This window comes from Sander vitreus, chromosome 16 (assembly GCF_031162955.1).
Source record: "Sander vitreus isolate 19-12246 chromosome 16, sanVit1, whole genome shotgun sequence".
NCBI lineage: Eukaryota > Metazoa > Chordata > Actinopteri > Perciformes > Percidae > Sander > Sander vitreus.
In genome coordinates this window covers 29,925,631-29,995,548 of record NC_135870.1, presented here as the reverse complement: position 1 = coordinate 29,995,548, position 69,918 = coordinate 29,925,631, and the positions used below count along the sequence as shown (strand labels likewise).

General features: G+C 41.0%; 2 protein-coding genes across 4 annotated transcripts; both read right to left on the bottom strand.

Annotated features, from left to right (window-relative positions):
* Positions 1 to 11,428: 11,428 nt before the first annotated feature.
* Positions 11,429 to 49,148, bottom strand: slc38a9 (solute carrier family 38 member 9). Of its 3 annotated transcripts, none has more exons than XM_078271372.1 (15): positions 48,831 to 49,148; positions 44,201 to 44,330; positions 34,615 to 34,744; positions 29,367 to 29,485; positions 29,200 to 29,263; positions 28,976 to 29,069; positions 26,774 to 26,944; positions 25,330 to 25,389; positions 24,055 to 24,258; positions 21,985 to 22,092; positions 19,823 to 19,929; positions 19,122 to 19,235; positions 16,677 to 16,825; positions 13,571 to 13,660; positions 11,429 to 13,071 (listed from the first exon to the last, which is right to left on the bottom strand). In XM_078271372.1, exons 2-15 carry the CDS (start codon positions 44,296 to 44,298, stop codon positions 12,906 to 12,908), a joined length of 1,674 nt encoding a protein of 557 aa, XP_078127498.1. In that variant the 5' UTR covers positions 44,299 to 44,330; positions 48,831 to 49,148; the 3' UTR covers positions 11,429 to 12,905. The 3 variants fall into 3 exon arrangements, with proteins under 3 accessions (XP_078127498.1, XP_078127500.1, XP_078127499.1); XM_078271374.1 differs by having other exon boundaries at positions 26,774 to 26,941; positions 48,831 to 49,147; XM_078271373.1 differs by lacking the exon at positions 48,831 to 49,148 and adding an exon at positions 48,627 to 48,824.
* Positions 49,149 to 64,661: 15,513 nt separating this feature from the next.
* On the bottom strand, positions 64,662 to 66,716 carry purg (purine-rich element binding protein G). The gene has a single exon (XM_078271727.1). The coding sequence runs from the start codon at positions 66,353 to 66,355 to the stop codon at positions 65,309 to 65,311; it is 1,047 nt and encodes a 348-aa protein (XP_078127853.1). The 5' UTR covers positions 66,356 to 66,716; the 3' UTR covers positions 64,662 to 65,308.
* Between the last annotated feature and the right edge of the window lie 3,202 nt (positions 66,717 to 69,918).

Here is a 69,918-nt window from a genome sequence, read left to right as displayed (position 1 = left end):
GTGTGAGCCCCACAGCGGCCTCAGTACAGAAGAAATTGTCAGACGAAGACTCCAAGAAGACACCAGAGATTGCTGAAGTTTACTGAACAGTTACATGTTAACAAGTAAACCGAGCTGCCCCGGATACAGCAACTGTCCACAGGCAATAGAAAATTGAATAGACAACTGAAGTGTCATTCAACATGCAAATACACACACAAAACTTTGCAAAGGGCATTCAAGCACACTTAACTGAATGCAGTAAACCACACACTTGTTTTCACCACAGATCAGCAGACTTTAATTTACAATATAGGCGCCCCTTTTACTTAACCTGGGCTAGACAGGCTTGTATCCACCCGTACCAATCAGCTAACGCTCACCCAGTTTACCCCTGAGACCACGAGTCAATTATTGTTGCTGCAGCTTTAAAACCCACTCAAAGCTTGCATATATAAACAGTAAATATGCCTACAGACACAAATAGACAGGACTACACAGAAAAAATTTAACAATCTCTATTTATGAGTGACCACTTAACTCTCTGAGTTCTCAAGACCCTCACCCAGGGTCTGAGCTTGTGGCGCTGGTTCGACCCGGCTCGTGCAATCGGGCCTGTAGGTAGGTTACGTTAGTCCAGCGCTGGAGCAACGGAGCAGCTTGTCAGAATTCCACAAACAGAGCTGGGGAATAGGCAGCCCTAACCTGCTGCCAACGGACCCCACCCTCCGTGAGTGTAATACAGCTGGCTTGGTCAGGCAAACGCCGCCGACAACTGGTAACAAGCTCCGCTCCCCAGAACACGATGCCACTTGCTCGGCTCTGCTTTATCAGTTCAGCGTCTCAGCGACGCCTTTCCTGCGCTGGTGACACTCCAACAGCCCGTTCTCCAGTAGGGTTCAATACCAAGGCCTCTCGACTCTGAGGGTGAGCTGAGGCACTGGTCCCAGACTCTGGACTTGGCGGGGGCTGGGGCTCTTTATAGCTCCCCAATGAGGCATCTCCAGTAGTCTCTCCGCTTTCCAACATCAGTGCAGCTGTAGAGTGGAGTCCCTTTTCCAACCGTTCATTGGCCTCCAACTCCAACCCTCTTTTCCCTGGGGGCGCCTGAGTAGACTGAGCCCGCCGATGGTGGACCCAGGTCGAGCCGTAGGGAACCTCAGCTGGACTTTGGGAGTTGGATGGCTGTTGTTGGGGTATGCCATCCCCCTTTCAGTGGCCGATGATTCTGGCAAGGAACAGAGAAACGGTTTCAATCTATTGAAATGCACAACAATTTCTGGCCCTCCCAACCAGCACGACTCCGTTTTTGAGCACGACAGCACGATATAGCACTTCTGTCACCCTTTCTAAAATCAGCTGAAAGGCCGCTGTAAATTTCTGGGGCGACAATGACATACATTTTTAACATCTGCAGCTAACTCAAACTGTTCGGCCCAATTGGACCATTCACGCCCAGTTCCATTAAAAGTCTCAGGCATAAAGACTGGGCGGGTGGTTGGGTTAGGGTTAGGGTTAGGTGAGACTATTCCCCAGGGAAGCTACAGGGGTGCTGGCTACTAGGGGCTCAGGGCCCAGTCCATCAGGGGCTGGTGGGTTATTCTCAGGTTCTAACATTTTGCATTCCCTTTGAAAAGAAAACCAAATTTGTTCTACAACTAAAGTCAATCCCACCGCTGCCAACAGTGTAATACACTTTAAACATACAATATGTAACTTTCTGCCACTAGGGGTCTGTCAACCAAAACAATGGATTGTAAACACGGACATTTGATGACGTTGGGAAGTTTCGTGGAATTATGGGAGTTGTAGTTTTTATTGTTAAACACCTTCGCTGGTTAGAATGCATCTGTTCACGGACGAGTCTACCCATTCAAGTTTATTCACGTTACGTTAATTCATGTCATTCTAATAAAATAGCTGCATTTTCCCCAACCTAATTACGTTTTTCTTGATTCGATCTGTATTGGTAGCTGAGCCAGCAAGCTAACATTAGCCAGTATCTAAAACCACACTATCACAATATATTTCACATATCAATGTCACCTTTTGGATGGTTTCAACACCGGGGCGGACGGGGTTTGTTTTAATGCTAGTTAGCTACTCAACGAGGCTGAGAGACGGGTGTGGGTGGGGATTGCCGGGGGAAACTCCAGGGAAGGCGAGAACGTTCGATGGCCGCTGTGCAGCAGTACATCTCCAAGCTGCACAGAATGATCTCCCCCTTCACTTTTCTGGTTTTGGTGTTTAACCCACTTTTTGTCAAGTTAAATTTAGCTAACTGTAAAGACAGAGAAATTTGGCAGGGAGGAGGTTTTCGGCACGAACACCGGCAGCGCTAACGGAGACATAGCTAACATTATGGATGGCCGCTGTTGTGACTCATCCGATATGGGTCCGATATGGTCTGTTCACGACGTATCATTTAACTGCCGTTAGTGTCGTAAGCACCCAGCACTGGAGTTAAGTGCTGGCAGGGTACAGATTACTGTAATGATAGTGGCTGGCTGTTGGCTGGCTAGGGGCTAACAGTAACTAGCTATTGCTACGTGTCCCGGCTGTGTTGTCAGCTCTCATCCCGAATGAAGTCTCTTTGCGCCGGGGGAGTGAGGCAGACAGCCAGGGGTGTGCTAGCTGGCTAAATTAGCATTAGATTATATATATATATATATATATATATATATATATGCGCATATGCGTTAACGTTACTAGTGAACTCATTCGTGGGTTACCCCAGTGCTGCTTTTATCCGTGGTCCAAACAATCATACTACCAATAACTTTATGAGCGTGTTGAACGATGTTGTAACCCTATAATGTTATCCACCAAGCATTAGCATTAACGTTAGCTACTTGTCAACCAGCACATTGTAGTAACGTTAAACTGGATCGATATTGAAATGTATCAATAAATAAGATCTCTGCTGTATTACTGTGTTGCAAAGTGGCATGTCATTAATCACAAAATGATGCCTTGTGGCAGAAAAAGCAGTATTACGGTTACAAGTATTTTTTTCTGTGACATTGTATGATTTACAATTACTCACGAACGTATCATCTGGGTGCCAGTGTTGACAGAAGTTACGAGTAACTAGAGGGTGAAAGGTTATATGACGCAACTGACGGGCGACTTAAGGAAACGTCCCGTGTCAGAAATAAAATAACAGATTTTTCTGGGTTTGACATTTGGTGGAAACATTTGTGATAGTGTAACTACACAACTCAAAAAATATATAACATAGGTATGGTCATTTTTAGACATTTTAATGCAGAAATGTTACATATTGTACCTTTAAGTTAGGTAAGAATTTAGCCACTGGAGGGCGGAAACACTATGCTGCCACTACCTTTGATTAACCTCATAAGGCAACAACAGTTTCTTCACGGACAGCACAAAGACTGGTCAAACTACAGCGTATCAAGTCTGTCCTCCAGCTAATCAGCCCCCTAAGTAGCACTGCAAACCACACAGACAAACATGTATTCTTTGGTGCAGATACTAAAATGTTGAAAAATACTAATTGAATCAGAAAGGGTTTTATTGCCAAGTACGTTTTTTTAACACATACAAGGAATTTGTTTTGGTGTTGTTGGTGCACGTCACACATTCTTTAGATTGAATATTAAACAATATAAGTATAGGTACAAACAATATAAGTATATTTACACAGTATGTATTAAGTTAAAAATAAAGAATAAATAAAGATATAAATAAAAAATAAAGAGCAAAGAGCATTACAGCAGAGAGAGAACAGTGGCACGAAGGTGGAGAGTCAGGGTGGTTTCCGGGCCTTGTTAATAAGGCTAGTGGCGGAGGGGAAAAAACTGTTCATGTGACGTGAGGTTTTGGTCCTGATGGACCTCAGCCTCTTGCCAGAGGGAAGGGACTCAAAGAGTTTGTGTCCGGGGTGGGAGGGGTCAGCCACAATCTTTCCAGCACGCTTCAGAGTCCTGGTGGCGTATAGGTCCTGGAGCGGCGGCAGATTGCAGCCAATCACCTTCTCTGCAGGCCGAATGACACGCTGCAGTCTGCCCTTGTCCTTGGCTGTGGCAGCAGCGTACCAGATGGTGATGGAGGATGTGAGGATGGACTCAATGATGGCTGTGTAGAAGTGTACCATCATTGTCTTTGGCAAGTTGAACTTCTTCAGCTGCCGCAGGAAGTACATCCTCTGTTGTGCTTTCTTGACGAGGGAGCTGATGTTCAGCTCCCACTTGAGGTCCTGGGAGATGATAGTTCCCAGGAAGCGGAAAGACTCCACAGTGTCAATTGTGGAGTCACAGAGGGTGATGGGGGCAGGTGGGGCTGGGTTCTTCCTGAAGTCCACAACCATCTCCACTGTCTTTAGAGCGTTGAGCTCTAGATTGTTTTGGTTGCACCAGGTCACCAGGTGGTCAGCCTCCCACCTGTAGGCGGACTCGTCTCCATCAGAGATGAGTCCGATGAGGGAGGTGTCGTCCGCAAACTTCAGAAGCTTAACAGACTGGTGACTGGAGGTGCAGCTGTTGGTGTACATGGAGAAGAGCAGAGGAGAAAGAACACAGCCCTGGGGCGATCGGGTGTTGATGGTCTGTGAGTCGGAGATGTGTTTCCCCAGCTTCACATGCTGCTTCCTGTCAGACAGGAAATCAGTGATCCACCTGCAGGTGGAGTCAGGCACGCCTAGCTGGGAGAGTTTCTCCTGGAGCAGAGCGGGGATGATGGTGTTAAAGGCAGAGCTGAAGTCCACAAACAGGATCCTGGCGTAGGTTCCTGCAGAGTCCAGGTGCCGGAGGATGTAGTGGAGGGCCAGGTTGACTGCATCGTCTACAGACCTATTGGCTCTGTAGGCAAACTGCAGGGGGTCCAGGAGGGGGTCCAGGAGGGGGTCGGTAATTGAAACAGTAATTTGTGTTTCTTCAGATTGCATTGCGGTAGATCCCATAAAGTTATCCTACAACCGATTTTGATACTGTACTCAGGGCTTAATTTGAGCTGGAACATGTTCCGGCACCTCCGACGTTGGATCCGGAACCTTGTTTTTTGGATCCGGCGATCCGTCTTGTGTTTGCATTTCCGATGCGTTTTGAGGTGAATTTTCAGGGTAAGGCAGAGGGGGGAGAGGGACGGAGGGAGGGGGTGGGGGGGAGGCACTACAAATGACACAGGCGCTTGTGCTGGTTGAGATTGCTGTTATAGCCTCGTTTCACTCAGGGGAAAAATGTCAAAAAGACAACAAAGTTTGCTGAACTTTTTCAAAAACGCTGGCCAGTCGGATCCCAAACCAGCAGGAACCGTTTCTGCCGATCAAGAATGTGGAGACCACGGTGGGTGTTTTGGTTAATGGAATAGTCCGATGGATAATTGCTGCTTGTGAAAATGATTGTTGGTGTATTTTTTATTTTTTTTAACATTTCGCACCGATGCAGTGCATGTTCTGTACACACAGCGTTGTTTAGGTTTTTTAAAATCAGAGAAGCTACGTAGACAGTGTCATTTTTTGTTTTGTTCCGTTAGCCTACCTCCAACCCCCGTTTTGAGTCGCCGGATCCACCCCCCCTCTGCGCTCCGGGACCTCCCACTTTACAAATTAAGCACTGACTGACTACAGGACATGCTTTGAATTTATTCATTTAACAATACAGTGTTAGGGACAGATCAAAAACAGGATCTAGAATTACAAGTCAAATTTGAATTAAAGGAAGCAGAATTGCAATTCAATAAACATTCAAAGAAATTCAAATACATAATTGAAACAATGAAGCTTTACAATATATGTCAGATATGACTGCATTACATATTCTATAAATGATATTAGTTTGAACTACTTGTACGGATTACATTAACAGGAAAGGTTTTCCCCCATCAATGAATATTAAAATCATTAAGTTTGATTTATTGCAATTGTAATTTTGTGGAACATAATGGAACATGACTCCATTTCCCAGAATGCTTTACCTTAACTAAGTATTTAAAATGGTTGCCAAACCATTTGAGGTGGACATTAGTTTGAAAGCTTCTTTTCTACACAGTTATATGGTCAACACTGGACATGTTAAGTTTCAGAAGTCCCTTACAACTTCAGATTATAAACATTTATAGATTTGACACCTGTAATAACAGCGACATGGAAAATAATAGCAGGTCTAACAGGTCATCTGTGCTAGATCATTTGAAGAACCAGTTCCAACAAGAACACCTGGAAACCACAGAGTCATATGCAAGCCCTGCAGTGCTCCAGTCTGTGGCTCCATCACGGCTGCTTCACATTTCAAAAGGCATCTACAAGGAAGTTAACAGACTGACAGTCTTTTATTTTGAAAACCATCTCTTGATGGTATTATGCTACTGATATTTGATATCATCATTGTCGGGGTCACTACTCAAGAACGTGTAGTACACATTATTCACTTAAAAAAAACAACATAATATATTACCTTATTATGATGCAGACTCAATGATAAAACATTTGAGGTGCTATTGAGAATTAGATGCAGTGTTGCTCAGTGAGTTTTGCACTGGAATAAATGATAACTGCATTTACAACGACTGTGTGTTATTTGATTACTTTGAAATAAAAATAACATTGGAACAAAACAAATTACCCCCTCAATGTTTAATTAATGTCAAGAATTAGATCATTATCTATATTTTGGAACTAAACGTATGCAGGGTTGAGGAGTGACTAGTTACATGTAATAAAATGATGTTATTAAATTACACAATTAATGCAATTGTATTTAGTTGTATTACTGAGGTAAAATGTGTAATTCAATTAGTTACTAATCAAATTATGCTTTGCATTGATAAAGTAATCCAAATAAAAGTAATCCAAACCACATTTATAATGGCTAACTTATAACAGTAAGCAATTACATTTCCAAAGTAACCTTCCTAACACTGAATGGATGTGAGATTCAACACGTTCTCTCTGTTGTGGGACTGTGTGGAATGTCTTTGAATTGTCATGAATTAAATTCCACTTCCTGTCATTCAAATTCAACTTCCTGTGGGGGGGAAGTCAATTCAATTCAAATTCATGATTTGAATGGAGGCTAATTCTGAATTTTGCACAAGCCTGATAGGCGCCCCTTTTACTTAACCTGGGCTAGACCGGCTTGTATCCACCCGTACCAATCAGCTAACTCTCACCCAGTTTACCCCTGAGACCACGAGTCAATTATTGTTGCTACTGCAGCTTTAAAACCCACTCAAAGCTTGCATATATAAACAGTAAATATGCCTACAGACACAAATAGACAGGACTACACAGGAAACATTTAACAGTCTCTATTTATGAGTGACCACTTAACTCTCCGAGGTGTCAAGACCCTCTCCCGGGGTCTGAGCTTGTGGCGCTGGTCCGACCCGGCTCATGTGCGGTCAGAGGCCGTGGTATGACATCAGTCCAGCGCTGGAGCAACGGACCAAAAACACAATCAGTCAGCGTCTCAGCAATCAAGTCCAGCTGAGAATGATCACTTACCAGAGCCTCTGACAGCAGCAACAACGTGGATCAGGTGGACCTAGTCTCGCATTGCCAGACATTCGGTGGACCTTATTAGTCTTTGATTAGTTGTCACAGTCAACACAGACAACTACCACCCAAGTTTATTACAAAATCATATGAGACAAAGAAATGTTACACATCCTCACATTTGAGAAGCTGGGACCTATAAATATTGACTGCGGTCAAGCCAGCCGACAATCAGATCTCCGAGGTCAAATCAGCCGACACTGAAACTGTAGTGCACTCTTAGACTTGCCCTAGTACTTTTGGTAAATATATAAAACGGTCTTATCAAAGTTAAAGTGATTTACAATGTGCATAGACAATAAAACATAGTCAAAATGAAGGCATGGATGAGCATCTCCAGTTCTAACTGAGAGACCACAGCAGCCCTCAATTTGCTAAAATAGCGGTAACATACAGATGGGACTGCTTCCGGTTTTCAAAATAAGGTGTTAAAGTTTATATATGAAGTACACATAAAAATAAGTTTATTGGATTATATTTTCAAGAAATAAAAACGATCATTTTTGCTGTATACATTTTGAGATTTTACAAAGTAATTGTCCCACCTTTCATAAAATGACTTCAAATCTGAAAGTCGAGGTGCTCCATAAATCCAGTCAATGACTAAAATATTTGAGTTGACATCTCTAAAAACACAGATGGAATGAATATGTAAAGTCCAACATTTTTACTGTAAAATGACTTTAAATCTTAAATTGTAGGTGCAATAAAACGACGTTGTTCCATAATTCCAGGCAATGACTAATGCATTTGAGTACAGGACATCACTGACTGCACCCATACTGAAAATGAAACATTTTTACTGTATAGTTTTGGAGATTTTACCAAGTAAATGTCCCACATTTCTACTGGAAAATGATCTCAAATCTTAAACTTAATACTTTGCTCCCATAATTCCAGACATATGACAATGATATATTTGAGTACAGGACATCTCTGACTATGCCCTTACTGAAAATCAAACAATTTTACTGTATAATTTTGGAGATATAATTCCAGACATATATATTGACCTTTTATAGATTCAATGTGACAGCTGTTGCCGGTGGTTTCATGCCCAGTGCCTACAGATGGACACAGCACAGCTTGATGCTGCTGGGATTGCTGTCTGTGTAGGAAATAATGCCACATACAGTATGTACTGTGTCGTCAGCTAGTGTTGTAAATACAGTGTACATGTCTGGATTTACAGAGCAAAGTATTTTTACAGCACCTCCAGTTTAAGGAATGTAGCTATTTTACTGTTGAAATGTATGAATGTACTTTAAAAAATCTCCAAAGTTGTACAGTAAAAATGTTTTGATTTTGTGTGTTGTCAGATATGTCCTTAACTCATTTTTTGGAATTATGGACCAAAGTCTTTTTAAAGCTCCTCCAGTTTCAGATTTCAAGTCATTTTACTGTAGAAATGTAGGACTTTGTGTAGAGGCTAAACCCAAGCTTTAAGCCCCTGAGGTGCTCTTCTACGGGTAGAGTAATTGACGCACTTTTTACCTTTTTGATCAATAAAAGTCCAAGTCATATTTGCAGTTAACACCATTGGTTTTATTTCCATGAGATATTCGTTGGGTTTCCAGACAAAATACTGCTTGTGTGGCTTTGGTGTACGTGTGTCCGTGTGGTCAAAAACTGCATGTGCTTCCCGGTTGCACAATTTAGTTATAGGTCTCTCAATAATGCTGTTTTTTGTCTGTAGCTTGACAGAACGTACCAGACCTCTTTTGTCAGGATGAACTTCAAGCACTTTGCCAAGGAGCCAAGATCCACGTGGAGCTGTGGAGTCCATGATGACTACGACATCTCCAGCAACTAGGCTCCTCTTCCTTTGGTTCCACTTCTGTCTTTCCTGGAGTAACGGCAGATACTCCCTGATCCATCTCCTCCAAAACAAATCCGCAAGATATTGAACCTGTTTCCATCGCCGTTTCATGTACATGTCGGAAGGTTCAAAAAGACCAGGTGCCAATGCTGGTTTTCCCTTTAGTAACAGGAGATGATTTGGTGTGAGAGGTTCCAGATCGTTTGGATCGTCAGATAGCCTTGTAATAGGACGATCGTTAAGAATAGCTTCCACTTCACACAGAATAGTGTGGAGTCCATCATCATCCAAGGTCTGCTGGTGCAGGATTGATCTAAGAATACGGCGTACCATTCGTATCATGCGCTCCCAAACACCACCATGATGAGATCCCGTCGGTGGATTGAAACTCCTTTCAACTCCAGCTGGAATGAGAGCTCTTTGAATTTGCTCCTGATTTAATGCAGCCAGAGCCTCTCTCAACTCTCTCTCCGCTCCAACAAAGTTGGTCCCATTGTCAGACTTGATATGGACAACTTGACCTCTTCTGCTGATGAACCGTTGTAATGCATTTATGCAGGCATCAGTCTCAAGTGAGTTTGCCACCTCTAAATGAACTGCTCTACAATCCATGCATGTAAATATTACTCCATATAGTTTGCAAGTTGTTCTTCCTTTCTTTATTTCAACAGGACCAAAATAGTCCACTCCCACATTGGAAAATGGAGGTAGATCTGGGACTATTCTCTCCTTCAGAAAGTCTGCCATCTTTTGCTCCATAGCTCTCCCATTGTAACGTCGGCAAACGCTGCATTCAGCAATGACTTTCCTCACTGCCGAGTTTGCTTTAGTTATCCAATATTTCCTTCTCAATGCAGACAGTGAATGATTTCGACCACTGTGACCCAATAGTTGGTGAATATCCTTAAGAATAAGCATGGAAATATGCTGCTCCTTGGCAAGAATTAGTGGATGTTGTATTCCCAACGGCATTGCTCCCTTGCTTAATCTCCCTCCAACCCTTAGGAGTCCATCCTCCAAGATCGGATCCAGTTTATAGATGGAACTTTGTCTGCTTACCGTTCTATTTCCGGATAACAGTGAGGTGATTTCGTCCTGAAACCTTTGCGGTTGACAAAAGCGAATAATAGCCAACCCCGCTTCCTCCAGAGCCTTTGGTGTCAGGATGTCAGGACTCCTTGAAATGTTTGTGGGCTTTACCTTTTCCATTTGAGTAGCCTTTACATTTCCAGCAGCCTCCAAAGCTTTTCTCTCATGACTAAGCTTCAACAGAACTGCTTTCAGCTTGAGAAACCAAGCCACTGCAACTTTGAGCCTCCTCCAGTCTGAAAAATAGCTCACAAGACGATCTGTAGCCCAGCGGTCCCCTCTCCTCCATATTGATCAGCTGATTAACAGATGAGCCGCAGCAGTGGCGAAGCACTCCACACTCACTCCGCCGTCTGCTCCTGTCTCGTCGCCGGTACCAAACGTGTGGAAACACGTCTCCAAAACACGTACTCCAACACGTCTCCAAACTCCACCAAGCAAAAAGTTTTTGACTTGATTGTAGAGGCTAAACCCAAGCTTTAAGCCCCTGAGGTGCTCTTCTACGGGTAGAGTAATTGACGCACTTTTTACCTTTTTGATCAATGAAAGTCCAAGTCATATTACACCATTGGTTCAATTTATTTCCATGAGATATTAGTTGGGTTTCCAGACAAAATACTGCTTGTGTGGCGCTGGTGTGCGTGTGTCTGTGTGGTCAAAAACTGTATGTGCTTCCCGGTTGCACCTGAGGAACCAAAAATTGGTTCCTATTTATACCAAGAGCACTAATTGGCTCTTACACTTTGCTTCCAAAAACATTCTCTAGGCGGTGCCACGGATCTCCACCAAGACGGTTTTGGAGCTTTTAATGGGTCACACAGTGACACCTGGTGGGCAGTTTTCCTAATTTTCTGAGATTTAGACAATTCTAAGCATTATTCATTTTTGGAAGACTTAAAGCTATAGTGCGTAGTTTATAGTCGCCCCCATGAGGAATTCTAAGTTATGACAACAACACTGTCGGCGCGTCCACATGATACAAAGTTCTGTCTTATCTTATAATTTGATTGAAGAGGAAACAACAGTTCTTATAGACTGATATGGTTTATTTGCACACACTTATTCCCTTTGTCTATCCTATCATTAGTAAAATACAACAAATTAGACGCAGTATTTAGAAAATAGGCCTCATGTCAATGTAAATCTGCACGCTGCTCATAAAAATTAAAACATTGTACCAAATGTTTCTTCCAAAAAATATGCACACAACATGGCTGTTCTCAAATAACATACAACATAATCACAGTTAGTAATAGGATTCCCTGGTGTCGGCACGACACAACTCCATATGATCGTAACATCCCGCCGTAAAGCTTCACGTGTAACAAACTTAAACCTGCAATAACAAGTTGTGAATGCAACATTGACACATCATCACCTTTTTAAGTTGATATGATGAACCTCTTAGCAAACTTCCTTATTTCCACATCCAGCAGACACAGAACATGATCATTCATTTGGAGCAGCGTCTGTCCACCTGATGAATGATATTCCAATAGTCACTCTCTTTTTAGTAGTTATTGGTCTCCACCAGCTCCTGAGGAAAAAGGTCTGGTGGGCAAATCCTCCACCTTGTTCACCAGCTAGTTTCTAACTGTCCGTCTGCGTTTCGGTGCTGAGCACTCTGAAATCAGCTGCCTGTTGGGGCCTAAACAGATGCTATGAGAGCCGCGAGAGTCAAAAAAAACAAACAGCTGCAGGTCGGACAGCTTAACAATGAGCTAAAACTCACCATGAAGCTCTATAAAGCTGAGGGCAGCTGCAGATTCAGCGGTCGGTTCATCACTAGGAGTGACACCTCTCACGTTGTCATCCATCCATTATTATTATTATAGAATGGGTTATATGTCTATAGAGTTAATGTTTGATTGAGATGCTGTTTGAATCTACATAAAAACAGACCTCTAATACAATAGCGTAAGAAGATGCTCCCCTGCTGGTGTTACAGCTCTCAAAAGTGACCCCCATGTTCCAAAAGTTTGTACCAGCTCGCTGCTGAACTTAATAAGTTTCTACAGTTTACAGTGTGTCTGTACCACTTGGCTGGACAGGTCTGAGATCAGTCTAAGCAGGAATAATCAACAGTATCACGTAGGAAATTATCTAAATGAAAGACTTTATCATAGGAATACTATTGGCTGGATTGCATGTAGAAAATTAAAAAATAGATAATGTAATCAAACCAAGACATTGGATTGCTGTTATTCCCCTGAAACATAAACCTTTACAAATCACAGTAACTCTTACTACAGGAAGTGTGATATTTAATACCTTCTTTTTTATACTATAGAAACCGACAAATCTGATTAGCTGGAGGCTGCTGACGTTCATCTGGGCATTATTTTAGTGGCCATGACATACGCGGGATAATACACACTGTGCGCTTAAGCACTCCCTTATTCTACATCGAATTTCAGAGATTCCCATGTGAAATCTCCATACCATCTTTGTTTGTTTTTTTCTTGCTTCTGATTGGTTAGGAGTCTGTGTCTGACTGTTTCTCTACATGAAGAACTGAGCCAGCAGGTTGGCCATGCCCAACAGAATCAGGAAACTGTGGAAGATGGCTGACGGCCAGCGGAGCAGCCCCTGCCTTCTCAGGGAGATCATGTGGACTAAGGCAGGGAAGACAAACACTAGAGCCAAGCCACATGTTGCTCCAGAAAACCTGCACGGAGACGGAGTTAACATCAGTACAGTTTATGTATGTTTTATTTACATAGTACAGTTTCACAACAGGTAAACTACTGCATTTAACGTATGAATTAATTAGCACCCTAAAGACAGCCCTAAAAAATGAAATGCAAAGTCTGTAAGGCTGCGTTCACACAGCCTGCATTTGAGCTGTGGTTTGAGGCGCTGTGACAGTCCCGTACAGGAAACATCACTGCCTCTAGCTCTGCCACAAGAAAGTTTAAATACACAAAACACAAGCTCTAACTGCCCGGGAGCTAGCTAGCGCTCTCTCTCTCTTTGTTGGGGGGTTTAGGAACATAACAGGACGTCACACATATGGGCCGTTTCATTGACACCCCCCCACAACCCTGCGGCAAATCGCCAGATAACTTATTTTTGGTGTGAATGCCCAATAAGGTAGAATTAACAATTACAATTAATTAATCATTGGCTTTCATACAGTATATGTGAATAAGGAAGTTAAAACATACCTTATGATGGATCCAATATTGGGATAAAACTTGGCCATCAGGACACCAGCTCCAACAATTCCGATGTTCAGTACCAGAACGTGGAGGAAACTAAAGACAGACAACGTGAAAACACAAGACATGCTGAAAGACTGAAAACTTCCTGCACAGGAGATTACAACTGTTACAGAGTTCATCCATTCATTCTCATCCTGAATTCTTTTTTTGCTGATGTCATTTCTGTTTTGTTTTTGTTTGTTTTTTTGCTATCCCACTTGTTTAATATCTAAGACTTAAAACGTGAAGCACTTTGCACATTTTGAAAAGTGCTATATAAATTAATATTTAATCACTTGGATAATTATTTTCAGTGCTTTTTGCAACTTCAAAAAACGCAATAATTGATTACATTCAACCTCAATCATGAAAAATATTGTCACAATAAAAAAAACATACAATTATCACAAATATTAAAATAACAAATATCGCACATGAATGTCAGAATAGCAAAACGTAATGACAAATCTAGTGATTTGACTGGTGAATATTTCTAACTAGAACAATATACATCGCCCTAAATCTAACATTTTTGACAGTGCAATAAGATCTAAATAATTCAACTTGACTTTCTGTAAGGGAAGAGGTAAAAAAAGTACTTACTCTACAAAAGCTAAATTGCACACACCTGTGACATATTAGCACCGTAAAAGGTTGTTAGCAAACAGTTGCCTATTTACACATGCAGCAGACATGTAGTAACTGAATTGTTCTCTCTCTCTTTAAGCTCTGACTGCACCAGCTCCTTAGTAAATATCTGACTCTGCTAAATGCTGCACTGTGCTCCCCAGCTCGTGTCTAAATGACTATGTTTACACATGACATTACATAATATTCCGGTTTTTGCCCTTATTCCTAAAAAGACAATATTCTGACTAAGCTGTTTCCATGGCTACTGAAAGTGAATATTCCACTAATATTCCTGTTTACATGCAGCCGCGCCAAACAGGATTTTTCTAAGTTTTCCACCGGCGGTGGACTTGTTGGACCGTGTGAACACAGCGTCTCTCTTTCATTCCTTCAACCAGCTTCTTAAAAAGGTCGGCTCATATCCTAAAACCTGTTGATATCCAAGTCTTTGATAATGTTTAAAAAGTAGCCGTGTTTCTCCTTCTTTTCTTTTGGCCGTGCATCTCTACCACAGCCCTGCAAACTGCTGGCTGATTGGTTTGTGTACTGTAACCATAGTAACACACAGAGCTGACCGTAAGCAGGCTGTAAACTGTTGCAAACTGTAGTAAAACCCCCCGATTTAGACGCATATTCCGAAGGCGCTGCATGTCCAAAGAATGCCTCTAAAACTAGAATAATACCGGTATATCACACGTCTTAATCAAAAGATGCTAAATTCAGAAAAAAGCCTTATTCGGAATATCCAAACGGAATATGCTGTTTACATGACCTGTACCAAATTCGGAATATTGTGGAATATTGGTGTGTAAACATAGTCAGCCAGTCTGTCTGCTGAGCAGGCAGTGAGTGTACAGGTAGTTTGTAGAGCTTTTCCCACTGAAGACATCCGCCTGCTGCTGCTGGAAATCAAAGATTAAAAGAGGCCAAAGAGCTCCACTGAACTGCAGAGTTGACCTAAATTAATTACAAATGTAAAAACACACAATAGCTGGAAGTATTGTGTATGGTAAAGTAGGGGTGTAAGAAAAAAATCGATACACTTGAGTATCGCGATATGTTATTTTGCGAACTGTATCGATTTTCAAAAACACAATATCAATTTGTTTTTAATTTGTTTTATTTTTATGTGCAAAAAATATTCATGTAAGACAGTGGTTCACGTTTATGTTATGTTTGAACCCCCTACCGCTAGATGGCTATGCTGAGACACCACTAGTGTCCTTGCCTAACAGTGCCTAGCAGTGCCTGACTTTTTGCTAGAAGCTAACAATGTAGCTATGGCTGAACTTTGGCCTACTTCAGCATCTAAACATCAGCTCACTAAGAACCTGGGAACCACAATCCCAAACTGGCAGTTTGAGTTTCTGTGTACTGAATTGTTTACCTAAAGTAAACTTATTTGACTTTAATGCACATCATGTCTTTTTTTAAATATTAAATATTATTTTTTTTAAATTATACTTATATAAAATCCCAATATATCGTCTTACGCACAGTATCGAAATATATTGCAATATATTGAATCGTGACCCACGTATCGTGATACATATCGTGTCGCCAGATTCTTGCCAACACAGCCCTATGGTAAAGCAAGCTGCTTTTAGAGGTCAAATAAGGAGGGAGGAGGGGCGCTGACAAAGGATTTGAGGCTTAATACTACTAATACCAATAAATTGCCTGGACCAATATATGAGCTAATATGTAAGTAAAAGTATGTACGTCGGCTGATAAGAATTGACAGTAGAAAAATGTCAAATATTTGTCAAAGGTCATTTAGAAACAGTGTGTCTCTATTACAGAGTTTGCTCCCCAGAGAGAATTGGCAAGTTTATGTTTACACTTTAAAATGTCTTGGTCAGTATTCTTTAATAAATGCTGGGTTGAAAAATGACTAGGAACAGTTTCTCATTATCTGTACCAGCCTCAAAAAGAAACATTATTAGTTGGGCTATATTTAATACACCTGAATGTGAAATAGTCCAGCAGCTGTTTGGCAACATAATGAAGACAAAGGAACATTCAGACACATCTGTGACAAGTGCACTCTGGCCAGAAGCATGCAGTATATTTATAAAAAAAGGCGCCAAAAGCTGTACGTATGTGAGGGAGGAGACATAAGTCTTCAAACAAATGTCAAGATGCAGATTTGTGTGGAAAATTGCCTGTGCTTTCATGTAAATCTGCTGTAAATATTTGGAGGATCAGTTACTGTATGCATTAGGACACATTTAGTGTCAGAATGAATAATGTACTGCTTAAATGGAGAGGCAACAAAATTGCCATTCAGTCTAAATTTAAGGCTAGTAATATTTCACGATACTTTAAGATGTTTGTTCAAATGTAAACACGTCGTAAAAGAAGAATTGGTTATTATTGTCATTAGGCTGCTGTGCAGGTCTGCTTCCACAGAAACAACGATAATGTCCTTCAGTGCTACCTGGGGTAATGATTGCCAAAGACCTGGCCCATCATCTGGACCCGCACCAAGTATCCCAGCAGGGGGTAGACTGTGATCATCTGGAACAACAGGAAGGCCCGAGCCACAAACACCAACACATCACTGGTGGGGAAGTTATCTAAGAAGTTCTGTAGGAGAGAAGAAAGCAGTGGAGGGTTTGGTTGGGTGGGGTCTTATTTGACAAATCTGTAGGGAAGCTAGTCACGGTCGATCAGAATATGAATTTAAAACAATGTCTGTAACTGCTTTTTTTTTTTTTTTTTAGCACTTAGTAGTGGTTCTCCAATCCATATAACCAAATGTTTTCTTATGATGGCCCTAAGAACTATGCAGAGATCAACATTTGGCTTTCCATTCATATGAACAAAAGAAGCATTTGTTCACATTTCCTGAAAATTAGAGACCATTCTTTGAACCATGTGGATTTGAAATCTTCAGAACGCTAAACTTTCTGCTCTCATGTTACGGACTGTTCCTTTGTTAACAACACTACATTATCATACTTGCTAAATTAAATTACTGAAAAGTAAATTCCATCCAAAGGTAATTAAATGTAAAATTATGGCAAATGTTTAAACTACTACTTTGTCAATAATCAAACTTTAGAGGTTTTAAGTGAGTATCTGGATCCAGATGTATATCAAAGACACAGGTAGAAAATGATGCTGATACTTCTCAAGATTATACTTTTTAGAGTATACCTTTATCATGTCTGCCTGGTAATATTAGAACTGTCTTTGCACAAGGATGAATTGTGCAAAATCTTGCAGGAAAACTTTCTCTGTCTCAACAAAAGTTGAATCTTACGCTTCTGGACGGAAGTATTTTCTATAGAGTCATCACTACTGGATGTTGTCATACAACCTAGTCCCTCCCTCTGCCTTCTTAACGATGATTCACAGCTATCCCTCACTCTCAACCAACATAGACTACTCCTGGCAGGGCTTACAGCAGCAAAAAAAGACCATCTTAAGTCTTTGGTTCCACCCTAATCTACCCTTAATACAATACTGGCTAACTGCCTACCAGTATATTACTTCTCTTGAGTGTACAACTGCACGCCTCAACAAGGCCAACTAACAACCATCCAGGCATGGTCGCAGATTACACTGTCCACCCTGACCATCTTGTGAAACAGAAAATTCTGACCTGAATGTAGATTTGTGGGTGTTTCTTTTTACTTATTTTATAAATATATGTTTTATTTATTTTTTATTTTTTTATTATTTTCTGGGGAATGCTTTATACTTAGTAGCTAATTTTGACATTGTAACTGCTATCTTTCATCTACTTCACCATCTCGCTTTTGTCTCTCATGAGCTATGTATTGAATGTCGTACTGAAGTTTGTGCTATGCATGTTCAGAGTAAATATGACTGTAAATGTAACATTTCATTCTTTTCTAATAAAAAATTGTTGCTCACAAAAAAGAAAAAAAAAAAAAGTTGAATAGTGGAGTAGTGGCACTATCGGATCCGGATCTGAACCAAGCACAAACTTCTGGGTCTGAAAAGTAAGGCCAATGTGGAAGTGCCTTAAAGCTGCGTTCTATCTAACTTCCTGCAGGGGGCGACTCCACTGGAGTCTGTTTCTATAGAAGTCTATGGGGAAATTACCCCACTTGATTTATTACCTCAGTAAACATTTTCATAATGAGTTTATGGTCTCAATCGCTAGTTTAAAGTGTTTTAGGACCTGTCAATCAGGACAGAGGCTTGGGGACATTAAAATAGACCTCAACTTGTTTTGGCTGTTGTCCATGTTTTCATCTTAAACTTTGACCCTCTCACTTTGTTTTCACTTCATCAAGGTTGATCGGAACATTTTGGTCGCCTAAAAATTGTCTTGTTCAGCATTCTGCCAACCAAGCCAGCTAGCTAATGCTAGTGTTAGCTGGTAACGTAAGGGAAAGTTTGCCGATTTTCTGTACTGTCGTACATGCAGATGAATGTCTCCAGTACCCGGAGGTCTGCGTTTACCCACCAGTAAAACTCCTCTGGATGACTCGCTTCAGAAAGGTTGAAAATTGGCAACTTTCTCTCTTTAGCTTTTAGCTTAGCACAGCGTCATGAAACCATAAACAGCACTGGCTTGGCCACGTCATCCTTCCCAGCTGCACCCTCTCATCCTAACACTTCTGGGCATTCTGGCGACTGCCAAAATGCAAACTGCTGGCTTCAAAATGGCAGTCCACAAACCAATAGGTGACGTCACTGATGCTACGTCCATTATTTTTTACAGTCTATGGTCTGAACCAAAAATGAAACACTTATTCTTGGCCATAATCAAGTTATAGTTAATATAGTATGTAGAGTATAGTTTATATGGTAAAAAAAAAAAAAAACATAATAAAAAAGAACAACAAAATACTGAACTAAAAGAAAACAAGCAAAAAAGTTAAGAAAACCAAAGCGTTAATCTCACCGGCTCAATGCAGTCCTTGGAGAGAGGAGGTGAGGGAAAGGCAGCAAAGATCAACACTCCCACATACAGATAGGTCAGCCCTACTAGAAGATAAGCCACAGACAGGTCCCGCACCTGAAAACACCAAAACACATTCCCCTCAGGCTCAACATCACTTTACTTACAGTTTTCAAAGGTTAATAAACCATGTTGTGACTAGATGTAGCTGATAGAAGACCTATTTCACTCTGTTGGTACAGTTACACACAGGCCTGAAATACACACATGCACAGGCCCTATAGAGAGATGTCAGAGCAGAGGGGGGGGGGCAACACATGGATGAGCGCCCCAAGCAGTTGGGGTCTTGCTCAAGGGCAAGTGAACTGGCACGTCTCCAGCTACTAGTCCTCACTCCGTACATTGGTCCATACAGGCACTTGAACCCGCGACCCTCCAAATCCCAACCCAACTCCCCACGGACTGAGCTACTGCCACCCCCAATATATGATATGATATTTTATTTGAAGACTCTTTTTTTCCTGTTTCTGAATTGGACATTAAAGACGCTGACTTAGACTCACACTCAGAATAATAACAAGAAACAACTGGTGAGACTGAACTGTGCTATCTGAAGAAAGTCACCAGACACCAGATTAGTACAGCATAATGCATGTGTTTGTAGTGTGTGAAGCTGGGCAGGAGCATGGGTGAATGAGGCTCACATTGTTCTCTTGGTGTTTGTTGTTCTTCATTAACGTGACGATGCAGTTGTGAATGAAGAAGGCCAGAGTGAGGACACCAGTGAACTGAGGGAAGAGCAGTCTGAACTCTGAAAGAACCCAGAACAAGACAGAAATTATACATTTGCTACTTTACAGAATAAAAAAAAAAAAATCCAAATCGACATGAGTGCTCCCCTAGTGGTTGCAAAGTGTGGTAATATATTTTATTAGATATTGTTTTGTGAAGTTTAAGTCTTGTAATGTCTGTCATATAAGTCATAATTAATTACAATCAAGAAATCAGATAAATGTTACCTCACTTTATGCTTCAGGCCCCACACATATATTCCATTTTCTTTCTAAAGTAACATAAGTTTAGCAGGATTCACTCTCAATCATGTATCAATATGGGTGTTTATTTAATACAAATTGGTTTCATGTTTTAATTTAATGAATAATGTTTAAGCACAATTTAGGTCCAGCAGTCTCAGAGACGAGACTTTCTCCTCTGTGTCAGAGACACAAAGTGCAGGTTAAAGGCTATCTTTAGTTGAACAATGATAAAGTTAGGGAGATGTGAGTGAGCTCATGTAGGGAAGTTAGCCTAGCAAGGTGTATCCTGTCACTGAGCGGAGGAGTTTCTCTTTGAGACAAAGCTGACAAATTATGATCAATTAAAAACTGTACAAACTCACTTGTGCATTGCTATGTTCCAAGATAATATGATCAGTAACACAGAAATGATAAAGATATATAAGATATAAGATGTATAGTGTCTTCCACTTCACTAATTAGGCCATGCTAATGCTAATATAATTAATAAGTAATACAATAATCAGTTATAAATATAATCTTTTGATTGGAAACCAGGAAATGGTGAGCACCCATGATCTCCAGAAATGGCTGAAATGATGTGTAATAATTCAAAATACACCATCTATTCGACTAGCATGTACGTAAGAAGCTAACAGACAATAAACTGTCTGGGTCACGAAGACCTAAGTTCACTCAAGATAAGGAAGCATTGGAGACAGGTAGGAAGGAATAGAATTAAAAATATAACCAGTTTAAGGTCCTTCTTAGTAGGCCTGCACGATACTGGACGATACTGCGATATATATTGCAATATAAAAAAAAGACATAAATAGCCCTATTTTGAAATACTAAATCATTCTCAACTACTGGGGTGATTTTGTAGGGGAGTGCATAGAAAATAAAAATAAAATGAAAAAGTGATGTGAACCAGTCTTTGATGAACTTTAATGCTTTACAAAAACCAAAGCAACTAAGTGCTGCGACTACTCTTCTGAAGTGATTCTGGAGAGGGAAATGAGATGGTTGACTGACACCATTGAATTCATATAATACTATCAATCCAGGCTAAAGTCAACGATATTAATAATGCATGCATGTTGCTTCCTCTAAATGTCAGGTTGTGGTCGACTAGCGGGGCCTGCTAGAAAGTATCGCAGCGTGCGCTTTCTGCGGGTTGGCCATGGCGCTGATAACGCTACTTTCGCAAATGTACGTACATCTGGCCCAGAGAGAATTTCGGCAAGATGGTGGAGCTAGGGGAAGGGTAAAGAAGGTTATTAATATAACTAATAATATCAAACTAAATGGCAGAGTTGGTCATCAACCAAAGCACAGACCAAAATCACCATCCCTATGCCAGCAGGGCAAAAACACTTCATCCACCACTAACATCAAAGGACACAGTAATAAACTCACCAATGGAAACGCTGATCAGCGGAATACAATATCTCAATTTATACCACGATCTTGATAAATATAACAATATAGTACCATTTTCAAAAGACCTATTGAGAAATGTATAAAAGGTAATATAGTAAATACATATGTCTGCTTTTGGCTAATCCACCAGAATTGATAACTATCCACCACATTGATGCAATAATCCTATAAAATCCATAAAGCAATTCTGCTTATTGATCAGCAACATTGTATACAATGACTTTATACACCCAAAGATGTAAAGGGGGGGGGGGGGGAACAGTGTCACAGGAAGAACCTTTTTTAATCTGGACTTCAAGCAGGAATCAATATCCTCATATATAATGGGACTACAGTTAGCTAGAGTTATGTCTAATAGGTCCATGTGACTTGCTGTGGAAAGATAAATAAATAAGCAGGAGGCTTACCTGGAACATAGAACTGGGTTGTGTCAAACCAGTGGAACTCTAGGTGGAAGCCGAGGTGGACAGCTTTAATCGTCACCAGCACAATCAGGTAGACCACTGATATGGTGCCTGGACAAGACAGAAGGACGCAACAATGGACGGATGAATGAAACAGCACACAGCATATTTACAAGAAAAACCAGGGGCCTGGTCCAGAAACCAGGTTAACAAACTCTGAACCTAAGCCTGAAGCCTAAGCCTAACCCTCTAAGTTGAATAGTCCCGAGTTAAGAACAGCTGATCATCTTACATTCATATCACCCAAATTATGTGTGCAATGTGCATCATATGGATGGGTGCACTGCATATGGTTAACTGTGGAAGGGTGAAAGGCTTTCATCAACATCTACAACACAGCCTTGATGAGGCATTGCTTGCTGACATATGATAAGACAGATATAATCAAGTCATCCCAAAATGTCCTTTGTCAACACATTTGCTTGATTTGTAATTTAAGACTGCCATGGTGCTAGTGGGGGAGGGACAGTGCATGGTCTGCACGTGAACTGCAGCGTCTCCAGCAACACAGAGCTGCCTGTGGACGCCTGTCTGTAAATAATGCCGGGAAAAAACTATCGGCAAACACAATCGTCCTATCACTAATATATATATATATATATATATATATATATATATATATATATATATATATATATATATATATATATATATATATAAAATATATATATATATATATATATATATATAAAATATATATATATATATATATATATATATATATATATAAATATATATATATATATATATAAAATATATATATATATATATATATATATAAAATATATATATATATATATATAAATATATATATATATATATATATATATATATAAAATATATATATATATATATAAAATATATATATATATATAAATATATATATATATATATATATAAATATATATATATATATATATATATATATATATATATATATATATATATATATATATATATATATATATAAAAATATATATATATATATATATATATATATATATATATATATATATATATATATATATATATATATATATATATATATATATATATATATATATATATATATATATATATATATATATATATATATATATATATATATATATATATATATATATATATATATATATAAATAAATGTTAGGTTCAGAGCGCAAGTTACCACAGTACTGACCCAGGGTTAAAGGGATCTGTTTCTGGACTGGACTTCACTCAACTCAGGGTTAACAAACTCAAGAGTTTACACTAAACATGCTGTCTAGAACTGACCTCAGCACATACAACTTATACTATTTACCCGTGACATGCTGGCTGACTTAGCTTAGGGCTGGGCAGTGTATCGATATTATATTGACATCGATATACGAGGCTAAATATCGTCTTAAATTTTGGATACCATAATATAGTGATATGACACAAGTTGTCTTTTTCTGGCTTTAAAGGCTGCGTTACAGTAAAGTGATGTCATTTTCTGAACTTACCAGACTTACTAGCTGTTCTATTATTTACCCACTTAGTCACCGTTTCCACATTATTGGTGATTATTTATCAAAACTTTTATTGTGTTAATATTTTGTGGAAGCACCAATAGTCAACCCTACAATATTGACATTGATGTATTTGGTCAAAAATATTGTGATATTTGATTTTTTTCCCATATTGCCGAGCTCTAATTTAGCTATTTGGTTACCTCATACACCTGCAGTCAGATATTAGGTTATTTTAAACTGAAGTTTAAACACACTGGCAACTAGCTGGCTGCCAAACATCAATTAATGCGGTTCTAATCTTTAGCTAGGATTCAAAGGCAACCAAAGACCTAAAGAAGCCCACTGTGATTTTTAGAGCACCTCCCCTAGGTCACTGCTGAGGTTTCAAAACTCAACTGTGAGTTCAAAAAAAACTCTGGTGGCAGTGGGTGCTTTTATTTAAGGTAATGCCCACGCCTTCTGACTTATCACAAACACTGCTACCCACTCTTCACGTCATTGCTCTTGCCCCATCTTACCCAAGAAAGTAAACCGTGCGAAGAAGGCAGCTGAGCGGAAGCAGAGCAGCGGCAGCAGCAGGACGATGAGGTAGAGAGGGATGGTGTTGGTTTTGCTCCACCAGTGTTCAAAAGAGCTGCCATCAGAAGTGTCATTTCCATTGATGTATAGTGTGCTGGTGGTGTAGTTCCCTTCGGGTTCAGTGTTTGGATATGGACAGATGACTGGTGAACACATCAACAAAGCATTAGCATCCAGACAGTCAGTTTGCTAACTGAAAAAGTTTATTTTCCTACTTGCGATTATTATTAGGGAACACCTAGTCATTTTTAAGAAGTGTGCAGTCTAGACATGAGGTTGCAGAATATTTCACAGAATCTGTGGTACTGTGGTGACCCACAGTATAGACATATTCACTAAAGACTGCAGCTCCTTTAAGTAGGGAGCTCACAAGGAAGAGAGGGGGTTTCTGGGAAACTATTTGAGCTTATTGGCAGTACTGTGAGTTTTACCTGTGTTACCTGAAGCTGTAAGCTGTTGCTAATAAGTGGGAGTAAACAGACTCAACTTGATTTCACTTCTCCATTTCGTTTGTCGTACACACCCACAGTACCATTATTGTTATTATAACTATTAACATTGTTTTCTAATATAGCTCTTTGTAACCTCTATTTAGTTGGTTTTACAAGAGACAGAAGTTACATAGAGCTGATACATTGTCAAGACATGATCAAATAAAGATCCAGGGACCTTAAGTGACATCGGCCTATCGCACAAGTCCATGAAGTCTTTGCGCCAGTACTCCCTGTTGAAACAGCTGGGTTTGCGTTCTTTCCAGTTTACCAGTATTTGGGCAAGGCTTGATAACAATTCTGTGAGAACATGACAGGTCTTCAACAATGTCGGACCAAAATTGAAAAAAAAAAACTACTCTGCTGTCAGCTTGTTAAATGTGAATATGTTCTAGTTTCCTCTCTCCTCTGGGACAGTAAACTGAAGATCTTTCAGTTGTGGACAAAACAAGACATTTGAGGACGCCATCTTGGGCTTTGGGGAACACTGATCCACATTTTTCACCATTTTCTGACACTTTAGAGACCAGACAACTCATCCATTTATTGAGAAAATAATCAACAGATTAATCAACAGTGAAAATAGTCTTTAGTTGCAGCAATAGATATATCCACGATCAATTTAGAGCTTTAAAGACCAAAGACAGCCTTTGTCAAAATTCTGACATTGTCGGGAATTGAAGACCAAATTCTCAAAAAAGTTGGATAGGGTCAGGGACTCACCTTTATCTGAGCCGTTGGTTCCAAACTCTGAATCTGACACGTTGACATTGTGAGCATAGTCTGTAGACAGGAAAGGAAACCATCAGTTCAAAGCTCTTCTTGCATATTTTGGTGGTACAACCACTAATAATACACCATCTCTCTGCACTAAATAACTGTTCTCTATAAGCTGATGTGTCATCTCAACATTGCTATGATTTCACTTTCTCTCGACAGACCGAGCCAACCACCTCTACTCCCGACCACCATCTTGCTCTGCATTTGGTGAATCATCTTTAGAGTGAACGTCAGTGCAGAATTTGAAAGGTCAAAAGATGTTTGGACTCTAAAAAAGGTCAATACTGATGTGTAATTCCATTATATTTGCAGAACAGGAATGCATAAATAACTTATGCTGTAGTGAAGCTGACCATGTCAGCTTGCTAGCTACTGTAATTCGTAATGCAATCTAGCAAATGTCAGCTCAATACAGAATCACATTGTCTAAGATTGTGCAAATATCCTTTGTTGTCATTGTATTTTGCCTTGCTGTATCTGTCAGTTTAAATAGGGACAAAATGTACTGAACATTATTATCACATCAAGCCTCATCTCACTCGAAGGACTGTGACCTAATGAGTGAGAAGTTTGATATTTGCTTAAAACCTGAGTGTTGTGGAACATACATTATACATACAAACAAAATTATTATATTTGCCAGTATAGTCATGACAAAATGTTACTAAAGAGCCATATTTTACTAACTTAACCTTTAAAGTTAACTGTAATAAGTCCATTTTTTTCTTTTTTCTTTTTAGGTTGCCATTTTAAAACTGGCCAGCGACAACAGATGAAAATTAGCCTGTTGAGCTAACTCTGGCTCATTAAGTTACTTTGCTGTTGATTTATCAACACTGTCCCTGTCAAATAAACAAATTAAAAATGAAAGTCATAATGCACTACATAACATGACAACGGACTCAGTAACGAGCACATGTCGAGGCAGACAATTGGAATTATACAGTATGCTTAGCAGGCTACAATGCCACACACATCAGCCATGTTGCACAGTAGAGTTGGGAGTTGGGGTTTTTCGGGATTTGTTTCCGATACCGGTGCTAAAACAATACTTTTACTACGTCCGTGTCGTAACACCAGAGAGCAGCACAGGTGTTTAAGTGGCACTGAAATGGGGCACCAAAATCCGTGTTGTCATTCGGTCCGGGTTTTGGTACCCACCTCTACAATGCAGTTTCAGGTCATTTGAAGCAAAAACCAGACACACTGTACAGACAGAAGTGGCCATGGTACAGTACCCAGAGAGTGCCAAGTGTTTAGATGCATGTCAGACACTACTGATGAGTGTTGGCTTTAAAGTGCTGAGTTGTCTTTGTAATCAGCCAAACAGAACTACATAATTAGGTGATACCTCTTTTCTGGTAATGACAAGAGCATTGGGACTTACTGTAGATGAACTGTCCGGTGTTGTAGAGGAAATTGGACATGAGGACCCAGTAAACCACCATGGCTCCAATAAGTGAAACCATCGAGAAGAACAAGCTGGACCACTTGCCAAACTTGCCAAAGTAGAAACTACAAACATCAGGGAATTCCCAGTCGGATGTGTCCATATCTGCTGGACAGAACACAGAATAAACACATGTGCAATACTGTCTGTCATGTCACAGACCATATCTTTGGGTACATTTTGGTTTTCTCAATGTTCATGCCTTTAACATTTTACAGCGAATCATCCACAATCAGAGTTGAGACAGAGTCATTCCCTTTGCCTGCAGCCTTTTGCTTTCAGAATTACCAGTCCGTACCCTGCTCTGTGTGGATGGGAGTATATTCAGATCATAGGTAGGTACAACAGGTCCAAGAGAAAACACATCACAACATAAAAACCTAATGGAGTCGAGTACAATTTCCAAGGTGTGTTACTGAGAAACATCTAACCAGCAAGCTCCTCTGTAGGAACATGTAGACAAAAGACACTCATCGCAAACACCTACTAGAGGTAATTAAACGTCTTTTTTAATGAAAGAATAATAACCATTAGTAAAGTGCAGTAGGAAAATCTGTAATCACAAAAAAACAAACTAGTATAACAGGTATACCGGGGGTCCAAACACAGGACGCAACTCAGAAGCAAAGGTGCAGTGTGTCCGGGCACTCAGAAGGACAAGGCCGTTTCTGCAGTGCACACTGCCTATTTCTTTTGCAGACTTGGACAAGGGCTGGGAAGTGCAAGTCCAAGCTAAAATTAATCTCAACTAGGGGTGTCACGATTCGATTTGACATTCGATTTTAAGGTCACAACTCGATTCAAATTTGGATTTAAACATTTTCTTTTCAGCACTGATGGCAATGCCACAAGAGCCAGTAGATGGCAGAGGGGTACTTTACAACAACTGTCTGAGTTTTTTTTAAATTAACACAGTGCAATGGAATGCACCATTAGTTTACCGAGATGTACATGAACGCACAATGGGGTCCCGTCGGAGCCCACATGCTTTACCTTCGCTATTTTTGTGTCCGAAACGCACTCACGGCGAAGGCAGCATGTTGCCACACGGTGACTTCAGGAAAGTAGAAGGATTTTCCAGTTCTGTATTTCCTATGTATTTCTGACTCTGGCAGTGGCGATGGTGATTGGAAAGTACAGCTGCAGTCTACCGCTAAGCTAACGTTACCTTGTGTCTTTAGCTGAATGCTACCAGCCAGTAAGCTACCATGGGTCTGTTTTTTCTTTGGATGTGTGCAAGTAGGCGAGGTTTGATAGAGAAGGAAATATTTTCCAAATCGAAAGCTCATTTCATCGATTTTCGATTTAATATTAAAATTGTGACACCCCTAATCTCAAGAAATAATTTTGCACCTCATCCACAAGTACCATTTCAGGTACTGTTCTCTGCAATATACTTCAATCCTAAAATGTAAAAATATAAATGTACTGTATATGTTGAGTTTTTTTTTTGTTCACTGTTTTGATATTACTGTAGAAAGAAACTCCAAAGAACCAACCAGAGTATGATGTATGAGTATATATACTATAGATAAACTAGAATACATGGCATTTTGTGCAGAAGCAGATTATTTAAAAGTAACCTGTAAAGTTTTTGACGACTAAATGCGCTAACGCTTTTGGCATGAGACACCCAAAACAAATCTCACACCAAATACGAGAAATCTACAAAAGCTACTCTTTGATAAAAAAAAAAAAAAACATAGCTATGATAGCTATGTTTCTTCCACACACACACAGAGAACAAAGAAGAAATAACACAGCAAATACAATAGAGTTAGTGCTTGGACCTCAAAAATAATAACGCGCTCAGGACTTCACAAGGGCTTTTAATATCAGTTAGCGGTTACTTTCACAGACATCATTGTTCTAGGTACAGTCGCATATTCCCAGTGCAGTTACTCTTGTTTTAAGCATTTTCTAGAAATGAATGACTATCTCAAAAAGAAAGTATAGGGGAAATTGCTGTGCTAGTATCCAAAAAATGACACTCAATTCTATGAAATTATTGAAAAACGTAGGTTTGTATCAGAAACATAATCTAATCAATTTTCAAAACTTTAAAAAGGATAATTGCTGTATTATAACTTTCAACCCACCATTAGCATAATCATTTATTCTAAGTGTAGTTGGACTTACGTATTGCCTTTGGTGATTTGAGAACGATGTAACAACAGTAGAGCATCAGCAGGCCTGTGAAGATGAGGATGAGGATCCCCAGAGTGAAACCAGCCTAAAAGGGACAAAGACAATGACTTTTCAGATTTTAGTTTTGTCCTGTAGTCAATGATGCAAAGCTAGTCATTTCAGATGTGGCTTTGAACGAGCCAAGGACTTGAAGTATGTGGAATAAAGCGAATCACCTGCTTTATACCCCAAGGTATGCTGAGTATCGATGTGCCCATCATTGTGTTCCATATAGCAAATCTGTGAGGAGAGAAAAGCAAGGTAATAATCAAAGCAGTCAAAAAGAACATTTAGCTCAGGTTGATTTGCTGACTGATTAGACAGTTTAACTGGCAGGGCTTACATGGTGATGATACTGGGGTTTTTAGAGGAGGGGTCGCTGCCTGTCACCTTGAAAGCTGTCCCCAGTGGGCTGTAGATGTAGATCTCCTCTTGCCGGGGGATCACATGGTTTGGAGGACTCTGAAGAAAAAACAAACAGCCAGATGCTAAAGATAAATCCTCACAGGTACAGTAACATGAGCATGTATGAAAAATAAAGGCATTATGTTCACATTATGGTTGTATAATATACAGAGACAAGAAAACAATTCTTACGGAATATATTTTACCACAATAGCTCACTCTACCAGTAGCAGTTCATTAAGCTGAGAGGATTCTTTCAAAGTTAAAACTCATAAAAACCTCAAGAACGCCTCAGTGGTTGTCTGTAATCAGCATTAACTATAAGGTTGGTTGATGAAGTTGATGACCTTGCAGCGAGGAAGGCCAGTAGGAACATGGGCTTTGGTTGAGGGCTTACTTGAGAATTACTGATTCGAACACCTCTTGAGATGTGTTATGGCTCCACCTAGCGGTAAATAAAGCACAAAACATATTGACACTAGAGCTTAGATCGGGCCCAAAAAATCTAGCCCGAGCCTACCCGAGCCCGTGCACGTTGTGTCCCAGCCTGGCCCGGCCCGACACATTAACTGGAATTATGAGCCCGAGCCTGATTTAAACCAGAACATTTTTTAATACGTGGTCCGTTATAACCGATGTTCTCAACTACAATTCAGAGTTGTGTGAACTACAGCAATCTGTTGAGAATTATCTTAATAAATAACGCAACAAGGACGAAGCCTGTAAACTGCGCTGTTAGTTTGTTCAGAATGGAACGGATCGCAAATGGATCCGAATGAAGAAACGTAAAACAAACTCGACCCATAGCTCCCTCAGCTGAATAGTGAGGGGAACAGATGAAGGCAGCAACATAACCAAAGCCCTGGAACCATATAGGAGACTTTCTGGTCTCCATCACCTAATTAATACTGTCCTTCACCACGGTCTCCATGCTGACGCACTGGCCGACAACAGTGCTGCAGAGGGGGGAGACACGATGTAGCCCAGTTTACCTCACACTCAAGTCAGTGCAGGACATAGCCTACACCCAGAGCTAAGGGAGAAGCTGGAGAGGCAGAGCTTTCTCCCCACCGAATAAGGCTAATAAAGTCATGATTAAAAAAACACAAATGCTTGATCAAGGGCCCGGCCCGGCCCGGGGATAGTGGCGGAAAATATCGGCCCTTTTTCGTTCGGCCTCGGGCAGAGAATCTAAACTCTAATTGACACTTTCTTTGCAGAATTGAAGCTTGATTTACTGGTGTGTGTCAGTAGAATAAACCAGATTATTTATCATTATGGTTTATTATTAGCTAAGTTGTTTATTTGTGTTGATTACTTATTAAAAGGGTACCCCCAGGGTTCTTCAGTTTAAATAGAAGACTTTTTAAAACCTTTCTTGAAACAGGATGAAATGTAATGCCAACTTTGCAGCTTTGTGAGGGGTGTGTACTGTAATAACATAACATGAATACAATAGTTGTGCATTAACATATAAACTTATTCTATGAATTAAATATACAAAATAGAAGAAGAAAAAATTAAATCATATTTAATGTCATGTAGATAAATAAAATGTAAATAATTGCTTCAGTGATTGTTTTCATCCCGTTCTGCTTTTGCGTCTAAAGGCTGCGTCAAAGGGGCGGAGATAAAGAGCTGGGCTCCGGGGGGGCCCTGGAAGCTGGCGCCCAATGTACAAAGGCTCAGTCCGCACTGCAGTGACCGCGGGTTCGATTCCAAATCATGGCCGTTTGCTACATGTCATTCCCCCTCGTCTCCCCCTCTCAGGCCTAAATGCCCTCCCCCCCCCCAAAATTTCCGCCCCCCAGTGATTAGCACCTTTGATGCTGTCGGATGTGCTATGGTCCTCTGCAATCCCACCAATCGAAACATTGGCAATTGCAGGATAGTTCTCCATCTATCTTTGCCAGCGAATGTTTCTGGTGATCTGATTGTCTTTATCTTGCCCTGTGTAAAAAGGTAGCACGTCATGCTAGCACGTGTCTGTTTAATAATGAATGCCGTAAATTTATACGATCTGAATTTTTGTCAAAACTTGCCATTTTTAGCATGTAGCTTGGTAGCTTGGAGGTTGTTGTTGTTCCCGTAGTAAAAGGATTTGGAAAACGGTAACACACACATAGCAGAAGGGGAGGGGCAAAGCCGGAGCCACGCGCCGGATGTCAGGCTTTAACCTTCTTCTGTTGCGCCAGACCAACGTGGCATCGTGACTTTGCGTAAACATACACGCCACTTTCGTAAAGCCAAATGGCGTGTTATCTGTACGCATTTTGAGCTATCTGCGTGTATGTCTACGCTGAAACAGTGATCTTAAATGTGGTTCTGAAAACATTTGAGGCGAGAAATAGGCAAAAGAGTAACAGAATCTTGATTCACATTTCATTCACCGCCTAGTTTGACAGTTAGACAGTTAATTTTGAGGGCCTTTTTTTTTTTTTTTTTGCTAGACAGAGAATGCCAGTTACATAATTCCAGCATGACGCTCCTCTGTCAGTCATCGTCTTAAACCCGCTCCATGTGATAAACTGTTGTGATTGGTTTGTCCAGGTTCTCTTTGGCTGAAAATCTGTATGAATGGGAGGGAGGCCAGGGGATTACCTAGGGCGTTAAATGTGCTAGGTTTGCCACTCCGGGCACAGGAATGAGGGTGGACTTCTTGAAGCACGTGGGTATGACAGACTGAGCCAGTGACAGGTTGAATATCATTGTGAATACCTGGTATTATAGTTGGTCAGCACACAGTTTGAGGTCCAGCTGCTTTCTTGGTATTCACATGCTTGAACGTCGTCCTGACATTATCAGAAATGGAGATAGGTGTGAGAGGTGCACTCACCCATCCATTAACCCCAGCTTCAGTTGTTTCTGCTTGTTGGCTGCCGATGGCTTCAAAGCGACCAACATTGTTTAGCTAAGAGGGGGTGGGCTTGTAAGCTGTCATAGTTGTTAGACCTTTCCACATGCTTCAGGGGTCTCCCTCCTGGAATTGTAGATCCACTTTCATATTTTGAGATACTAAGTCAATATTTTGAGAGAGTTTCTCATTATTTTGAGATATGAAGTCAATATTTTGAGATATGAAGTCAATATTTTGAGATATATGAAGTCAATATTTTGAGATTCTCCATTCATTTGAGATACCTGAACCATCCGACGCGCAGCTTCCGCCGAAGTTGGGCATTAACCCTTACTTAAAATGTATTGAGGAGGTTGGCCATTATTACTTTATTATTATTATTATGTCCTACCTGATAGAATAAGCAACCCTACATTAAACTACATTTATAGAGGGGGTAGTCCATTCTGATAGATATTTCCCACCTGACACAATGAGCTACCCTAGTTTAAACTACATTTATAAAAAAGGAGGTAGTCAATTTTGATAGACATTTACTACCTGATAGAATGAGCTACCCTACATTTATATAGGAGGTAGGCTATTCTGATATTTACCACCTGACAGAAAGGTTTAGAAAGGCAGTGAGAGATGCTAAAAAATTGTACTCTGAGAAACTCCAACAGTCTCAGAGGGCTCAGACAAATAAACAACTACAGGCAAATATGTTGACTTGTATAACAGCTGAACTGGAATACGATGAATTGTTGTTTTTTTAATGTTGTAAATACAATGGTTAAGAGTTCTGGACAAACATATAATTAAGTGGACCTTGAGTTGTTTTGTTTATCTGAACAGAGCTTTACCCTGCTGTGACAAACTAAAATACCTGTTATAATATGTCTGTCACACCACCTGTCCATCTGACCACATACCTTGCAAGGCACTGGTGCACAATGTTTGTTTGTTAAATGAAAGAGGAGGAAGAAGAGGATGATGACATTTCTGCCATGTAGAATGTAAAATGTCCTTAATGTGGTAAAACTGTGTGGCCCCAGCAATGGGTTTTTTTCTTTCAAGATTCTGCTGTCCACCATTTTGAGAGGAAATAATACTGTGTGTACTGAACATGATCTTATCAGACAATGGGCCTTTCACAGTAGGAAAGGCATCAATAATAAAATGAATGATGATGAATTAGTTTTAGCTGCTTCAGTTTCAGTGGCCTGCTATTGTGCAATTTCTTTCTATGTTTTTGACATATTTTTTGGCGTTTTTGTGGCGTTTTCGATTTGTTTTGTGTAAATTCATACATCACTAACAATTTATCGATCAATAGAAAAATGATTTCAAAATAGCAAACGTTACACTTCATAAGGTATTGTACTCATCACACGAGGTTTATCGGCTCGGTCCGGATTGACTCGCCATTTGGTCCGGAAGTGGACCTTGGTCCGGACTTTGAGAAACCCTGCCCTAGTTAGTTATGTAGTGCACTATATTTACTGTCCATTGGGACCACTGACCATTACAATGTAGACTTCTGAGTGCGAAATGTATCTACTATACACATATAAACCTCCCACAGTGCAATGTGTCACAATTACAGATGCAAAAAATGACAGCCATGCAAATAGGGTTTCACAGTGTTATGAAAATGTACGTTATCATCCCGTGTACATTTGCGTATCTCAGTTAACTGCTTACTACACAGTGTTGTGGAAGACTTAGGTGCACGTAGTTGGCGGGGGGTTTAGGGGTCCTCCCTCAAGAAATTCTTGCGTTTTTCAAAAAGAAATTATGCAATTTCACATCATTTTGGCCTATTATTATTACCATATTTGTGTCTAAAACATTGGAAAAGCTAGAACAGATAAATAAAAGCACATTTAAAAAGCTTCAAGCCAAAACATCCGCAATTCCGTAAGGCCGCTCGAAATTTTAAACTTTGCAGTTTGTGGCCGCGCCGACTGCAAGAAGTTAATTGGTCTGTGGTACCTGCCAGCCAATAGGAGGCCCACAGAAGAAAACAACACAATGCAACATACCAAAATGATCAACATAGGCCCATACATGGTGTGTGTCTTGCTTATTTGGCCCCTTTCTGCTGTGTGTAAATGTGTAGGTAGGGCTGGACGATTTATCAAAAATGTATCGACGTCGAAATTCTGAAGCTGTTATCAACTGAGCAACAAAAAAAACGCACTGTCCTTATCAAGGTAAAATGTGCAATTAATCGTGTTTTTGATTTTAGGTCACAGCCCTATGTGTAGGTACTTAGTGCATTGTGCCAAAGTCATGATAACCTGTCCCTGGCTATAACACCTAACTAGTGAGTGATGCAACCTACTAGCAGTCTGTCAGAAGAGGCTGTCAGTCTGCTGTAGTAATGGACTCTGCTGTTGAGGATGGCAGCCTCTGCAGAGACTCTCTCTTGTGGGTCATCACCTACGATATTCCTGGGCTCTACGTGGAAGGGCCTAGAAGAAGCAGACACAAATCATGACATTACTAGCAATCTTCCATCTGTCAAATCATTTTCATAATCAATTAAATGTTTAAGTCACGCAAAAATGCAAAACATTCTTTGTTCCAGCGTCTACAATGTGAGGATTTGCTGCTCTTCTCCGCTTCATATCATTCTAAACTGAATATCTTAAGGCAGAGATGTTAACAAGTCATTTTTTGGAAGTCCAAGTCAAGTCTCAAGTCTTTGAGCTCGAGTCCAAGTCAAGTCTCCAGTCTCTGGCCATCTGATCTGTCCCTAACACTGTATTGTTAAATCTTATGAATTGAAAACATGTCCTGTAGCTCCATCCAGACAGTACAGTATCAACATCAGCTGTAGGATAACTTTATGGGGTCTACTTAACACATCCCTCTAGACCTCTGACCTGGTGAAATATTAACCTAAGGCTGTCACTTCATATGGACACAACTATAAAGATACAATGGGCATGTTCCCAGCATTAGCACAACACTTTGCGATGGTTAGCTTGTTACCTGTGACGATATATGCTAAATATATAGGTATATAGGTATCTAAGATGGCGCCGCAGACGGTCGACTCGGTGTGTCTGTGCGCGTTGTTTTATTTTGTTTTTTGCGATGGTACCCGGATCTCTTTCTCCAGAGAAGAGCTCTTAAACATCAGGGGAACGACGCCAGAGGATTTATTTCCTACTTTTCTTCGCTCTACACTGGAATTTTTGGACATTCTAGTCAAATGTCCGCTCACCTTTGCTCACGCAGCGAAACTTCGGAGGAGAGGGAAACGGGCTGGTGCGTCTCCGCCAGCGAGGATTACGCACATTACCGGGCATATTTCTCTCTAACGTGCGTTCACTGCCCAACAAACTGGAAGAATTACAACTGCTGTTGGGGGGAAACGGGGACTTTTCTTCATCTACTGTTTTGTGCTTCACGGAGACGTGGCTCTGTGAATTAATACCGGACTCTGCGCTGCAGCTGGCAGGCTTCCAACTCTACAGAGCGGACAGAGACACGGACCTCTACGGCAAAACTAAAGGTGGAGGAATCTGTTTCTACATCAACAATTGTCACCTTGGGCTCTGGCAACTAGTAATGGGCATTTTCCCATCGATTTCTGACATTTTATAGACACACAATTGATCATAAAACAATTGAAGGACTGACAATACACAAATACAGACACTTTTTGATTAGTATTGAACCCTAAACATGTCTTGACTGAAGGAATTAGCATACACTAAAACAAACATGCATGTGTGAGTTGCTGGAAGTCGCATTCACGTTTGTGATGCTTTATGTGCTAGAAAGCTAGTTGGTCACTGTGAAATACCTAACTGGATTAAAATTCACAAACGGATAATACTAGGGTGGTGCAAAGACATCTTAGTATTTGCTTGTCAAACACATTCCAGGCCATACGTGTGGAAAGCACCTTATATAAAAAACACTGTCAGAAAAGAGAAACATGCATGGTCTAGGCCAGCTCAGACAACCATGCTGGATCCAAACTTGTGTAAAAGATACTGACACACACACACACACACACACACACACACACACACACACACACACACACACAGTGTAAAACAATAAGGGTCTGCAACAAAGTTAAAGCTTAATTGTGTATGGTTCTTCTCTTATTCTGGTCTTTTCATGATAATAATCCAGATACTTCCATATAAAATGTACTTTAGTATACTGTATGTGGACATGGTAGGAGATACGACATTTCTGAGTAAAAATAATCCAGATCTTATCTTATATTGTTGACTGAGTATTAACTCTCTGCCCATGCTTTTGTATCTGTATCTTTCCTGATGATATTAAACTATCAAAATGTTAAGGCAAATCAGTGAGAACACTTATTTCTCATTATGTGCAGCGAAATACAGGTAAGACATACTCTAGTTGAGAGCTGACAGGTGAGTGTGCAATAATAATAATAATAATAATAATTAGAAAAGACTTTGCTTAGAGGCTTTGACGCAGGACACGGCCTGTAAACAGCAAGGCAGCAGCACACCCGCTCAAAGCAGCGCAGAAGGAACCATCAACCCATGATTAATGGTTCAGAAATGACTACCACAGGGATATCATTGGCCAGCGTCGCCATAAAGCTTGTAGAAGACAGTCGCTCCAGGATTTCACGATCGCAACAATTCCCGCGAATCCAACCAACCACTGTGAAGTCGGTGCGACTCGCAACTTCAACCAATCACAGCAGTCCCATGTGCCAGACTTTGCGTCAGTATGGGACTCAGAGCCACTGACCAAGGGGGAGTGAGAACAGGTTGACGTAACACACGTTCTGATATGAAGACGAGACGTGTGTGACTTAAACGTCTCACATTTACCAACAAAACCAAACTCTAACGTTTTTTCACTCTAAAGTCGCTGAAAGCTGCTGCTGTTTCAATCCTGTCGGCTCTCTGCAGTGGGCGGGGCTGATGCTCAGTTCCCCCCCGCGAAATCCTGGAGGGACTGAGTAGAGCTGCAAAGATTAATCTATTAGTTGTCAACTATTAAATTAATCGTCAGCTATTTGATACTCAATCGGTTTGAGTCATTTTTATGAAAAGAAAAAGTCAAACTTCTGATGTCAGCTTGTTAAATTGTGAATATGTTTCTCCTCTGTGACAGGAAACTGACGATCCTTGAGTTGGGGACAAAACAAGACAACAACGATCAGTAAATAGAACCCCAAAACCTTATTCACATTTTATTCTGCTTTCATGCCATAGTTTTGCCACACTGCCTCAAATAACACACAGCGGACTGGAGTAGAGTTTTTTTATTTTCATTTTATTATGTATATATTTATCCCTATATTTTAACATGCACTATTTTATGTCTTATGTCTTTAGGGTTTCTTTTTTTAGTTATTTTTTATTATTTGGATTATATGTATTTATACAACTTTAATTAGAATTGTTCAGAACAGCAGCTTGTCCTCCCCAATGTTTGTTCCTTCACCGAGACGCACTCCTATTGTTGTCGTCGTTGCTACGGTGAGCTGGGAAATTGGTGAGTTGAGTCCTATCCAATAATCAGAGGTGTGGTGCATCTAATTCTTTCCAAAAGATCCGGTGGGTAAAGAACCACAACCAACCACTCCATTGTGAGTTTCCCCGTTATGGGAATGAGAAAGGATTTTGAATCCAAAAACCAAATAGCAGTCACAGTCCTCGCACAACAGCATCACTGTTGCACTGGGTGACACGTGCCTTTGTCACTAGTGAACACACACATACTGTAGTGTATTTTAGGGATAGAGTGATTATCGGCCTCGGCCGATTTATCGGGCCGTTTTTTAGCAGTTTGCAGATTATCTGTTGTGTTTTATTTGGCTGATAACTGATAAAGTTAATGAATTAAAAAGTGGTCTACTTTGGCTCCTCTACAGCTCTGTGTCCGTCCCTCTGCTTCAGATTCACTCACCACAGAGTCTGACTTCATCTCCCCCCCCCCACAACACTATCTGACTCTCTGTTACTGGGGGTTATGTTGAAAGTTTCTAATTCATTACATAATTGCTCAACGCATTTAAACTAAGTTTTGTGCTGGAGTTTGTAACATTCCAAATATTTTAATTTTTGAATAGTCACATTTGCTTAGGAAGGTTCCTCACGGAGTGAAATGACCCGGAAAGTAGTTAAGTGGCTGCCCATGATAAGAGCCGTTTGAATAGTCTAAGTGATAAGGAGAGGTTCTTCAATGCTTCCTTTGTTACCTCCTTTAGCATAGGATACACTGGACCATCCTTTATGAAAGGAAAGGAGATAATGCCGTCCCACAAGCCCTTGCGGCAGCAACATTTAAAGCGACGCGTCACCATTTGGCCGTTTATAATCAGAATATTAAGGTGCACAGTAGCGCCAGCAGCCGTAATCCTGTACGCACCGTGCTTACATTTTATTCTCTGTGAGACATTGCAACCCATCCAATATGAATGTACTTTACGGCACTGTTTGAGTGGATTAATAAACCGGTTAATGTGAGACCTTTACTCTCGTCTGTGAATGAATGGATCGCTGAATCAAAGTTACGCAGCGCAACAGACACTGGTGTATTTAGAGCCCGAGCAGCGTCTGAAACAAGTTACCTGTTCGCCCCCTGGCCCGCCCCATGTTTTGTTGAAAGTCACTACAGATATCTTACTACATTAATTTGACCATGTGTAACAGTAGGAATATATGTATGTGCGGATCGGCTCTGAAGGCATCTGAATTAAATAATTACCTTAAATCATCCACCCAAACAAGTTATTCATTACTGCCCCTTTGCAGTCCCTGTAGGCTATTGCTTTTTAAATGATGTACTGTAGGGATGTATCAGTGTTTTCTTCAAATATTTACTGTAATGATGAGAGAGGCTGCTTTCAGTATCTGTAAACGTTTCCAAGCTAATATCGTGGGACATTTAAACAGCAAAACTGTAGTTATAAACTTGACAGAGAAAACATAACTTTTGTCTTCTGAAATAATCAATGGAGTTACGCTGCTGACTGCTGTCCTCATGCGTTAAAGTGCACAGTGTTTACAGTTAAAACAATATTATACTCATTAATAATGTATTTCTTCAGCCTGGTCTCACAGAATTCCGTGAAATGATCACGAACTGCACATTACGTGGTGGTGGCACGGAATGTGTGAAAATTCTGTGTGGCCACCACGGAAAACAATGCCAAAGTAAAGTCAACGAGAAGATGACGTAGCATTAAGAGCGACAATGGTAGCGAGTAGTATGAAAGCCTGAAAATCTGCGTAAGGAGGTTGGTTGGGGGGGTGGTTGGGTCAAACAACACAGGACTTTCACCCAGGAGACCGGGGATCGTGTCCCGCGTGTCCAAATGTCGCGTATTTCTTTTCCTATACCCAACCCGTTGTTCTTTTCCTAAACTCAACCCGTCCTCTGTCTACGGCCGCCCCCGTCACGGACTTTTAAGGGGCCGTGTTAATTTCAAGGAATTCTTCCGTGGGCCCATCACTGAATTTTCAGCGATTCCGTGACACTGCCACAGATTTTGAGTTAAGGGGCCGTGTTCATTTCACGGAATTCTGTGAGATCAGGTTGATTTCCTTTCACCAACCCGCAACCATCTAACCCTTATATAATATGTACAGTACATTCGTAGGCCTTACACGTTCTGCTTATCTTGCATCCATTCAACAATTATTTTAATACAATAAATATGAGTGGGCGTGCATGAGCAACTAACGATGATAATACATCGTAGAAAAAAGCACCAAAAAAGGTCGAAAAACGTGAACATTGGAGAAAAAAAACCTTTGGAAAAATCACCAAAAAAACGTTTGAAAAAGCGCCAGAAAACATCGGAAATAGCAACAAAAACATAGGAAAAACACGGCATTGTGAGCTAACGTTACGTACAGAGTAACGTTAGTACAGGGGGAGTGACAGGCTGCGGCTGGAAATTGGAAGAAGGATGGGAAATAGTTTTAACACGACTTTAAAATCCACATCCATCGAGCCAAAATGCTTATGTTATCATTAGTTAGCTCGTTCTGGTTTCCGAACTGTGTCACGAGTTATAGACCCTTTGCAAACATGTGACCACGCCCACGTGACGACGCCATGACGGACGGCGGAAGCACAGGCTAAACAGTAGTAGATGAGCGGAAAGTTTCATAGTTTCAATCAGTTTGAAATACATAACACTAAATAAACTGTATTTATGGCTTTACGGCTTCTTCTATTGAACAACAAGTTGTCGGGGCCGTTATTGGTCGAGGTAGGGCATCTGGTAGGTGCTCACAAAGAGCAGTATTTGGAGAAGTTGGAGATAGCAGGATTGGATACCGAAAACGGGGTATCCCCATATACAGGTACACGATGCTACGCTAACGGCGGGGGGAGGTACCTCATAATGGCAAAGATAATACATCAATCTAGGGTTTATTTTGTATTAACATCTATTCTTTACTTAAGTAAAGATTTATATAACACGTAGCCCATGTATTTAGGGGACATGGTCGGTCGTGGCTACACACATACCGTTGTTCTCTGGGTGTGCCAATGCAACTTCCTAGCTAATGGATGCCTGAACACATCCCAGCTCTGGGAAGTGCAGTCATTAATTATATTAATACTATCACACGTTAATCCATGCAGTAAATCACGGAGTGTATATGATCAGTAGTAACCACACATAATTGTAACATCTAGCCATCTTCTTATCTGTGATTATATTCACTGTAGCCTATGTTAAGATTTGACCAGTGGATATTACAACGCGATGGGCAGCAGCTAGCTCGCCAGCTAGCCGGGGTAGGAGCGCCGCAGACCCTCAATTAACTTGTTTTTTTGGCCTTTTTGAAACCAGTTTCCGTACCATGTCATCTTTAATTTAACCGATATTTTTGTATGTGTGTTAAGTTAAATGATCAAGGGAACAGTTTTCTTTTTTGGATATGTAGCTAGGTCAGTGAATAACCGATGTTAGTTATGTGGGTCATCATCGGGTTGGTCCTGTTAGCAGGAACAGCTGGTTAGCACGGCAGCTAGCTGGTAGAGGATCATTTTATTTATCACTCATTTAAAACAGAAAGGCAATACATACACATGCTTGTGTTGGTGAGGATTACTCTGCAGATTGTGAATGTGAGAACACAAACGAAAACGTACGAGTTTAGCTTGCCGTCCGTCTACATAGAATGGACCAACAGATCCCGTGTCTCTGGACGGAGACCAGTGAAGGATATTAGAATCACTCTCCCGGTGATGGCTGAGCGTTACTGAGCAGCCTCCAACTGAGAGAGACGACGTAGATGTAACGTGAGCAACCTGTCTGAAAGTTGGAAGTCTTCTGGTAGCTGTGCCAAGAGAAATCTCAATCATTCCCAATCTAGCAGAGACGGAGAGCGTAGGTATATGTAAGGAGATAACATAGACACAGGCTAATTATTGATCACTACAAATGATAGTTAACATTAGTAATTACACTTAAACAGCTAATGGAAGTCCAAACTGCCTGCGAGCTTCTCCTGTACTATACGGTAACTCCTCTACTATGAGACAGGAAGTCTCGTGGTTATGACACAATTGTTAGCCTATTGTTATAAAAACATCTGCTACGGAGCCATAACGTGAGCTACAAGGTAATGGAGCCTTTTATACATGGTGTAATTCACAAATTATACAGGCCAGGCCAAGCCTCGATGCTTTTGTAATTGCCTGCGCTGTGCTGCCCTGCCCAGAAAAGAAAAAGAAAGACTCTAAGCCTTGATGACCAAGAAGACTAGACTGACAAGAAAAGGGAGAAAATGTTTGGTTTGTGAGCGACAAGGACAAAAGACAGGATGTGTTCATGTCTCATGGCCACGGTCTGTGGTAATCTGCATGCACATGTGCACGCAATAAAAGGCACACACAACCAGGTAGCATGGGTTAGGCTTACGCACACAAGTCAGCAGTCTAAATATTAGTCATTATAAAGTCATGATCTGCAGGCAAACATCAAACTCACAGAACGTTCTTTTAAATTCTAGTCATGTTTCCAGAGTTTCTATTGATTCCACAAATACAATGCTGGAAAATGCTGCACAAGACATCTACAAACTCCCATTTTAGGTAATGGAGCAGCAATAAGAATTACGGCATTCTGGGTTCGGGTGTTTACCGAGTGCTGAGGCTGTTTGAAATGTTTTCGATACAACTGCCAATATGATAGTTAATAGAGTTTCAGTCCCGACGTTAAAGCTATTAGGGCTGCAACTACCGGTTATTTTAATACTCGATTAATCTATCGATTATTTTCTCAGTGATCGAGTAGTTGTTTGGTCTATAAAATGTCAGAAAATGGTGAAAAATGTCGACCAGCGCAACATGACGTCCTCAAATGTCTTGTTTTGTCCACAACTCAAAGATATTCAGTTTACTGTCACAGAGGAGTGAAGAAACTAGAACATATTCACATTTAAAAACATGGAACCACAAAAAAAATGTTCATAAAAAAAGGACTCAAACCGATTAAAATCGGATTATTTAAAAATAGTTGGCGAATAATTTAATAGTTGACAACGAGCCTAAGCGATTCATCTTTGCAGATCTCAAAGCTATACTTTAATCATACTCTACCTTACTTTGAGAAATATAAACAGACCTTTCTTTCATCAATATGTGTTGTCTAAATGCAAGAACATTGGGCCCCTGGTTAGCTCACCTGGTAGCTCACCGGGTGCCCATATATAGAGGTTGACTCCTCGACGCAGCGGCTGCAAGTTTGACTCCGACCTGCGGCCCTTTGCTGCATGTCATTCCCCTTCTCTCTCCCCTTTCAAGTCTAAGCTTTCCTGTCCAAATAAAGGCCTAAAAATGCCCAAACAATAATCTTTAAATGCAAGAATATGGTCTATATAAAATAACAAATAAGTAGTATACACATAGGTATATCCAGCCCTGCACAGTACAAATATATAGTTTCAATGATGGGATGTGATGTGCAGAATCTTTCCATTTGCTGCTCACTGTTTCCACATGATACCATCTTGAGTGGCCTCAGTTTTGTGCCCCTGTTGTAAGAGGTAGTTGGATTTACTTAAGAGAGCAGAGGATTTATACTGTAGCAGACCAGGTCAAGGAAACAGGACTGCAGGCCAACGTCTGAGAGGTTGAGACACCGGACAAATAAACAACGGACAAATAGAGTCTTTAAACGCTTCAGATGTAAAGTTATTCGCTGTCAAAGTGACGTCAAAATGAATGGCAGTCAATGGGATGCTAACGGGGGGTGATCGCTTTGTAGCATCAAAATGGCGCCATAGGAGGTTCGAGCTCTGAAGCGAAGCTTACCCCTTATCCGTCTACAGCATAGCTCTTCCGCCGTCCGTCATGGCGTTCATAATTCGCGCGAGTGGATCGTGATGTCACGTGCAAAGGGTCTATAGGAGCTTAGCTGGGAGCTTCATGGAGACAGCTGAAGTTAATGTTAGCTGTCCTACAGCTGTCAGAGTTAGCTTAGCTGGGAGCTTCATGGAGACAGCTAAAGTTAATGTTAGCTGTCCTACAGCTGTCAGAGTTAGCTTAGCTGGGAGCTTCATGGAGACAGCTAAAGTTAATGTTAGCTGTCCTACAGCTGTCAGAGTTAGCTTAGCTGGGAGCTTCATGGAGACAGCTAAAGTTAATGTTAGCTGTCCTACAGCTGTCAGAGTTAGCTTAGCTGGGAGCTTCATGGAGACAGCTAAAGTTAATGTTAGCTGCCCTTGAGCATTAAATATTCAAATATTATTCGAATATTTAAAAAAATAACAAATGAAATTCAAATGGTATTATAGAGGAAGACTGACAGCTCTACTGTAGAACAACATGAACCTGTGTGCAACTGCACAGGAGACACTGATTATTCTCTGTCACGTGCACACAAGCATACTGCAGTGCCAGGAAGTAATGTGTATTGATTGGTGTAGTGTTTCAGTGTAATCTACCTTTTAGCCTTAAAGTCCAGTGAGTCTGTGTAGTAGCTCTCTCCAGTCTGCTCGGAGCTCAGCAGAGGCCGGCTGTCGTCCTCCATGGCCGCTGACATTCACCTACAGCCTCTCAACTCTCATCACCTGACTGGGAGGAAAATACAGTATGTTGTAAAATCTAATCAGTGACTGTCACACGGCAACCATAAAACATTATTTGTGAAGTGCAATATGCTGTATGTAGTAACATCAGTGGGCTGGGTATCGCCACTGATTTCCCAAATCAATTCACAAGGTTGATTACATTTCCGATTCGATTTCTGATTTGGGATATTTCAGTTGCCAAACCAATTTTGCTTGGATACGAAAGAGATTCTACAATTGTATGAGGTTCCCTCTCACCTGCTGCATTATTAAAATGATCAATGTTTACCTTTAAATTAGTCCCTTTCCGACTGGAGGGATTTTTGCAGTTCCTAGAACATAACATTCCTAGAACCCCTTCTTTTCTCGTGTTCTGACTGGACCAATTTGGGGATTATTAAGTTCCTCTGGCCACAGTTCCTGTAACTCTTTCATCTCCTACTTCAGGGCAGGGTCTTTCCCTTTTCCGCATCTTTTTAATATTGTATTAACATCACTGTTTAGCATGCCTTCTACTTTTGTAAACAGGTCTTAAGTTTATCTTTGCACAATAAAGTTTGCTGTGTTGTGTTTTACTTTGATATAAATAAAATATTTAATAGAAAAGTGGGTTACTACAGTTATTTGTACATGCACACATGAAGGTAGGCCTACCTGCTTGATTGATGGCTGTGTTATAATAAATATAACATATATTTATATAATATAAAATATAACACAGCCATCTAATCACACCTGTTGACATTCTTCCGATTTTTTTTGTGTTGTCATCACAAAAGGTCTGCACTGGCATTCAGACAACTTTGTCTGAACTCCCTTACCCCTCCTACCACTTCCTACGGCCACTTGGCCAGTGCGAATGCAAATAGAAACCGGTTTTGGGGGAGAGTGGTTAGTAGGACTGTTTAGAAGCGGACTGTTCCTATAACTACGTTCCTGTAACTCCTTGGTCACACACACACACACACACACACACGGTTGGTATCTATCTCGTGAACACCATTACACAATCGCACATTAAAAAGTGCTATAAAAACATGTTATATTCTGAATACAATGTTGAGTCCCGACCCGACTCTTAGCAAACAAGAGATTGCGCCTGCTTTAGAAAGTTAACTAGTCGCAAGTTTGCAGTAAAATGCAGTTGGGTTGTCGAGGTCAAAACACTATATAGCAGCTGTGAATCAAATAAACGTATTATAAATGATGTTATGTCATTTTTTAGTCTTACACTGAATGTTTGCTGCTTCAATCCAGATGAGTATTGACAAGTATTTTCATTAGTATGAGGACCAGCCTGAACCGGAGGTATCAGTCTGAAACCGAGCTCAACAGTCCCACCAGTGGAATTAGTTATGTTATTAATTTGTTTACAATATTTTCAGGCTTCAACCAGTGAAAGACAGAGTCAGGGAGAGAAAAGAGAGAGATTGGTTAGGCATTGAAGTAGGAGAGGACAGCATCCAACAGCATGTCCTCCTCAGTTTTTGGTACTTGATTGTTACGAAAATAAGTATTTCATGCTATACTAGGCACTAGATATTAGGCGTTTCCAAACTATCGGTATCGGCATTTATAATGGCCGTTAAATGAAAATTTAAAATAAAATAAAAATGGACAAAACCCCCTTCAACCATGTTCTGAGTGTTGGCGTTGCAGTCTGTCCACCAGAGAACGCTCTACAACCTCCCTGTTGGCTGATTTTTGTTGTTATTGTGTTTTTGTTCAAAGGACTTTAAATTTCATATCTTAAGTTTGTATTTTCATACATTTTATTTATCAGAACTTTAATATATTTTGATGTTCCTCTGTTCTGTTGGTACAATAAAACAAACACGTTTATTTTTAAACTGCATTATCATATTATTTTAACTACAAATAACTGTGTTAGGGAAATCTGTTTATGTTTTGTTACGCATTTCTGGATTTTTTGTTTTCTAAATATATATATCGCCCGATAAATCGGAATATCGGATTTTTAAATCACCTAATATTTGTATCGATATCAGCCTTAAAAATCCTTTATTGGTCTATTGATTTTCTTTCTGAGGTAAACATTCATCACTCACTCAGTAATCTCCAGTGGGTAATACAGCACCGTAAAGAGAAGAGCTTTAGGACAGCAGGTGTGGTAAAACACTACCGCGTTAGTCCAAAGGGGACGCCAGAATCACCACAGACTGAAAGTTACATATAGACACTTTAAGTAAGTACTAATACCACACTGTAAAAAATACTGTTACAGTAAAAGTCCTGCATTGAAAATGTAACTTAAGGTGCAATATGATATACAGTATATTTACTGTATTAAATTAAAAAAAATGACCCCAATGTGTCATCAGATATTAAGGAAACATGCTAAATTGACAATGCTAATGCTAGGATTTTCTGCTTTTGAAATGTCCGTTTGTGTTTTGGCCTGTGTGTTGGTATCAACTGCCCAATTTGACAGCCAGCCCGGGTTGCCAGATATACCTGTAAAAACGCAAACCCAGCGCGCTACAGCTGTAATGTTAGTACAGAAATGGAAGCAGCAAACAAACGAACAGGATCAACGGAGATAGATTCTACCCCACCTAAAGAAATCGGCATGTTTTCTAACTTGTTGCGTGACCAAAGACGAGATGTATTTGAAAGATGGAGACAGCTTAGAGCCCAAAAGGACGCAGAGTTGGCTAATTTCCTCCTGAACAGGTAAGCATTAGCTTCAGGCTAATTTATCACGGCTAGAAGGGACGGGCATTTTATGTCATTTCAACATTTGTGTGCTCACATTGAATTATATAAGAGTACTTGAGTTAGTGACTCGCAAAAACAATTGAGACACAGCCAGTGAAGTGGTCCTGACTGGTGCTGGCTAACACCGCCATGCTAACACGCCATAACTGCTAACGTTACCGGAGCACCAGGCAAGCGGGCCACAGCCGTTTACAACCACCTTGACAGACCTATGACAGAAACCGCAAGTTTGACTTCCTCCTAATAGAAACATGCAATTTACACCACCGTGTAGCCTGTTTAGCTGCAGTGGCCGACCAACAGGGAGTCATTTTAAGCCAAGAAAGTGGGTCGTGAGTTTGCGATTGTTGCTTTTTAGTAGGGGTTTAGTGGGGTAGAGAGGACAGCGAGGTAGTTGTACTTTGAGCGGTTCTTGCTGTAATTTTAAGCCAAGAAAGTGTGTCTGTCAGTCATGTAGAGAGGACGGAGAGGTAGTGGTGTTCAGCTGTTGTTGCAGTCATTTCTAAAGTGTGTCTGTCAGTCGGGTACAGAGCTCCGCGTGAGCACATGCTTGTATGACTGTCAACATAACCAGCGTTAGCTACTCCGCTGCGCTGTGGCGTAATGTCTGGCTATGTGAGACTAGCGTCTAGCAACATTATTGGATGCTGCTTTCTCAACCTGGCAACCTCCGTGAACTTTGATTCTGGGGAAGGGGGGAAGGGGGGGAGGGGGAGACAACTCCCTCCAGTATTTTAAGTTTGGACTCCGGTAACTATTTTAAACGCTAGCTGTGAATATTACATATTGCACCTTTAAGTAAAACTCTAAGTATCATCAGGAAAATGTACATACAAGTATTAAAAAAGTAAAAGTACTCACACAAATCCTCACATTTGAGTGTTTAATAAGCTAATCCTTTCAGCTGGACATGTAGGCCGTTTTATTGTATACACTTTTTTTCTGTGCAGAAATCTTAATGTGTAAAGTAACTAAAGCTGTCAGAGACACTTCAGAGAGAAATATTGTACGATTTAGTACTATATATCTCTCTGAAATGTAGCGGAGTAGAAGTAGAAAGTGGCATGAAAAGAAAAGACTCAGTACAGTACTTCAGTAGGCTACATGTACATTCCACCACTGACATTAACCTGATATTTCACTGACATGTTTTATCTTAGAAACAATATTATTTGCTACCTGTATTAACATGATGTAGGGTGGTGATACTCTAAGCTGACTCATACACAGATATGACAATGAAGCTTGTCCTCTTCCTCACCCCAGTAATGGAGTCTACATACAGCTACTACTTTAGCAGTGACATCAGATAACCTCAGACAAGGTACGTGACACCACAAATAAACCCCTGCACCAAGTAACGTTACAAACCCTGTGTTTAAACGGACAGGGTTCAATCATATGGACTGTCTGAGGTGTTGACTTAAAGATAGCATCCTTTTAAAAAAAACCTACTCCTGTGATACTGTAAGAAACGTACGGAGATAACGTTCACGTGAAATGGAGGCTGTAATGATTCAGCTAACTTAAGCAAAGGGTGTAACGTTAACGTTATTCTTACCGTATGGCGACTTTCTTTTCCCCTTTGTTCCCAATTTTGCCTGAAGTAGATTCACGTTACGTTACCTGACTGAGTTCAGGTGAAAAACTACACACAGACTAACGTTACTAGGTTGAATGGCACGCCTTAATTAACTTTGGACAATGTCTTCCCCTGCTGTCATTTTAGCATGCTCAACATGATAGCATTAGCTCCAATTCTTACCAGAGTGTGCAGTGAAGTGCTCCTTCCTGTCCTCAGCTCATCTCAGGTTTGCTCTGTCAGCAAATGTTCAGCAAGTCAGACGAACGTGACTTCAAAAAAAAAACCAGACGTCAACACAAGGCGGCGGATGCTGCAATACTGTTCTTCTCTATAATGTTACTCCAAAAAAATAAATATAGGCCTACAGAAGACGCTATCTAAATAACAGCTAACTGTTACTGGCAACCCAGTCCGAATGAAGACGAAATGCTAAGTTGAAAGTATATTTCGCCCTGATGAGCTGTGCCTGTTGTTGTTATTGATGAATGGTCCTTGTCTTCTTCATTTAACGACGGGCTACAAACCAACGTTTAGGTGTATGCCGCCACCTACTGTATCGGAGTATGTAACAACATGATCCTGTTAAGATCACATTCTAATGGAGAGAGAGACACAAATAAATACATATATATATATATATATATATATATATATATATATATATATATATATATATATATATATATATATATATATATATATATATAGAGAGAGAGAGAGAGAGAGAGAGAGACACACACACACACACAAATATATAGAGAGAGAGACACAAATAAATACATACATATATATATATATATATATATATATATATAGAGAGAGAGAGAGAGAGAGAGACACACACAAATATATATATATATATATAGAGAGAGAGACACACAAATAAATACATATATATATATATATATATATATAGAGAGAGAGAGAGAGAGAGAGAGACACACACACACAAATATATATATATATATATATATATAGAGAGAGAGAGAGAGAGAGAGAGAGAGAGAGACACAAATAAATACATATATATATATATATATATATAGAGAGAGAGAGAGAGAGAGAGAGAGAGAGAGACACAAATAAATATATATATATACACATATATACATATGTATTTATTTGTCTCTCTATCTATATCTATATCTATATATATATATAGAGAGAGAGAGACACACAAATAAATATATATATATACATATATACTGTATATATACATATATGTATTTATTTGTCTCTCTATCATACATATATATAGTATATATAATAAATAGATAAATAAAAACCTACCTACTCATGTTCTATTTGTTAATCTTGATTTTTTTTTAATGAAATAATGTCCTGATTTTCTCCTATTTCTAATATTCCCTTGATACTCCATTCCCTCCCCATTTCCACCACTCTGTTTTTTAATCTTTCCCTTTCTACACCCAATCAACACATGTTCTACTGTTTACCCTACATCCTCATACTTTGCAATTTTCTGATTCTGTCTTTTTCAATAAAAAAAAAGGTACTTTTTTTTAATGGTTTCCTTCGTTTCCTTACTCTTCATTTTGTATTTCCTCTTCTTCTAGGGGTTAGCGAAGACCGTTAAACTGCCTCAAACTGCACCTCCTGAACCCCGAATGTGTTTGCGACTGTGCATGAGAGAAATCTCTGAAATGGCATTTCATTTAGTGCACACACACACTGTTGAATATTACCATATCATAATAATAATTTGGGTTCAAACCCTGGAGGCTTATATAAACATGCACTTTTGGAGTGGACAAAACAGGTGGGTCTGGGGGTCTTTGGACAAATACATGTTCCGATTTTAATACCCTTTCCTGCATCTCTACATACATTTATTGACCACAATTTGGCATGCACAGTCCAGTCACATACTACATTAGTCTATGTAGTACAGACATGGTTTGGTTCCTCAGAAAATACTAGATAACTTTGGCTGTATCATAGCCATATATCATAATCATGTCATATAAAATGATGCAACATCGGAATCCGCAGGGTAATCACTAACTATAGCTGTATATAAATGTAGTGGGTTAGAAGCATAAAGTGGAAATACTCAAGTGAAGTACAAGTAGACCTACCTCAGAATTGCAGTAAGGTGCAGTTCTTGAGTAAATACTGACTTACTTTCCACCACTACACTGTATGCATTTATGTGTAAATATATGCCAGCTGTATCCCATTTAGACGTGTTGGACATACAAGAGATATATATATATATATATATATATGTGTGTGTACATTCAGTGCTGTGTCTGTCCTCTAACCCATATGACATCGGGATAAAATGATGTTGTTGCTCCCTATTTTTCTTATTGTCAACAAATCCCATGAAAAGACCAGAACCAGCATGTGAGTGCGTCTCTAAATGCTTCCCTCTGTGGCTCTCAGTTCCTCATTGGTTCCTCATCACTTCCTCAACAGCTGCACACTAGTTTTTATCAAGTGTTACTCAAACAGGGGGAATAAGCGCATTTGTTGGGACTATTTTGAGCGGCAGTTTAATCCACATTTGGTGCTCTAGTGGGATTAAGTCGAAAGCTGTGTTGGAAACTGTTGTCTATCACAGAAATAGTGCACTATACAGTATAATGTGTGTTCGCCATTCTATAGTGGTGTATGAATTCTCCGTAGTTATTTTCATTCACTATATAATCCACTATATAATACCCACAATATACTGCTAATTTGAGTGTACATACGATGTACTCTACGGGTCCTATCTTGAACCCGGCGCAGCGCAGCACAAAGTGTCGATGCAAGTGTCTTTGCTAGTTTAAGACCGACCCAGTTGTCAGTTTCCCGTCCAGCGCCCACGTTGTTTAAATAGCAAATGCACCTGCTCCCATCTGTGGCCCATGGGCGTGCTGGTCTTACAGGGAGGTGTGTTCAGGTGCATTCTGGGCGTGCTGGTCTTACAGGGAGGTGTGTTCAGGTGCATTCTGGGCGTGCTGGTCTTACAGGGAGGTGTGTTCAGGTGCATTCTTGGCGTATTGCTATCTTGAGGCAGCGGGAAGTGATGGCACCATTGACCAACAAAAACCTGGTCTAAAGTCAATAACGCAGCATTTCATTGTTATTTTAACAGAGCATTAGTAAAATGCTCCTAGGCTCGTGCACAGCGCGCGCACACTATGCTTGTTACACACACAGGGACGCACAGCAGCACACACACATGCAGAAGATTACAAATAAAAATACGTATTAGAAGTAATTTTGTCATTTTTGATTGTAAAGATTTACAAAGAATATGTTTAGGTCATTTCTTCTCTAACTGGGACATTTTGGGACTGATTGCTGTGGACCAAGTACACACAGAGATACACTGGTAAGAGATAATGAGGTTTAACCATGTATCAGCTCATTTAAATAGCTCATGTTACTGGATTGTGTCAACAGTTAACTTCATTTAATATTGTATGAGGCTTTTTCTATTGCGGGGTGTAAATGTTCCACCAAAACAAGTTCCTCCCGAGACTATTTAGCAGAGCCATTGTCGCTGAGCCCAGAGCGTTTTTTTTCCTCCTCTCCCAGAATGCATCTGTGGTGTAGCCAGACCTTACTCCACGGCGCTGTAGACAGAGCTGGCAATGCGAGACTACAACCCAACTAAACTGAAGAGCTTTTCTTTCCTGGAGATTGCCTTGAATTTTACGAGCATTATGAAATGCCTTCCTTATATGAACCATATTCAGTGACTCATCCTCACACTCTGACATAAAACACGTTTTCTCTCAGTGGTTTCTCTTCCCCCTTCTTTACTCAATTCGGAATAATTTGACTAAATGATGTAAAGCTCAGTATCAGCACAGTTTAAAGCAATACTATGTAACTTTTCCCGCTTTGGCGCAAGCTGTAGTCCCAATGAGACAACCTGTAGGGTGACCAAAGTGGGAAAAGTTACATAGTGTTGCTTTAAAATGATGACTGATCTTGAATACATAGGCGTAATTTACAGGGGGGATGGGTTACAATTAGAGCTTAGATCGGGCCCAAAAAATCTAGCCCGAGCCTGCCCGAGCACGTGCACGTTGTGTCCCAGCCCGGCCCGACACATTAACTGGAATTATGAGCCCGAGCCTGATTTAAACCAGAACATTTTTTTAATACGTGGTCCGTTATAACTGATGTTCTCAACTACAATTCAGAGTTGTGTGAACTACAGAAATCTGTTGAGAATTATCTTAATAAATAACGCAACAAGGACGAAGCCTGTAAACTGCGCTGTTAGTTTGTTCAGAATGGAACGGATCGCAAATGGATCCGAATGAAGAAACGTAAACCAAACTCGACCCATAGCTCCCCCAGCTGAATAGTGAGGGGAACAGATGAAGGCAGCAACATAACCAAAGCCCTGGAACCATATAGGAGACTTTCTGGTCTCCATCACCTAATTAATACTGTCCTTCACCACGGTCTCCATGCTGACGCACTGGCCGACAACAGTGCTGCAGAGGGGGGGGACACGATGTAGCCCAGTTTACCTCACACTCAAGTCAGTGCAGGACATAGCCTACACCCAGAGCTAAGGGAGAAGCTGGAGAGGCAGAGCTTTCTCCCCACCGAATAAGGCTAATAAAGTCATGATTAAAAAAACACAAATGCTTGATCAAGGGCCCGGCCCATGGGTCCGGTCGGGTCCGGTTTGGACTCGGGCTCGGGCAGAGAATCTAAACTCTAGTTACAACGTTTTTGTGTCTTCTTTCGAGTTATTTTTCTAAAATGTTTTCGATGTTTTTTGGATTTTCTCAATCCATGCAGACATGTCCCGGGACCTCCCTAGATAGTTGATCTCAACCCCCCACAATGTTGAACCCAAAGATACACCCTTGCTTGAATAAGTGCTTACGCTTCTACTTGATGTCATTACATGATGTTATGATCTGATGATCAAGTAGAAGCTTCCTGAAACACTCCACATCAGCAAAAGAACCCTGTTACCAGCCCACAGATGCATATGGTGAATAGTTTGGCATTGGTTGGAGTCTTGAAGTATAACACAAACAAATGAAAGCATTGATAATCCTGTAAAACATTTAATGAGCAACATAAAAACAAAGATGATCAGTACAACCAATAAACATACACATTATCTTTTTTTCCAAATTCTTTTCCAGCAACAATCAGCACAAAGTCTTCCAAAGTCAAACAACTCGGAACTTTCGAACACTATATTTATGTTTGACGTCCTATAACTCTGCCACATGAAAAAAAAAACTTTGTTAAACACATAAACATCTGAAGAATAAAGAGTACAAAATGATGTCATTGAGATTGTCTATAGATCTTTTAGACCTTTGTCACAAAGGCAGTGTAACTGTAAATAGACATGACATTTTTCTTTTCTTAAAGACAGAAACCACCTCGTGACTGACTGCTTCTTTAAGTTTGAGTCACTTTATGAAACTGGCCAATTTCCATGTTTAGTCACTGTGGCTCCGGGGCTACTAATAGACTCAGGACCTTATCAAACTTAGAGCTGTGGAGTCTGGAAAAGATGACATTTACAGTTAGACTTCACCGTTTGTGATCAGGTAGGATATCCATATTCCATTTCTGGTCTTCAGTCGGAAAGTCCCAGCTGACAGAGTGTAATAACACGCTCCATGTCCGAGTTCATGCTCCACTAAAACTTTCTTTCTCCGAGTTAAAATGCTCCTTCCCAACAAACTCTACATGTATGTTTGGAGTAGGCATGGGCCGGTTACCGGTTTCAAGGTATACCGCGGAATGAAAAAGTCACAGTTTCAAAACCACTAAAATTTTCCGTCATACTAATGTAGTGGTCACGGACAGAAAGTGCAGTTTAGAAATCCCTCCCCCTGCCAGTGTGTTACACATTCAAAATATATTTATTATATATATGTATTTGCAATACCACAATACCATGAAACCAGGATATTTTTGCTGAAGGTTACCATACCGCATCATATACCGGCCCATGCCTAGTTTGGATACCTTGGATACTTGAAGGGCTGCATTTTAACCAATAGAAAGTTGGATTTTTCCAAATTCTCCGACATCTTTGGAATGCAGCGCTCATTCGAAAACAGCAGTAAGACATCCATTTTTTCGTCTTCTTTTGATAGTTCCTCTTTGCATGCATTCAGCTGGGGTCCATAGAAGCACCTTTATATAATGTAACATAGCACCATTTTTTTCATATAGTTTTCCTGTTATACTGGGACCGACCCAACCATTGGCATGCATACACTCTAAAAACATAGTTTTTCTTGGTTACCATTTCGTTTCGAACATTACAAGGCAAGTAATGAATATTCATACAGTACTTTTACATGTAGTAGATAAACTAATACAGTACACATTAAAGAAAGTGCTAGAGTACAAAACCTCCTTGTTTTTTTAAGTCTTACTCTACAGGACTAATAGGACACAACAATGTATTACATTACATGTATTTAAATATACACCTTTTCACATTTCCATTATTCACTTCAGTTTTTTTTTGTTTTTTTTTAAATGATTACCAAACAGCTAAATCTCTACATTTCCCACTTCCAACATGGATGGTGAACAGAAGGCAAAACTAAACAGCAAACCAGAACGTCTTCTTCAGTGCGCATACATTCACATCACTCCACCTGCACAGCCACACACGTACACATACACACTTTGTCCAGGTGACTCCCACCTCGGTACTTTGATCCGTTTTTATCCTGGATGTGATTACGCCATCCAAAAGTTATAGTAATACCTGTGAAGTGGACTTTTGTATAATTTCCGTATTTGCTATAACAAAACACATGGATTCAAATAAGCAAAGATGCAGTCAAATCGTAAAGGTGCTTTAAGGCGTCAGGGTTGGAGACGTTAGATCTGTGTTAACAGTCCAGTCCTTCCATCAAAGTCCAACATCCTGTAGCCCTTCTGCTGTAGCTCTCTGCTGACTATGCACTCAAAAACCATGACTCACAAGACAGAAAGGAGCACACCAGCAGCGTGTATGTATGCTATTTATCACTTCAAAGTAACAATCCCAAAATCTGTTATCTATGAGTCAAACGCTCAGCTACTGTTTGTACTTTCCTGAGTGCGGCGAAGAGCAGCTGTGGTCAATCTCTGGCTGAACGCACTGCTTGCTTGTTGTGCTTTTATACTTATGACGGTGTCATCTGAATGTCACGTCTCTCCCTCAGCGGATCTATAACCGGTCATATCAAGGCCGTGTCATGTGGCTAAAAGTTCCAGAAAAAGTTAGCCAGTGGACAGTGACATACGATTTTTTTTGTACGTGTCAAAGAAGAGAAACAGGAGCACGTATGGCTGCTTTGACAAAACAATCTTAAAATGTATGTTATATTCGGTTAAGCTTAAACACGTTGTTGACCCTGGTTCTCCACTGATTCCACTGATCTTGCCACCATTGGAATCAGGGTTCAAAATTAGCACCCAAATGCTGGTAAAATAATGCAAGTGGCTGGTATATTTGCATCACTCACCAGCCAACGGTCATCTATTGAGTGGCTGGTCAAATTTCAGCATTCTCTAGCCGTTTTGGCTGGTCGACGAAAAAAAGTTCATTTTGAACCCTGATTGGAATCCAACGTCACGGTCAAGTCAAGCTGACCACAGCTGCTGTTCTCTGTCACTGAGGAAGATACAGAGGGTTAGGGTGTTCCATACTCAAAATTGCACGCTCTGCCTTTTAGATGGATGTTAGTATGTCATGCAAACGCCTTGCTTTTACAGGTCCAACATTTCTGAACAATTTGACTAGGAAGTTTCACGGAAAGAACCATATGATGTCACACTACAGGGAAATTGAGAAAGTGTTACGACCCAGATGACCGAAACCACTTTATTTGGAGAAAAACCTGAAAGCGAGTGCACCTGAAATGTTGCTAACAATCGCACGGGAAATCTTTCTCTTTCAGTCTGTGCGGTTGATTGCAAACAGCTTTTTGCTACTTTAGCAGCGTTTCCCATGTGGTCTTTTCTATGCGACGCGCGCTGGAAGAATGCTAAACGATGCTCGGACGTCACACATTGCAGAGTTGTCTGGCTGCTGTAGCTAAAAGGCAATCTCTTTAATGCCAAGAAGGTTCCAATTTCACGTTTTTAATCGTCTGTTACCTTAGTGTTTGTCTTCTGGGTCAGAGGGTTGAAATCAATCCAATCTGGTGGCATGCTTTAGAAACAGCTCAGCAGTAATATAAAAGGATATGACTTATTAGTAAGGGGATAAAAAGCAAAGCACCAGTATGCCTCTTTAAGGGAAACGCATAAGACATATGAATATATTAAATACCCACTTTTTATTATGCAAATAAGTTGTTATAAATACAGATTTTATCTTTCTATCTAATTATTTATTTATATATTTAGATTTTGGACGAAGAAAAATGAGGGTTAATTTGTTCTTCTTTTAAGTCAGGGTCATTCATTTTACACAAATAATAAAAGTCTCACTCAGCTTTCTCAAGAATCTTTTTAGCACTGCAGTCCGACAAAACTTCCCAACAATATCTCTTTCACGAGGGTTGCATCACTGACATCCAGCACACCATTCTGGTTCTACAGAAAAAGACAAGCGCACACAGTAACTAAGTCAGAAAAAAGTGTCGATTTCCTTCCTATCCTGAATTCATTCCTCTTGGTCTCATGAAATGTTGTGAAATGAGCACAAAGTCATGACATGAAACTATCAAAATCTGCCAACACCAGAAAGTAGTTTCAAAGAGGCCGAGTTTTACAGAGGAGCATTGCATTCATCAAGATAAAGATACTTTTGATAATGTGTGATACTTTTTTGGTAGCAAAAAGAAATAATCCATGAAAAAAACCTTTAACCTTTTTATGTACGGTCCAATGTCCTGTTTGTGCCAGGCTGCCAGTTTAACATTTTTAAATAAAGTTCAAACAAACCAAATCGAACACCTAACTCATTCAAATGTATACAATGTAACCTGTGTGCAGTGTTGTAGTAAAGACCACGTAAACCAAGACCAGAGTGTATCGAGATGGAGTCAAGACCAAGACTTTGAGGGTCTGAGGCCGATACTTTGAGACCGAGACAGAGACTTTGAGGGGTTGAGACCGAGACTTTGAGGGGTTGAGATTGATACTTTGAAGGGTTGAGACTGATATTTTGAGGGGTTGAGACTTGGAGGGGTTGAGACTGATACTTTGAGGGGTTGAGACTGATATTTTGAGGGGTTGAGACAGAGACTTTGAGGGGTTGAGACCGAGACTTTGAGGGGTTGAGACAGAGACTTTGAGGGGTTGAGACTGATACTTTGAGGGGTTGAGACCGAGACTTTGAGGGGTTGAGACCGAGACTTTGAGGGGTTGAGACCGAGACTTTGAGGGGTTGAGACCGATATTTTGAGGGGTTGAGACCGAGACTTTGAGGGGTTGAGACTGAGACTTTGAGGGGTTGAGGCCGAGACTTTGAGGGGTTGAGACTGATACTTTGAGGGGTTGAGGCCGAGACTTTGAGGGGTTGAGGCAGAGACTTTGAGGGGTTGAGGCCGAGACTTTGAGGGGTTGAGGCCGAGACTTTGAGGGGTTGAGACCGAGACTTTGAGGGGTTGAGACAGAGACTTTGAGGGGTTGAGACAGAGACTTTGAGGTTGAGACTTTGAGGGGTTGAGGCCGAGACTTTGAGGGGTTGAGGCCGAGACTTTGAGGGGTTGAGGCCGAGACTTTGAGGGGTTGAGACCGAGACTTTGAGGGGTTGAGACTGATATTTTGAGGGGTTGAGACAGAGACTTTGAGGGGTTGAGACCGAGACTTTGAGGGGTTGAGGCCGAGACTTTGAGGGGTTGAGGCCGAGACTTTGAGGGGTTGAGACTGATACTTTGAGGGGTTGAGGCCGAGACTTTGAGGGGTTGAGACCGAGACTTTGAGGGGTTGAGACAGAGACTTTGAGGTTGAGACTTTGAGGGGTTGAGACAGATACTTTGAGGGGTTGAGGCCGAGACTTTGAGGGGTTGAGGCCGAGACTTTGAGGGGTTGAGGCCGAGACTTTGAGGGGCTGAGACAGAGACTTTGAGGGTGCGAGACTTTGAGAGGGCTGAGGCCGAGACTTTGAGGGGCTGAGGCCGAGACTTTGAGAGGGTTGAGACAGAGACTTTGAGGGGTTGAGACCCGAGACTTTGAGGGGCTGAGACCGAGACTTTGAGGGGCTGAGACCGAGACTTTGAGAGGTTTGAGACCGAGACTTTGAGGGGTTGAGGCCGAGACTTTGAGGGCTGAGGCCGAGACTTTGAGGGGTTTGAGGCCGAGACTTTGAGGGGTTGAGGCCCGAGACTTTGAGGGTTGAGGCCGAGACTTTGAGGGGCTGAGACAGAGACTTTGAGGGGCTGAGACAGAGACTTTGAGAGGTCGAGACTTTGAGGTGAGACTTTGAGAGGGCCGAGACTTTGAGGGGTTGAGGCCGAGACTTTGAGGGGTTGAGACAGAGACTTTGAGGTTGAGACTTTGAGGGGTTGAGGCCGAGACTTTGAGGGGTTGAGGCCGAGACTTTGAGGGGTTGAGGCCGAGACTTTGAGGGGTTGAGACAGAGACTTTGAGGTTGAGACTTTGAGGGGTTGAGGCCGAGATAAGACCAAGACTAGACCAATGCCAGATGACCAGAGTTTTTTCTCCTGTTTCTCGCATCCCCTTTCTTGGGAGGGGTTAACTTTAACAAATTTCAATTTAGTCAAGTTATTGGTTGCATGTTAGGCAGGAAGTTTTACATCCAATTACAATAATGCACAGGCAATTTAGTGATATCTCTGCAGTTGTGGTCTTGGCCGGTCTTGAAATAAAATCCTGTGTACTCTTTTTTCGAGACTGAGTGAAATTGCAGTTGATTCCGAGACCTTTAAAAAGTGGTCTTGAGACCAAGACTGGTCTGGAGAACTACAACACTGCCCGCGTGATCTATTGTTAATCTACACTGAAGCATAAATGTTGGTCCATTCAGTTGCGGTGCCATCTTTGGTGTAAAATTCAAAAAGATTCCTTACTCAAAACGCCTGGTTTACTGACAGCAGGACGTGGATCAGATGGACAGTGCATTTACCAAATGTTGCCGTAAAAGGCATGGCCCGTTGAGCTTACGAACTGTGAATTTCAATGTCAGGTAGATAATTACACATTGAACATACAGTATTCAAATGTTTTGAATGAATTTCAAATAAACAGTAACAGTCGGAACACTTCTGGTCATGCACGAGTAATCTTACCATTGTTCATGTCCACAGAACGAAATTTGCCTTTCAAATGTGCTCATTTCACAAAAAAATCAATGACAATGATTATTTAAAATGTGGTGTTTGCATTAATATGCACAAGGTGTTCAACTCCAGACGGTCACATTGCGGAGAAAGCTGTCAGAAATGGACATAGATCATGATGGGAGTTGTGTTTAACTGCAGCCCGTCAGATTCTAGAAGCAGGGATCCATGATTGTCACTTTACACCCAAGGCATGGATAGAAATGGTCCCTTTACGTCAACTGATTCGAAAGCAGCGGAACAAAAGTGCAGCTTTTATTTAAAGTGCTTTTAGGAATGCTATTTGGAATACGAAAGACAGATGACATTATTCCTTTCAAGGAATTCACATTCCACTTTCAGGAGAATAAATATCATGTCTTTATCTTAATATCATGGCTGAGGCAAGATTTAATCTTTGAGAAAATGTGCCTCTCGAGCCAAATTCACTGGATATCAATGCAGAATCAAATCAATGTAAAGAACTGAATATATATATATATATTCTAATTCCACATCATATTCTTTTAAATAAATTGTGCTTTGAATTATACTTCCTACACTGATATATATATATATATATATATCTTTTGCCATTCATATGAAAATAAAACAACTCACAGAATCATTAAGGTTCATGCCCTACACCAGACAGTACAGCAAACACACCAAAGCCAACTAGTCCTGTGCTTTTCATGCACCTAAAGGCATCACAAGAATCGGCTGCCACCAGTACAAATATTTTAACACAGATTTTTCTTAACGGTTTTTGCATTTTTTTTTCTTCTCCTTCCTACACCAATACCAGTCGTTTCATTACATCTCAACTCCATTAAACTTAGAGTTGACAGCAGTCAGAGTTACACTAAGACAAAGGGCCAGATTCAGACACTTGTGATTAAAATGTGCACGTTCGAGGACGTACGTTTAACTTTAACTAATGCAGCACAAGAATGGGAAGTTTAGGAAAAGATGGTGGGTGGGGTTATAAAATGTATGTTTCAGTGACACGCGAGACAAGAACGGAAACGAACCCCGGTCTCCTAGGGGAAAGGTCCTGTGTTGTTTGACCCCCCCCCCAACCTGCCTCCTTACACGGATTTTCTGTCTATCGTACTACTTTTTTGTATTTTTAGCGAATTGCAATCTTATTTTTTAAAGACAAAAACAGCATGGCATTCTGTCGAATGGTCCAATATGACATGATTTGAATGAATTTCGGTGTCACTTGAGAAAACGAATACGGATACTGGTTGTCTTTCGTACTACTCGCTACCGTTGTCTCTTACATCATTTTACAGCGCCGCGGTGGAGCTGCTGCTCTGCCCGGTGCGTCCCATACAGACGTTGAAGGGTGATTTTTGCGTCCCCATATTTCTGATATAAAAAAACTTTAAACGTGTTAGGGTTAGGGAAGACTTTGACCCGAGGACAACACAAGGGTTAAGTACTGACTCCAAGGTTGGGAATGAGCAGAGTAGCAGCTGTAGCTGTACGCTTAAGTCCCAGTCTGAATCCAGCTCTTTGTCATTAGTGACTTCATGAAGCTTACATACAGCATACACGGAGCTCAATGTACAGTAAACTGCCATCCAAGCTCTAATGGAGAAGCAGCACTTGATGAAAAAGAACACACAAGTAAGACATGGACACTTTAAGACAACATCATCACTTCCTTATCGGTAGGTAGTAGGGAAATGTAAAATACACGGTTCTGCAGAAACGACAACACTTGAGTACGTTTACATTGCACACTAATATTCCACTATTATTCCAAATTTCATACGGGTCATGTAAACATGCATATTCTGTTTGGATATTCAGAATAAGGCCTTTCACACATCTACTTTTAAACATGATCAAAGACTTGGCTATGAACAGGTTTTTAGATATGCGCATATCAAAAAAATCAGGATGGGGGGAAAAAATGGGAATATTAGTGGAATATTCACTTTCATAAGCCATGTAAACAGCTTAGTCAAAATACTGTCTTTTTCGGAATAACCGATATATTATGTGAGTGTAAACGTAGTCGGTGCGGTTAACGGGCCTGTTTGAGCACCAAGTTGAGCCCGTTCTATTCTACCACTCATTTCTACCCAGGCTACCAATTCACCAACACCAGGGTTTCTACCTTCCCCTATCTGTTTACGCCATGTTGAAAACAGAGACCTGTAGATCTGCGCTGTCCTACATGGGCATCAACAACTCTATATCACAAACAGAAAATGTGTAAACACATTTCTATAGCACCACATATTCCAAAATCTAAAATCTACCTACTGGTCGAATGTCATAAGGAAAGAGCTCATTTTGGTGTCTCATTTCAAATATTATTAGTGAGTAATGGTCTAAGGGGGCATATATTAAAATCAAATCAAATATTTCTCAATGTTTCAAGTATCCAAAAGAGTTTGAAAGGCATCGCTATACTGACTACATCAGTGGTTCACAACCTGGGGGTTGCAAGAGACATCTCAGGGCTCATGAGATGATTAACAGGATAGAAGAGCAGAAAAAATGAGATTTCTGTAACACATTTCCCCCGCCCCCCATACTCTTTGCTCTAACTTTTTCTTTTTACTGAAGATTTGACCTCCTCATGCCACAACAACAAAAAAACAACTTATATTAATTAAATTAATTAACCTGAGAAGGAAATTGCTCATCCCCAACTCGTGTGGGAGGGAGAAATGATTATTGTTCAAATGGCGCACAAATGGAATAATAGAACCAGGTTCCTCCAGGTTTCAGTGCAGAGCCAGTTTACTGTAGGTCTGCTTCCAGCTCCATGCCTTCTCTATGATGGACGTGTTTCAGCTGCAACGTTCTGTCTGAAACTCAATGAGAGAACAGCTTCACAGTCTATAGCTGTCTGTACACTGGCACTACTGCGACCTGGGCAGGCTTCCTAATTAGCACCATTCACTAGCCAAATGCTGGTAAAAAACGTAAGTGGCTGGTAGATTTGCTTCACTCACCAGGCAAAAAAACAACGGTTAATCTATTGAGTGGCTGGTAAAAATGTGAGCATTCTCTAGCGTTTGGCTGGTGGATGAAAAAGTTCATTTTGAACCCTGGACCATGGGGCATCTTTTCATGCTTCAGGTCTGTTTTTCTTTCATGCTTGTGTAAAGCACTGTGAGCTCTGCTGAGCCGCTGTGTGGCCACGAAGACACGCTGCATTATGATCCTCTCGTGTGCTCAGCAGAACACGTGTAAAATACCTTTCCTTTCAGCAAACGCAGCGCGTCGATATGAGCCGTGAGCCTACAATTGCCATGAAGCATTATCAGGAATGTAACAATAGCAACACACTAGAGCGTGATTTATGCTTCTGCGTTAAATCGACGCCGTTGTTACGTATGTAGGTACGTGGAGATACCAACCCTACGCCGTAGCCTGACGTGCACCTCTTGAAAAATGTGACCACATGCCGCTCGGCTGTGGCTTGGTAGCATCTCATCCCCCCCCCGACTCATTTCCTGGTTCTCTTTCTCCTTCAACAACATGAAATCAAGGAGAGGGTTAACTTCTCCTGCTCCAGATTTCATACCGTGGTCAGAAAGAACAGGGGAGACTCTTTGTTTCTCTCACTAGGACTCTAGAGTCGCTGCTTGCTCTGACGATAATCGGCGTGATTCTCTCACTCGCTCTACCACACACTCCCCATGCACGCACCTACCTACGCACGCACGCCCCGCTATTCTCTTAAGGAGATCGACACACACACCAACGCACAAGCATAGACTTCAGCACACTTAAGTAGACTACGGCGAAAGCTCTGCGTGGAGCCTCCGCAGGACCATAAATCACGCTTTACTGTATCCTTAAGAATAATGAGAACCACATATTTGTGTTTTCTCTTCTCTGCCTTAACTGGGGTTTTGGATGGTGAGAAGAGACATACAGGGATCTATTAATGCCACAACTTTTCGATTATTGTTCAAGTGTTTGAGGTTCAATGCAAGAAACAAATCAAATATCTGAATGTGACTCAGCTCAATGTAACACAAAGCTTAAAATGACAACAAAAAAACAGTTCCCGTGTGTGTGTGGACTAAGTGCCTGTGTTGGGTAGAATCATAAAGGAGATGTATTGCACTAGCTAATAGATGTTTGGATTCATTTGTGTCTCCTTTGCAAACTTCGTTCACCATTGTTAACGGTTTGGTGCATTCCCACTGACAATAAGCGCTACAGCAGCACAGAGCAAGGGGCCTGTGTTGTCAAGGGGGACGAAAGATTACAACAACAAAAAAAACACACACACACAGCAAATCCAGCCTGAAGGCTTATCAAAAACCGGCCCACCACGCACGTAGCACTTTCTGTCCTGGTTGTTTTCTGAGGCTGGACTCTATACTACACTGCACTTTCATTTCACCCCCTCCATCTCGATGCTGCCGAGGTAAGCAGCAAATCCGCATGCCGCTACATCTTACACACTGCAGGCTATTCTACCTGGGCTGGTCACTTGCACATACTGGATTTGCCAATTGCACTGCAGGAAACATTGTGTCACTGTAATGAATGCAGAAGCCTGCATTCATTTCTGTCACTTATTGTTGATGTGAAAGCCTAACCTCTACATGTGTGTGTGTGTGTGTGTGTGTGTGTGTTTGTGTGTGTGTGTGTGTGTGTGTGTGTGTGTGTGTGTGTGTGTGTGGCAACACACACCAGCTGTATGACGCGTCTCATACAGACATTTCTATTTGAGCCCCGCACCGTTAGTGATGCAGCCGGTGTGTGTTGCACTTACATCAAGTAATCACTACAAATGTTTTATTTTTCCTTTTTGCACAATTTACACTGAACACATATTAAGTTAATGTATTGTATACAAGTTATTTTTTTTTGTACTTTCAGTGAGTGAGTTGTGGTTGACCATTTTCCTGCACATCATAAAACTGATTACCGATATGCTTTTGGGACTAAATATTAAGAGTGGTTTAGCAGGCACCACATTCGGAATAACACTAGCGTCACCTTTCCATGTCACTTATTATAACTTAACAATGCTGTAATTTACAGCACCCTCTTCAAGTTAAAAGGGAAGGGGGGGAGGGGGGGGGGTTAAAATTCTGCTCAGGGCTCCCAAATAGGTTTGGGGTTGCCACTGGCTAAGTGTTTAGAGTGCATTAAATAGCACTGAGAGATGAAGAAATTAGAACATGGAACAGTCGATATTTTTCACTGACAGATGTAGGCATTTGGGCTATGAATACATGACTTCTTGGCAGGTTAAAAGTTGTAGTTTACCAGCCCTTTGAGCCAAAAAGTTAACGCGGGACACTGCATCTAGTGTAGTATAGGCTATTGTAGGGACACTATAGCTATCACGGAGAGTATTGGGGGGGTACTGTCATACTGTCACACATGCAAAACGGACACGGACACAGCCTACTGCCAAGGTCAGTCCTCCTGGTCCTCACTGTCCTGCCGTGCGTCTGTCCTCTTCTCTTTGTGACAGGAGAAAATCCGCCGCATCTCCTCTTCGTACCTGATGAAATTCTCCCCGAACCGAGCCCAGGCTTTCAGGGGCACGGTGATGGTGTTTCTATACGGCTGCCGCACCTCGCTAATTTTTAAAAAGATACCGTAGCGGTTGGAACCGACGTCGAAGTAAAACCTCTTATTGTCCACCCGAAAGGACGCAGCCTCGGGAAGCTCGGGGTTGTCGTCCTGGTTCCTGGAACCGGTTCGGCCGCGGTCGTCGCTCTCTTCGTCGCCGTAGTCTTCGATGAGCTGCGACAGCGCGTCCCGGAACTCGATGAGCCCCTGCGCGGGCAGCACTATGGTCTGCTCGATGCCCTGGCCGTAGTAGCCCATGGTGCCGTGTCCTTTGCTGACAGTCTGCCGTATGCGGAGGAACCGACCCCGCTGGTTCTCCTTCAGGTCCAGGAAGTACTTCCTGTTGTCTCTCTCGATGAACTCGCTCTTGAGAACGCGGTGGGCATGGTCGTCGGACACCGCGGAGCCGTCTGGGGACATCCCCGTGTGCGGCTCCTGTGCTCTCCGGCGGGAGTCGCGCGCTCGGCCCTGGCCGTTGCTGCTGCTGTGTTCCTCGAGCTGCGGAGGCGCGAGGCCCCCCCGCAGTCCGATACGGGCGTAGTAATCGATGAAGTCTCCCAGGCAGTAGCGTAGCGCGGGAGCCATCGACATAGACAGCGTCAGCTTGCTCTTCCTGATGTTGTCGTGCCGGCCTCTGCCTATCCACACCTCGGCTATTTTCAGGAAGCGTCCGCGGATACTCTGCTTGACATCCAGATAGAAGCGTTTCTTCTGGATGTCGACGCGTTTGGAGGCCAACTCCTGGATGTCATTGCCCTGCTGCTGCTGCTGCTGCTGCTGCGATCCGGTCTGGACATATTGCTGAGGATATGTGGGTCTCGGTAAAGAATCTGATGCAATCTTACCCCTGCCTCTTTCCATCCCTCTGCAACATCCATCAGCCATCATGATTTATATTCCACCACTAGACAGCACAGGACAAAGCAATCTCCCCCCCATGCCACTGGTGCGACTAATAGACGAATAAAGCAGGCTTATTCATACAGCTGGGCTGGCGCTACAAACAAGTTAGCGAGGTGCCTCGAATGACCTAAAAATGGCAGCTAGTTTGGAGTCACCAGCTGATCGAGTTTCTGTGTCCCGAATAAAAGGTCAAGCTCGACTATTTAGCCCTTTCCACTGCAAACTTCCATCACCCCACTTGCCTTAAAGCTAGCCCTTTTACCGAGGGAGGCAGCCAGGGGAAGCAGCAGACAACCTGAAATGGGAGAAGGACGGCGTCCAATACTACATGAACCCGATGAACCCATCCACCCCCCCCCCTCCCCGTCCTGAGAATACCTCCGTTAAAGAGACACGAGCGGCGGTGGGAGCTGTAGTTTTTTCTTGAATTGTTTATTTAGATTTAGATAGGGACAGTGCATATTAATGGACATCAGTACAAGTAGCCTACACAGTGTAAATATGCTAGAGTTAGCACCATAGCTAATTTTCATCTATTGTCCCTAGGCAGATACATAAAAAGTAAAACATAAAAACAATAACAAGCATGCAACACCCTCATAGTTTGAGAGGCAAGACAAACACTAACAACAGACAAGACAACAGAACATGTGAATGTCACACATAATGAAATGGGGGAGGCAGTTAAAAGTGAGTGCAGCTTTGGTTTTCTAAAAGCCAGATTTTTAAATGAGTTTTAAAATGGATGTATGTGGGACGGTCCCTTATTGTGGGGGGGGCAGCCAGGCTATTCCAATATTTATTTCCTTTTACTGACAAAACAGTTTGTCCAAATGCGGTGCGCCTAAAAAGGTCTTACACAGTCCCCTTTGGTGGAGGCCCTTGTACTACCACCACTCTCAATTCTTTGAAAGAAGTCATTCAGTGGGGGAGGGGGTTTGATGATGTATAGCCTTATATACAAAACAGGCATACTTAAACATTTTAATATTCTCAAAACTCAATAGTTTGTGTTTTTCCAGTATGCTACAGTGGTGAAATGATAACGCTTTTTTATCCAAGATTATTTATTTAATGGCTCTCTTGAAGAGTACTTCAATAGGCTTAAGCGTTGTCATGCTAGTTAATGACCAATTTGTGAAACAGTACTAAATGTGTGAGAATATCATTGTGTGTATATACATTCTGACTGAGAAATGGCCTGATTGGTTTGAAATTCTGTAGATTGAAACCTGGTTTGCCACCCTTTTTACATGACTTTTGAAGGTTACGTTAGAGTCCAATGTCACCCCCAGATATTTAAATTCCTTTACAATTTTTAGCTCCTCTCCTCTAAGCAGTCCTTCCAGAAAAATGCGGAGTTTTTTTGTGATTGTTGCGGGCAAAAATCCTTGATTATGCGGCACGTTTTCTTAAAAAATGCGATGGAATATGCGGGATATTTATGCAATTTTATGCGATGAAATTGCGGGAACTTGCAAAAACTGTGGTTCCATCGTGGCTTCATCGCGGGGTCTGCAGCTTTTAGATGACGTTCGCGTAATTCCGTCACTTCATAACGTTTCCATGGCAACAGGGGAAAATGGCTGCTCTTGTGTGAAGTAAACGCAACATCTTTCAACTTTCTGCTAAGTTATATGTGACTTTTTTGCAACGAAAATGCAGGGATTATGAAATCATGCAAGCCCCGCATATTTTGCGCGGAAATCGGCAATTAATGCGGCGTATTGCGGCCCATGCATAAATATGCGGACTTTGGCTGGCTATGCATTGAATTATGCAATCGCATAATCACGTTTTTCTGGAGGGACTGGAGGAACACATTAGACTGTGTCACCTTTGTGTTTTGTTTGGAAAACACCATGCAGACGGTCTTGCTGGTGTTCAGATGGAGACATGACCTAGTAAGCCAGTCATCAATGTGGACCACTGCAGATGTAAGAGTAAATGAGACCTCCCGATAATTTTTTCCATGTGTATAAATTACAGCATCATCTGCATACATCTGGATGTTAACATTTTGACATACATCAGGTAAGTCATTAGTGAGAATAGAATTGGACCAAGTATGGAGCCTTGGGGGACCCCTACTGGACAGCCAAGAAGGGGGGATATGGTGTTATTAACACAGACACATTGTTTACTACTGGACAAGTATGAATTCATCCAGCGGAAAACTTGTTCAGAAAAATTTTAATAATTTAGTTTTGATAGAACATGATGGTTTACAGGTTTTAAGGCCTTCTTCAGGTCCAAGAACACAGCACCGACATAAGAGCTTTTATCCAAGGAGCATTTGATTTTCTCTAAAAAAAGGTAATTTGCCGTTTCTGTGGAGTGATGGGCTCTAAACCCAAATTGCATGGGGTGTGATGGATTACTGCCTATATTTAGATGTTTAATCATTAGCTTAGCAACCCATTTTTCTACTACCTTAGATACAACAGGTAGGAGGCTGATTGGCCGGTAACTGGCCATTTCTGATCTTTCAGATTTTTTCTTATAAGTGAGACTCTTTCAGGTCCGTTTGTGAACAATAAGTCTATTCTGGTTTCTGATCGATGAGTTATTCTAGTGGGTTGTTCAATTAACTGTGTGAGATTATAGTAGTCTGTAATGTTCTTGAGATGTCTTCTTCCACTCTTATCATTCCAGTTGATGTTAAAATCACCCATTATGATAACCTCTTTGTTGAAGTCACAGTTATTGAGGAGAGCTTTTAGCTGATCATAGAAATCTAACTTTGCTGAGGGTTTTCTATACATACAAATCAGGGTAAATGACATTTCAGCAGACAGCGAAATATTGACACCAACACATTCAATATCAGTTCCCCTGGGCCATTCAATTTGTTTGCATTTAATAGTGCTTTTCACATATAATAAAACTCCCCCTCCCCTCCCTTTGTCTCTGTCTTTCCTAAAAGTATTGTATCCTGTCATAGTAATTAAAGCCTCAGGAGAGGAACCAGCTATCCAAGTCTCAGTCAGACCAAGGAAATCAATACTGGAATTTCCGAGTAAATGTTCCAGTTGAAATAACTTTGTAGCTCGTGTTTTTTTCATTTCGGGATTCCTAGGTCTGTTGGATATAGTCAATAGTGCAGTATGACAAACTAATGGGAATTTTGGAGACTCACCACCACTGGGGATTTTGACCGTCTGCTCTGGCACCGTGTTAGCCTCCTCGGCACAGCCGCTGGAGCTTGTCAAGCCAGGACCAGTTCTCACTGCTCACACACTCACTCCAGCTGCATCAACATCATCATCCGCACATATTCTACAACAGGAACACCGATTCATGAGGAGAAGGTGCAGGGTGAATTAAAATTCTGTTGTCAGACACCTAGAATATTAATCTGAGTCTGTCAGCGGCAAAACAAGCAGTTTTTTGAACGTACATCCAAGCTGCACAATCGTCCTATTAACTTACATTGTAGCTTGTTTCTCCGCTGCCGACTGCTCTCTTAATACTGGACCAATGTCAAAGATTGTTGTTCCATCAGTCACTTAGACACAAAAAGATAGGAACATAGGGTCCAGGTTGAA

Coding starts and splice junctions, on each gene's coding strand:
- slc38a9 (XM_078271372.1), bottom strand. CDS start 44,298: ATGTCAGCGGCCATGGAGGACGACAGCCGGCCTCTGCTGAGCTCCGAG. Junction 29,070..29,199: donor TACCTTGGGGTATAAAGCAG/GTGATTCGCTTT, acceptor TGTCCCTTTTAG/GCTGGTTTCACTCTGGGGAT. Junction 13,072..13,570: donor AATATTGGATCCATCATAAG/GTATGTTTTAAC, acceptor GTCTCCGTGCAG/GTTTTCTGGAGCAACATGTG.
- purg (XM_078271727.1), bottom strand. CDS start 66,355: ATGATGGCTGATGGATGTTGCAGAGGGATGGAAAGAGGCAGGGGTAAG.